At 45.3% G+C, this 72,089-nt stretch overlaps 1 protein-coding gene across 1 annotated transcript; it reads left to right on the top strand.

The window, feature by feature from the left end:
• Positions 1-9,479: 9,479 nt before the first annotated feature.
• CXADR (CXADR Ig-like cell adhesion molecule) lies at positions 9,480-52,457 on the top strand. The gene is given in 8 exon segments (XM_044284313.1): positions 9,480-9,827; positions 39,039-39,205; positions 39,693-39,782; positions 39,784-39,892; positions 43,474-43,607; positions 43,751-43,904; positions 44,222-44,360; positions 47,782-52,457. Coding segments are annotated over 8 exon segments (1,149 nt in total). The 5' UTR covers positions 9,480-9,772; the 3' UTR covers positions 48,083-52,457.
• Positions 52,458-72,089: the final 19,632 nt, after the last annotated feature.

Genomic DNA, 72,089 nt, shown 5'->3' on the forward strand with positions numbered 1-72,089 from the left:
CTTGTTCCTTCCTCAGTGGCTAAAATGGTAATAAAGTGTTCAATTTCCCTCAATAGGGTGTCCATGTAACGCATGGTCTCTGCTCTGGACAATAGGTAAGGGTCCTGCACTGAAGGCCCCCCCCTGGTGCACTGAAGGCCCCCCCCCTGGTGCACTGAAGGCCCCCCCCTGGTGCACTGAAGGCCCCCCCCCTGGTGCACTGAAGGCCCCCCCCCCTGGTGCACTGAAGGCCCCCCCTGGTGCACTGAAGGCCCCCCCCCCTGGTGCACTGAAGGCCCCCCCCCCTGGTGCACTGAAGGCCCCCCCCTGGTGCACTGAAGGCCCCCCCCCTGGTGCACTGAAGGCCCCCCCCCCTGGTGCACTGAAGGCCCCCCCCCCTGGTGCACTGAAGGCCCCCCCCCCCCTGGTGCACTGAAGGCCCCCCCCCTGGTGCACTGAAGGCCCCCCCCCCGGTGCACTGAAGGCCCCCCCCCCCCTGGTGCACTGAAGGCCCCCCCCCCTGGTGCACTGAAGGCCCCCCCCCCTGGTGCACTGAAGGCCCCGCCCTGGTGCACTGAAGGCCCCGCCCTGGTGCACTTATGTCCTCAGTTGTGTAAAGAATAAACATCTTTTTTTTTCTGAAATGCTTCAACTGATTTTCACAAGACAGGTATCATTTTAATCAGCAGGATCAACCTGACCAGGAAGTAAGCCTGGTTTAATAAGGTTGATCCTACTGGCAGATGCCCTTTAAAACTTTTACAATCTTATGAAGTGATGGGCTATGCCTTCACATTGTGGGTGGAGGTCCAACTCTGGGACCCCTATGGATCCTGAGAATAAGGGGCCACAGTGCTAAATCACCCTGGAGCCGCTGTACAGGCAAAAAACAGAGACAGGAGTGCAGCACTGAAGTGTAGATTTATAGTGTTTCTATACGGCTATCATTGGGTTAGCCCTTGACTAATGAATAAAATGAAAATCAGAGATCATATAGTACACGGCAATCTCTTTCTAACAAAGCCAGAACCAGCCCTGGACCTCACATGGATCCAGAGATCTCCCCATTCACTGCTATGCTAAGATTTATATTAAGCTGACAGCTCAGGGGGACGTGACCTTTCTGCTGCAATTCTCTCCCTATCACAACTCAGGAGGCAGTTAAAGGGTGAAACTGAGCATGTGCGGCCGTCTCAGTGAGCAGGACAGAGAAATAAGAAAAAGAACAAACAGCAGGTGGCGCTGTACAGATACATGTTATTGAGTCAGTGGCTATGCAAATTTTTTTATTACATGCAATTACAAAAGTATTCAGATCCAGGTGCTGGTTTGAAAACTGTAGAATATATTTCATGGGACAATTCCTTTAAAGGGGTATTCCGGTTAGATTAATGTATACCCTACCCACAGGATAGGAGATGACTATTAGATCAGATGGGGTCCTTGTGACGGACTGAACCGTCACTGGGGCTGCTGGAGAAGCCTGAGGGCTAGCCTCCTTCCTACGGACTATGGGCCCAGAACTATGGAGACCCCCTCAAACCTTTAGGGGTTACAAGGAACTATGAACCCTGATTTATGTGTGGAGTGTATATGCCACATAATTCCTATTGACCACTAAAGGTGCAGGGTGTGAATCCAGCAACACAAAAAGGGTTAACTCTGCACTGAGACTCCCACTGATTGTCTTAGTGATGGGATTAAGATAGCTGACTCTAGGAGCAGCCGACTCCAGTGTAGATGATCACCCTATGATACACTCAGGAGATAATCCCATCACATGTGTCTCCTCTCTCCCTATTCATTCATTAGGGAGGGGGTGAAGATTTCTGTTTGCATGTTGTTCAGGGTTGATTGATTTATGTTGTTAGACTTCTCGAACTGTATATATACTGAGTTGGTCTTCAATAAAGTGAGTTCCTGTTTTACCTTCCACATAGAGCCTCATCTCATGTGTGTGGGGATTGCTATACGCTGTATACTCCCCTGGCTATAATCTCTAGCTCTTGTAAGAGCTGTTCCTTGTTCCTGCATCGCTCTCTGAAGGAAGACAGCGAGCCCCCAACCAAGCTGCGGCGGTTCGTGGGGTCTGTGGTGGTTACGGTGTCGAGCGGAGTGCTTGGAGCCCTCGGTAAGCACTAGGAGCATCCATCAACGGAGGTACCCAGTCGGGGTGCCAGGAGATCCGTTACAGTCTTACTGCTGGGACCCCCAACGATCATGAGAATGGGGGCCCTGTACCACCTTAGAGATCCGTTACAGTCCTACTGCTGGGACCCCCAACGATCATGAGAATGGGGGCCCTGTACCACCTTAATAGTTATCCCCTATTCTGTGGATAGTGGATAACATAATCTAACTGGACTATACCTTTAAGTGTTAGGCTACTTTCACACTAGCATTTTTTCTGGATCCGGCAGGGTTCAGCAACTCTTCCATTACTGATAATACGACCATCTGCATCCGTTATGAACGGATCCTTTAACATAGCCAAGACGGATCCGTCATGAACTCCATTGAAAGTCAAGGGGGACGGATCCGTTTTCTATTGTGTCAGAGAAAACGGATCCGTCCCCAATGACTTGCATTGGGGGTAACGCCATATCCGTTTTGCTCCACATCCCAGGACGGAAAGCAAAATACACCATGTTGCGGTTTGTTCTCCGGTCTGGGAACACAACTAAACAGAAAGGAATGCATTTTGGAGCACTCCGTTCTTGTCACGGTCTCTCACGTGACAGGGGTCAGAAGATCTAAGAGACTGGCTGCACGTGATGCGATCTGACAGCCACTTTGGTTCTGTGTTGTAGCTGGTTATGACCACACCTCTTGTCTCAGGTGTAGATTAAGTGGTCATTCCCACTCCTCTATTTAGTCTGGTCTCACCCATCATGCTATGCGGTTGATAGCTCCTTTCTGATTGTGGAAGTGCTGGTGTTTGGTTCTCCTCATCCGTGTACTTCGGAGTTAAGTGTCTTTTTCCTATTTCTAGTCTGTTGTATTCCCCTATCTTTTGGTATTAGGCCTGAGGGAGTCTCCTGTTCCTTCAGCTGGGAAGGAGCAGGTCGTCTTTTGTCCTGACACTATTTCCAGGGCCCTTTAGGGTCAGATAGGGATCTAGGTTCCTGCGTATAAACATTCCTACCATCGCGGTCTGTTCATACTGTTAGTAGTCAGGGCTCAGTTTAGGGATTCACTAGGTGGTGACCTTTCCCCTTTCCCTTGTTTCCATGCCTAGTACCTCTTCCCTTCCCTCCTGTGTTCGGTGTGGAGTTTACACCCACACCGCGCAGTGACAGTCCTGTTCAGTTTTGTCCCCATCTACAATAATTGGGGACAAAAAGGAAGCGTTTTTTTCCGGTATTGAGCCCTTATGACGGAACTCAATACCTGGAAAACTTAAACACTAGTGTGAAAGTACCCTTATCCATGCTGTATTTGAATGAACACCATAAAATATCATATCTCCATTTTTCACCATCGATAGGGTGATCACCAGCATGTCCCCATTATAGGATAATCCCTTTAAATATATCATGATTAGTGTTGAGCAAAGTTATCAAAACTTGAATTCAGCTGCTTTGCCGAATTTCACAAATAAATTCTTTGTAGCGATTGAGCCGCCTCCCGTCATTGAACCCCTTAGATGCCACGTTCATGGCTGATCGTGGCATCTGAGATTAACAGCGAGGGCTTTCAGGGGTTAATCTGGTAAAAAATACTAACCTTATCCAATTGATCGCGTAGAGGCCGCCGCGGCCATCTTGATTAAAGACCTAGTGACCTCATACAACACCGTGCGCGAGATTTTGTGCGGTATATTCAATCAAGATGGCCGCAGCCACCTCTCCGCGCGCAAATGGATGATGTGAGTATGTTGTTTTTTTTCCCGCCATTGATTCGTTACCATGAAGCGTGAGGAAATTCGGCTTTGTGGCGAATCAAATTTTTCCTGAAATTCAGATTTAAGTCAGTTTGTTCGACTTTGATTCGCGCAATTCTAATCACTATATAAACAGATTTGTATTTTGGCGGCAATCCGGGAAAGTTGGACGACAACTTCTATGGGATGCGTAACGAGGGGCGTAGTAGTTGTCAGCCAGCTGGACAGGATATTAGAAGACTTGACCAAGGACAAACCAAGGACTGATATTTTCAGGGTCTCTTTAATCACTGCCGTGTCAGCCCATAGTATTCTGATTTTGCACTTGCGTTCGTGGAATACGACTCGTTCGCGTTCCGCACATTTTACATTTAGCTGTTAATTGATAACGGTTCAGCGTCACCTCTGAAGAAACTGCTACCTGCCGCGGCTGACAGTGTGGGTGAACTGAGAAATAACACAGCAGCCGTGATTTCCCCACAACGTTTGCTGATACGCTCGCTGATTATTTCTATCCCCTCAGGCTTTTCTGCTCTGGTTATTATTTTGTACTATAATTTATACCGCTAGGAACAAGCGGCGCGCATTACACCGTCTAATTACACTTCTCCGCACATCCAGGCTAATCCACTTCGGGGTCTTGACAGCAAATACGGAATTGAGTTGTTTTTATATCCAAACTATAATTTTTTTTTAAATACATTAATTATTGCTTAGATTTCTGCAGATTACATCACCACTTCACTTCATCAGGGTCCTTAAAGGGGTATTCCGGTTATTTGAAGTTATACCAACTATTAGATCGGTGGGGGTCCTACCGCTGGGATTCCCGCCGATCACAAGAACGGGGGCACCGTACCTTCTGCAGCCCACCTGAAATGAGCGGACCGGCTAGATTCCATTCATTTCTATGGGAGTTCCAGAAATAGCGGAGTACAGCGTGCGGCTATCTCTGGAATTCCCATAGAAATGAATGGAGCAGCCGCACACATGCCAGACCAGCCGCTCTGTTCATTTCAGGGGGGCTGCAGGGGGTACAGGGCCCCTGCTCTTGTGATCAGTGGTAGGACCCCCAACGATCTAATAAATATCTCCTATTCTATGGATAGGGGACAACTTCAAGCAACCGAATACCCCTTTAATATTCAAGACCATGGTTCCAAATATTTAGGAATAGGACCAGAATGCTATGGGGATGGGCTGGTGTCCACAGCATCTAAACCAGCCCCGCCAGTTATCATACATGGAGCTGGGGCGCATACACACCTGGAAAGACACATACAGTGCTTTGCTAAAGTATTCACCCCCTTGACTTTTTTCGTATTTTGACGCCTCACAACCTGGAATTAACATGATTTGTTTGAGGATTTGCATCATTTCATTTACAGAACATGCCACATTTTTTTTTTTTATTGTGAAGCAAACAACAAATAGGACAAAATAACAGAAAAGGTCAATGTGCAGAACTATTCACCCCCCTAAAGTCAATACTTTGTAGACCCACCTTTTGCGGCAATCACAGCTCCAAGTCGCTTTGGATAAGGCCTCTTTCACACGGGCGTTGCGGCAAAATGTGCGGGTGCGTTGCGGGAACACGTGCGATTTTTCCGCGCGAGTGCAAAACATTGTAATGCGTTTTGCACTCGCGTGAGAAAAATCGTGCATGTTTGATATCCAAACCCGAACTTCTTCAGAGAAGTTCGGGCTTGGGATTGGTGTTCTGTAGATTGTATTATTTTCCCTTATAACATGGTTATAAGGGAAAATAATAGCATTCTGAATACAGAATGCATAGTACAATAGCGCTGGAGGGGTTAAAAAAATAAAATTTAACTCACCTTAATCCACTTGATTGCGCAGCCGGCTTCTCTTCTGTCTGTCTTCTGTGCTGTGTGGAGGAACAGGACCTGTGGTGACGTCACTCCGGTCATCACATGATCCATCCCCATGGTAAAAGATCATGTGACGGACCATGTGATGACCGGAGTGACGTTACCACAGGTCCTTTTCCTGCACGCAGCTAAGATGAAGACAGAAGGAGATGCCGGCTGCGCGAGCAAGTGGACTAAGGTGAGTTAAATTATATTATTTTTTTTTAACCCCTCCAGCGCTATTGTACTATGCATTCTGTATTCAGAATGCTATTATTTTCCCTTATAACCATGTTATAAGGGAAAATAATAATGATCGGGTCTCCATCCCGATCATCTCCTAGCAACCGTGCGTGAAAATCGCACCGCATCCGCACTTGCTTGCGGATGCTTGCGATTTTCACACAACCCCATTCATTTCTATGGGGCCTGCGTTAGGTGAAAAACACAGAATATAGAGCATGCTGCGATTTTCACACAACGCACAATTTATGCGTGAAAATCACCGCTCATGTGAAAAGCCCCATAGAAATGAATGGGTCCGGATTCAGTGCGGGTGCAATGCGTTCAACTCACGCATTGCACCTGCGCGCAATACTCACCCGTGTGAAAGGGGCCTATGTCTCTATGATCTTGCCACATCTTACCACTGGGATTTTTGCCCATTCCTCCTTGCAGAACTGCTCCAGCTTCTTCAGGTTGGATGTTTGCGCTTGTGAACAGCAATCTTTACGTCTGACCACAGATTTTCTATTGGATTGAGATCTGGGCTGTGACTCGGCCATTCCAACACATTTACATGTTTCCACTTAAACCAGTCAAGTGTTGCTTTAGCCGTGTGTTTGAGGCCATTGTCCTGCTGGAAGGTGAACCTCCGTCCTAGCCTCAGATCACGCACAGAGTGGTGCAGGTTTTGCTCTAGAATATCCCTGTATTTAGCACCATTCATCTTTCCCTTAACTCTGACCAGTTTCCCAGTCCCCCCAGCATGATGCTGCCACCACCATGTCTCACTGTGGGGATGGTGTTCTTTGGGTGATGTGTTAGGTTTGCGCCAGACATAGCGTTTTCTTTGATGGGCGAAAAGTTCAGTTTAAGTCTCATCAGACCAGAGCACCTTCCTCCATACATTTTGGGAGTCTCCCACATGCCTTTTCACAAACCCACAACATGCCTTTTTGTTTTTTGCTGAAAATAATGGCTTTCTTCTGGCCACTCTGCCATAAAGCCCAACCCTATGGAGCGTACGGCTTATTGTCGTCCTATGTACAGAAACTCCAGTCTCTGCTGTGGAACTCTGCAGCTCCTCCAGGGTTACCTTAGGTCTCTGTGCTGCCTCTCGGAATAATGCCCTCCTTGCCCGATCCGTGAGTTTTGGTGGGCGGCCGTCTTTTGGCAGGTTTGCTGTTGTGCCATGTTCTTTCATGGGGATCATCAAAGATTTTGATATTATTTTAGAACCTAACCCTGACTTGTACTTCTCAACAACATTGTCCCTTACTTGTTTGGAGAGTTCCTTGGTCTTCATGGCAGTGTTTGGTTAGTGATGCCTCTTGCTTAGGTGTTGCAGCCTCTGGTGTGTATATGTAATGACAGATCATGTGACACTTAGATTGCACACAGGTGACATCATTTCACTAATTATGTGACTTCTGAAGGTAATTGGTTGCACCAGAGCTTTTTATGGGCTTCCTACCAAAGGGGGTGAATACATACGCACATGCCAATTTTCTGTTTTCTATTTCTAAACAATAGTTTTATTTATATATTTTTCTCATTTCACTTCACCAACTTAGACTATTGTGTTCTGGTCCATCACGTAAGATTCAGATTAACAAAACATTGAACTTAAGGCTGTAATGTACCAAAACACAAAAAAAGTCAAGGGGGTGAATACTTTTGCAAGGCACTGTAGATCCTCTACGGCAGGGATGCTCAACCTGCGGCTCTCCAGCTGTTGCAAAACTATAACTCACAGCATGCCCAGACAGCTTATAGCTATTAGCCTACAGCAGGGCATGGTGGGAGTTGTAGTTTTACAACAGCTGGAGGGCCGCAGGTTGAGCATCTCTGCTCTACGGCGATTCCCTATTAGAGCCTGTGGCGGTCGTGTCTGACCATGGTTCCCGAGGCCGGACCAAAGTGAATAATATAAACGTAAAGGTGTTTAAATGGGTTTTTACTGAAGGTCAGGAATGTTCTAAAATAAAAAAAATTATCCTGAGGTGGCGCCGCCGTGCTCGTGTTGTGGACTGCGGCAGCAGTAGAGTAGACAGGCGCATCACCACTGCAGCGCCACAGACCGCAAGCAATGGAACCACAGGGGGCCGAGCAGGTGACTATGGCGTCCTTTATGTCTTGGTAAAAAAAAATTGCCGGGGGGGGGGGGGGGGGTCTGGAAATCCCTTTAGGCGCTACAGAGAAGTAGTGCAGTCAGCAGCTATCTCCTATCTCCTAGACCTAGACAACCTGCGGCACTCCAGCTGTTGTGAAACTACAACTCCCAGCATGCATACTTGCTCTGCTCTTCTTACAACTCTCATAGAAATGAATGGAGCATGCTGGGAATTGTAGTTGCACAACAGCTGGAGTGCCGGAGGTTGCTGACCCGTGTCCTAGACTCTCACATGTGGCCGGCGTTATTCCCGTTTTCCATTAGCGTTGAGTGCGAATATTCAAAAAGCTAATTTTTATTTGCGCATATCGGCACTTTGAGAATTTATAAATATTTTGAATATAGCGCTATATATTTGTACACATCAGGTGATCATCCCTCCCTTCTTCTAGCCAATGAGAAGGCTTGGTCACAGCGTAGCAACATCCCTAGCAACCAATAGAAAAGTTACCTACCTCACGCCGGTATTTCGTGCGCGTTACGCGAATAATACATTGCTGATTTTCCCAATCAAGAATATAATCTCGAATTCGCGAATATTTAACAAATATTCTACAAAATATTCGCAAACTATCGCAAATTTGAATATTGCCCCTGCCGCTCATCACTATTTTCCATGTCCTCCGTGCTTCCCTGATGCAGATCCTCCAGGACTCATCACCTCAATCACTAAGGAGTCCGCCAGATGTTACCGCCATTACTGCCGCCACTTGTTTTCTAACCTTTCTACCTCTTGACTCTGCGCGGCACCACCGACCACTAATCAGCATCCAGATCGGGCACGCCCCCGCTCTTTCTGGCAAAGTCTATGGCAGTGGCGGATAGAGCCAAGCACAGCGCTCGGCAGGTTCTGTCCCCTGTTCTGGTGACTGGTCCCCGCAGCCGACCCCCCTCTAATATAGCGTTTCTCGCCTTCCACAACATTTAAACCTTCCCACCTCCTCAGGATCGGTCATCAATATCAGATCAATAGGGGGTCTGACAACCGACACTTCCCACCCCCCCAATGTCACTGCGGCGGCACACGTCACCCCATGAGCAGGGAATGGAGAGCATCAATGGCAGCAGGGGACCAACATAACCGCAGGTCTGGAGAGGAGGTGGGTGTGGGTCTGGGAGAACAGTCCTCAACACTGGACAACCCCTTTAAATAGTACATTAACCACGCCCTGTTATATAAGCCACGCCTCCACCTGCCAGCATCCTTGGGAGGTCAGTGGCTGGATCCTGTCATCTGCTCCTCTAGGATACTGGGACAGGTGACCGTGGGAAAGTCCACGAACTACAACTCCCAGCGTTCCATGACAGCCATAAGAGTCTGAATTTGACTTTGACACCCTGTGGCAGGACACCTGTTGCGCTGCTTCTGCAGAAGTGAAAGTCCTCTCTTCTCCCGGCCGTACAGAGGGGAAGCTGGGACATGTAGTCCAGCGGGACAGGTGTACTGGGAGGTCACGTGACAAGGTGTTCTGTAAATCATCACCCCATAGTAACGGAGGGGGGGACTGGGAGTGTCCGGCCGGAAGTGACGTCACCGTTCACCTGCTGCTGGCTGGGCAGAGCCGGGAGGCAGCTTGTAGTGAGCGGAGGAGACGGCGCTGCGGTCCTGTACCTCGGAGACTACCGGTGCGGTACTACTGCGGGATGGCGCTGCGGGGCTCCTCACTTCTACGGCTCCTTCTCATCAGCCTGGGCTGTGGTAAGTACCCGCCCGGGTAACGGGTCCAGAACGTCTCACCCGCCCGTCACCTTCACTCACATACGGGTCATCTCTTCTAACCTGTGGAGTCGTTATATCAATGTCTCCAATTTTGCGCAGCCACCTGCGACTTTTCTCTTCTTTGTATTTTTAGAGAAATAGATTTTCCTCCTTTACCTAAACGAGTTGTGTGCTGTGTCCCAGTATCTGCTGGTGACCACTCTGTGCTGTGTCCCAGTATCTGCTGGTGACCACTCTGTGCTGTGTCCCAGTATCTGCCGGTGACCACTCTGTGCTGTGTCCCAGTATCTGCCGGTGACCACTCTGTGCTGTGTCCCAGTATCTGCCGGTGACCACTCTGTGCTGTGTCCCAGTATCTGCCGGTGACCACTCTGTGCTGTGTCCCAGTATCTGCCGGTGACCACTCTGTGCTGTGTCCCAGTATCTGCCGGTGACCACTCTGTGCTGTGTCCCAGTATCTGCCGGTGACCACTCTGTGCTGTGTCCCGGTATCTGCCGGTGACCACTCTGCGCTGTGTCCCGGTATCTGCCGGTGACCACTCTGCGCTGTGTCCCGGTATCTGCCGGTGACCACTCTGCGCTGTGTCCCGGTATCTGCCGGTGACCACTCTGCGCTGTGTCCCGGTATCTGCCGGTGACCACTCTGCGCTGTGTCCCGGTATCTGCCGGTGACCACTCTGCGCTGTGTCCCGGTATCTGCCGGTGACCACTCTGCGCTGTGTCCCGGTATCTGCCGGTGACCACTCTGCGCTGTGTCCCGGTATCTGCCGGTGACCACTCTGCGCTGTGTCCGGGTATCTGCCGGTAACCACTCTGCGCTGTGTCCCGGTATCTGCCGGTGACCACTCTGCGCTGTGTCCCGGTATCTGCCGGTGACCACTCTGCGCTGTGTCCCGGTATCTGCCGGTGACCACTCTGCGCTGTGTCCCGGTATCTGCCGGTGCCCCCTGCGCTGTGTCCCGGTATCTGCCGGTGCCCCCTGCGCTGTGTCCCGGTATCTGCCGGTGCCCCCTGCGCTGTGTCCCGGTATCTGCCGGTGCCCCCTGCGCTGTGTCCCGGTATCTGCCGGTGCCCCCTGCGCTGTGTCCCGGTATCTGCCGGTGCCCCCTGCGCTGTGTCCCGGTGCCCGCCTCGTGCCCCCTGCGCTGTGTGCCGGTGCCCGCCTCGTGCCCCCTGTGCTGTGTGCCGGGGGGTGGTCTCTGTATGATCAGATGTAGGGGTCTGTAGTCATGGCCACAGCTTGAAACCTGGGCGAGCGACAGTCCACAAAGTTTTGGCTGTGGCAGGCAGGGTCCCCAGTGGGGATGAGCTAGTGTTTTTGTTTATGATGCATTAGTGCGCTAAAGGGTTAATCCCCTGTAACCTGTGATAAGTGCCCCCACGCCTCTAGGGGGGCATACGTATATGATCGTATATATACCCTCAGGGTGTGGTGTGATTATTTTTAGTAGGGGGTACACTTAGTTACTTGAGAAATATTAGGTCGGGATGATAGACTTTCTTGATGGCAGAGGGCCCCAATATCTGCTGGTGGGCACCACCCTCTACAATTATTACATGGTGCCCATTGAACTCAAGCTATGCCCATGGCAGGGCTGAGTCTGCCGGAGTGAGAGGTCGTCCCTGCGGTGGGTATGTCCCAATAAGTCATGAAGTGGACAGCCCCTTTAAGACTAGAAGTTTCTGGTTTGTAGTGGTACGGCACGGTGAGGTGACCCATCTTTTGGGGATGACATAATGGTAAGGAGCAGAGCCCACCTTTAGGGAATGCCCAGTATGTGGCACATAATACCGTCTCATACCCCCGCTGTACACCAGGGTCTCTGATAACACCTCCCCTCCCCCTATGTGAGGCTCTGCTCCGTGGTCCTGTTTGTTTTCCTACACTTAGTTACCAGCCTCCCCCTCCTGCAGGGTCCATGTGCTTTCTTCTCCTCTGTCTTCTTCCCATCACTGGGGGGTTACATTGGGGGAGGGTGACGGAGACCTGATCCTATTAAACAATAAATAAGAGGGTGGGGAGGGGGCCGCCTGACAAAGAGTCTGCTGCTGCTTATCTTTCTTATCAAACATTCATTCATTGGGTGTCAGAACGTATCAATTATTCAGCCGATGGGAACTGCATCGATACTGGGGGGGGGGGGGGGGGACATCAGCGCCGTCGTATGGCTCGCGGGCTTTTACGGAATTGAGGGGAGACATGTATTGTTAGATACTTCCCTATAAACAAGCGGAATGAGAAGTTGTGCGGGAAAATCCAGAGATGGGCTCCGTGCTCCCCCGGGACCCTCTGTGTGCTGCCATATAGTGTCTCACGGAGCAGTGCCTCCTCTCACATGGCTTGGAGCGGGGCACAGCTGTGGGCACACGGATGTCTGTACGCGGGGGCACTAAGCTGATGCCTGCCGGGAGAGGTCGCACGGCAAGAAACTGTATGGAAAACCGCGCAGGAAAGCGCCAAAGTCTGTGACTACCCTGGATTTACTGCAGAGGTTACAGAGCTGTTTGCAGCCCCCCCCCCCCCCCCCCAATTAGGAGACTTTGAAGCTGTAGCATTAGTCGTGGTCCAGCTACAGGTTTACAATACAGGCAAGAACGAGACAAAAAAAATCTCGGCAGAAGGCCTCATTCACACCACCTTATGTATTCTGCAGTCCAAAAGCTTACAAATAAGCAAAGTATGGATTGTTTATAGCGCTGACATATTCCGCAGCGCTGTCCCCAGTGAAGCTCACAATCTAAAGTCCCTATCAGTAGGTCTTCAGAGTGTGGGAGGAAACCCACGGGAAGAACATACAAACTCCATGCAGATGTTGTCTTTGGTCGGATTCGAACCCAGGTCTCCGCCATGCCATCCACGGAACGGACAGCACACGCAAGACATCGGCCTCCGCAGATTACAGAACCTGTCCTGGTCTGAACTGCAGACAAGAATAGTCATTTCTAGTAATGGGCTTGAGAAAAGTGCGGATTGCACACAGAATGAGAAGTGAAGATATTTAAAGGAGTTTTTCCAGAGATTATTATATTTTTTTTAACTGTCCCAAGGATGGTCAACCTCCCAGAATGCTTAACGCACTTCTATGGCAGTTAGAACATGTTTCCATGCTGGGAGTTGTAGTTTTGCAGCAGCAGTATAGGTCTTCAGTATAAAAGTCTTGGAAAACCCCTTTATTTACGTCTGGGTAATGTGGTGCCACCAGTACGACTTCCTTGCAGCTCTGATGTCCCTCTGCCTTCACATTTGCCTGGTTATGCACAAAATGAAAAAAACCAGGAACGTTCGTTCAGGACTCTGGGAAAGCTGGGTGATGCCCCCTGTGGGCGCTGTAATGGCGGATGTATCTTGCTGCCCCTTTTCTGTAAGCAATAAGTGAAGAAACCTCTAAGGGTCTATTCACACGTCAGTATTTTGTAATCCCATTCATTTCAATGGTCCCGCAAAAAATGCAGACAGCACTCGGTGTGCTGTCCGCATCCGTTCCGTTATGCGTATCCGCAAAAAATATAGAGCTTGTCCTACTATTGTCTGAAAAATTTGGTCCGTGGCCCCATGGTAATCAATTGGTCTGCGAAAAATGCAAATGACCTGCAGAATGCATCAATATGTCATCCGCCATTGTGGATCCGTTTCCAGGAAATAGAAAAAAAAGATTATTTTTTTTAGTACCCTAGCAACATATTCATCCTTTTGTATTTTTTATTTTTTTGGGCGGAAAAACTGAACGGATGCGGATGTACAATTGCTAAAACAAGATTTTTGCAGAAACGCGGATCCGCAAAAAATGGAATGGAAATCTGAAAAAGAAAAATACTGAGGTGCGAATGGACCCTAACGGATGAGGTGACAGAGGAGGACGGCTGGTTGTGTGTGCCCAGTCTCTGAGCGGTGGGATCCTCCCCGCTGGCACAGTGAATTATTTATTTAGCTCAGGCGATGTCGTCTACCTTCCTCCTCCTCGTATCTAATTCTTCCTGGTAAGTGCTCCTCTGTTATCTGGTTTCTCCAGAACACCCCTCCAGTCCCCATTGTCACTGAGGTGCGATCTGTCATTAGTGAGGACAGTTATTTGTTTTCTAAGCTGCATGGTTGACCGTGATAACCTTAAAGGGGTTGTCCTCAGAACCTGAGGAGATAGCCTTTTACTCACTAAGTCCCCGCCATTCGGCTCTGTCCGGATCCTGGGCTGGCTTCACTGGACTCTTGTTTGTCAACTTCCTGCAGCCAAAGACTGGCCTCAGCAGTGATGTCTCCCAAGCCATTGCTGGGTCACATGTTGCTTGTGGACACGTCACCGACACGGTCAGACATTGACTATAACAGCGACTAACTGGGACCAGAAGTCCAGTATAGGCGGCCAGGGATCCAGAACCAACCGGTGGGTGTGGATTTTTCCACTGGCCTTAATAGGGCAGATTAAAATGTTATCAAAATGGACCATTTCAACCAAAACAGTAGTTGGTCCATTGAACACGTGTGGCTGATTTAAAGGACTGTTATGGTCAGTATGGACCAGGATGAGTATGACTGTATCTGCAGAATGATTGTCCATCCAGCGGTGGTTCAGCCTACGTGTGTGTATGACCTTTTGTCTTAGGGTGGCCATACATGAGAGAGAAGATGCAGCTGTACACATTTGCGTCCATATTGGCCATGACCGTCGTTCAGACTGGCCAGACATGTTCCATGACGAAGGACAAATAGGAACAACTAATGGAAGATCTTTCCTTATCGACCTAAGGTTTCAGACCTGTGTGACCTCTTCCCAGGTGACGTCCACCAGCTAAAATGTTCGTTGGATGAATGATCCTATTGATTTGAAATTGTCAGTTTTGGTCAACTTTAGGCTAATGTGCAACCTGTGGCTCTACATAAACCTAGCAAGTTTTACATCAGCCGTGGTGGTGGTGGTGGTGGTGGGGGGGGTCACTGGTTAGAGACCAGTGCTAAAGAAATTGTATCAGACACCCTTGGGAGAGAGAACCTGTGACCGACTTCACTCATTTCCTCCTGGACAGTCTGGTTTCCTAGTCATTAAAGGAATTGGCTCACTTCAGCAAATGGCGTTTTATCATGTATAGAAAGTTAGTACCAGGCACTTACTAATGTATTGTGAGTGTCCATATTGCCTCCTTTGCTGGCTTGATTCATTTTTCGAGCACGTTATACACTGCTCGTCTCCATGGTTACGACCGCCCTACAATCCAGCAGCAGTGGTGGTCGTGCTTGCACGCTATAGGAAAAACGCTGTCCTACGCACACTCCCGTGGCCCTGGCCACCAGAGAGGCCGGCACTTTTCCCTATAGTGCACAAGTACGCCCTCCGCTGGTGGATTGCAGGGTGGTCGTAACCATGGAAACGAGCATTGTATAATCTAAGGGAAAAATGAATCCAGCCAGTAAAGGAGACAATATGGACAATAAAATTACATTAGTAACTGCCTGCTATTCACTTCCTCTACTTGATAAATGCTATTTACTGAAGTGGGACAACCCCTTTTTAAAGTGCATTTTTCCATGGCAGATGAGGTGACCACCAGATCGTCAAATATCTAAACAATAAATAAATAAAATATTACATATTGCCACGTCCGAAAAGTCCAAACTATTAAAATATTTTTAAAAATCTCCTATGCCGTGAACGCTGTAAAAGGGAAAAAAAAAGAAAATGAAAAACTGTGCGATTCTATATATATATATATATATATATATATATATATATATATATATATATATATATATATATATATATATAAAAAAATAATATAATATAAATATATATATATATATAAGTCGTTAAGCAACCTTGTCCCCCCAAAAAATAGGATTGTTAGATTATGGGCCGGACGTTCCATAGAATGTAAATCAGAATTTTGCGATGGAAAGGACCCTACAAAGTAGGACGTGATATTACATCCCTGCACAGTGCCCTACATAACCTGCTAGTTATCTCATAATGTCTGCACCCATAAAAGGTTCAGGTTTATGTGATTCCTGGCGATCCCTGCAGGGAGACTGGCGCTTTCTTGATTTCCCCTGCACTAATTTATGACCAGGCGCAGAGCTCTCCATACATTAGGCGCGTCCTCCTGCAGTCCGTGCGCCTCTGAGCTGCCGTAGATTTCCAGCTTACGCCAGAATACTGGTGTTATTTATGGTGTGTACAGTCACTATTGTGAAATAGTCCTGTGGAGGCCGTGCCCCCTCCCTCCCCTGTGCCGCTTGCTGGGAGCGCCCTTTGTCCTCCTGGAGCTGGGCTTATCTTCCAGTCATTGGGCATCTGTGGATTTTCAGTCCTCCGGCTCTGCGTTATGTGCTGACAAACCACAGCTCTCGCCTCTTATCTCTGCTGATGTCATCTGTGAATTGTACTCTCTGCCTGGAAATTCATATCTTCACAGCCCACTTTGATGGTACCTGCCAAGAATTTGGACAACGTGTAGGAAGCTTCCAGCATCTTCAAATGCTAATGATCCTCCTTCCAACTTTTACTACCCCCCCCCCCCCCCCCCCCCAGGATCTCGCCCATTATATGGATGAGGACAGTGAAAGTATCGCCCAGCGAGCCGCCCATTCAATGCGGGACCTTACACAATAAGTATCTGTGGAGGCTTTTCTTCTGTGGTGGCCATAGACAGTTCACACAGGTTCCTTTGTCTGGCTGAAGCTGGTCATAAACGGGAAGAGTTACCCCGATCCGACCACTGTTGTGATACTATTTGTTATCAGATGCCGGTTGTCAGAGTTGTTTCACTCGTGTTACACCCCTGAAGGCGTCCGAGTGGAGAAAATGTTGTCTGTGTCAAAAATCAGCTGCTGGCCGAGGCGATAAGAAGTCACGGCCCCAAAAGTTCTAGAGATGTTGGCTATCTGCCATTTTTATTTTTTTATTCTGCCCCTTTCTCAATTTTTTTTTATTTTTTTAAATCTTCCAGACGATCCCTTTTAAACTCGAGTATACATTTTCAGACAATCCTACCACACATCGTTGGGCACGCTCCCCAAAACAGCTCTCCACAGAGGGATATTTTGATTGTTAAAAAGTGGGAGATGCACTGGCCTCTCCTGCTGTAGCAAGACTACAACTCCCAGCCTGTTACCACTGGTCCATGGCATCTGCTGTCTAGAAAGACTAGCGCTTTAATCTGATTAGGTGCTGTGGGCATGACATCTCCAGCATTGTGGACTCGTTAGTCACGGCATTGTCCTCGGTGGACTCTTTTCATTAACGGAAACGCGTCTGCGGCTCTTCTGATTTGGTGTAGTAGTTGTGATTAGATCCCTATCATGTGAGACGCTTGCAGCAATTTCACGCCATGACTCTTCCTGCCTCGTAAAACGTGATGGCTGGAAATAATGAGATGTTCGCTGCTAGGAAAGGATTGATGTGGTCTGCCCCCGTTGTGCCCAGATCAACACGTTCCTAAATAACCGTGCAAGTCGCCACCATCTGCTGTAACCAGAGCAATTAATGAGCGGAAGCACGCACGGGGAGTGGAGCAATGTGCAGAAAGGGCTGACAAATACTTGGAATACAAATTGTGTGTTTGCGTTTTTTTTTTTTTGAGATGACCTAAAAGATTGAAGGTGTGTGTGTGTGTGTGGGTGTATATGTGTATATTAATATATTTTAGCAAATACCACAGCAGCACAGTCAGACAGTGTGCACTGGGTGCAATTCCTCCTGGAGGCCGGCTTCTTCTCCACGATATACAGGTTCCAAAAAACGAGGCAGCACTTTCGGTGAAAGGGTGAAGACAAACTTTATTCCCCAGCAACGTTTTGGCCTGCTCAATGAGGCCTTTGTCAAGCATAAGCATATTAGAATATATATAATTACACACATTAGAAGTATCAAGCATGTTGAATTTTAACACGCCCAATGCTTTGTTCCAGTTTAAATGCTATGTACACCTTCAGGGCCATTTCATAGTTGCATTTTACTCATTTTTGGCTAAAAATATATTTTTTAATTGGTCTTTATAAAAAAGTGCTCAAGTGTTCAGCGCTGAGATACAAGGGTTAAAAAAAATCTGTGTCTGCAAGCTGTCAGTTTGCTTTCTTTGAATCCCTTCAGCTGACTGCTCATGTGTCCTCCTTACCTCTTACCTCAAACACCCACTATAGCTCAATTCTTATCAAACTGATCAGAACATGGCTTAAATACGCGTTTCAGGTCAGGAGATCAGAGACGAGGACACATGAGCCATCAGATAACTGGATTCAGGAAAAAAAAACAGACTGACAGCTTGCAAACAGAACTATATATATATATATATATATATATATATATATATATATATATATATATATATATATATATATATATATATATTTTTTTTTTTATAACCATTGTGAACATTTTTTAAGATAATTTTTTAGTATTGAGCTGAGTGCTGTCTATAGAAAGTCTTGGTAAGGCAGCACTCTCCTCTCGATTAAAATCTTTGCTAGGTCACTATATCATAGCAAAAGTTTTTCTAAAGTGTAGTCACACTTTCGCTAAAGTTCTCCAGATCCAGCATAGCCAGATAATGCTGCCTACCCACCGGATGATGGAGTGCAATCTGATCTGGTGGGAATCTGGCCACTACCCGGCGTGTGATGCAATGGGATTCAGCTGGACAAAAATTGCTGCATGCAACAGTTTTTGCCTGGCCGCATCCCCGCTGGTTCCCATTATAGTCAGTGGGCTCTGGCAGTGAAGTGCCGTATCCGGCCAGGGTTTTTCTGGAGAACTCAAGCAGGCTGCTCCTCTACCAGAACAGCCTGCCAAATTACTTTAGAGTAAGTGTGGAAGTAGCCTAAGTGAATGGTCTATATAATCTGCTCCCCCCCCCCTTCGCCCACACACACACATTTTGTCCATTACTTCTGCTTGTACAAAGCCTTCAGGCCTCTGCTGTGGACCTTTAAAGGGGTTGTTGAGGATTCACAGGATGGGCCATCAATGTCAGATTGGCGGGTGTCTGATTACCCGCACCCCCTGATCAGCTATTCTGCAGTAGATCCACCACAGGATCTATAGCTCCATCCTTTGTGTAGTGGACAGAGCTGGTAACTGCACTGAAGTGAATGGACTCGGCGCTGAAGTTATCACCTCCATCCAGTACCTTTCCCCTGCAGCGGCTGACATTCAGATGACTGACTAGAAATATAACACATGGATAGTCTGAGTACTTCAGATTGAGAGCTGCTGCTTTTTAATGGTTTTGGCGCCAGCGGGCAATATAGAAAGAGTTAATCCGAACTAATCTTTTGAATTTTGGAGAAAAAAAGGAGTGACTCATTTTTTGTGGAAGTGGTGGAAACCTCTCCAGTCACCGTCCCACCAGTTGTAGGAGGGTGGTGTCTGCACATAAGGTTACGTGTCACCTGTGCTCTACTGGGGAAATGTTCATCATCAGTTCCGATAGAAGACAAATCCGGAAGAGGAAGGTCCTGCCTCCGCTTCCTGCACATGTTCTGGACCAGCCGAGGTGCCAGATGTTTACTGAGCTCATTCTCCTGCTTCATTTTACTGCTCTAATATGTTGTATGAGCTGTTATTATTCTCGGTTTCCAGTGTTACATTCCTAATTACACTTCTGCACTTGCCACGTGTCCTCGTTACACGTGTAGGCACCTGTTAGATGCTGGATCGGTTACTTTTGGCGCATGGGTTTGCGATGTGGCTTTCCTTCAGCTGCGTATTTACATGACCATATATTCGGTCAATGTCCGATCCACATTTCCTGCAGACCTGTTCATTTCTATGGGGCAGCCAGCACATGAATGTCACCCATGGGCTTTGAGGCCGTGCCGCAAATGTTAGAACCTGTCCTATTCTTGTCCGGACAAGGGTAGGCATTATGACCGTTCAACCCGCAGAAAATGTAGGATGCACGTGGTCAGTATCTGCATTTTGAGGATCCACGGTTTCTACGGCCGTGTGACTGTGGCCTCCGGTAATAGGAGCATGTTTACACAGCATGCATTCATTGGAACACGACTGAAACAAGTCTATTTCTCGTGCATGCCAATGAGCCTGTGCAAGGCTGTGTTCACACCTGCGCTGGAGGTGCCATCACAGATTTAACTACTGGACACAGTAGCGCAGCATGCCCCTGTAAACTGTCGGTTTTTCCTGCTCCTAGGAGAAGAGCAATGGCGATCAGCACAGATGTGAACTGAGCCTAAGGGTCCATTCACACGTCCGTTGTTTGTTTCCTGATCTGTTCCGTTTTTTGCTGAACAGATCTGGACCCATTCATTTTCAATGGGTCCTGAAAAAAAATCTGACATTGTGCTGTCCGTTTTTTTTCAGGACCCATTGAAAATGAATGGGTCCAGATCTGGTCCAGATCTGTTCAGCAAAAAACGGAACAGATCAGGAAACAAACAACGGACGTGTGAATAGACCCTAAGATACAGAGCTGTGTAGATGTGCGTATTTCTATGTGATGCCTTTGAGATTTCCAGTCTGTTCTTACATATAGAGATGGACGATCTACATGTAATACTCCATATTTGCATAATATCCCAGCTGTCAGCAGTAAGGACGTCTCTCTGCTTCCTGGTGCTCATGTATAAAAAAAAAAACTGCCACAGCGGTGCGGCAGCGTGGTGCCTCCTGGAGAAGACCTCGTACTATTGCATTGTGCCAGATGGTGCCCGCTTCTGTTCTCTGCCACTTCTATATGATGCATGGCTCCCACAGGCGTAAACAGAAATAGTCTCTTGGATCCCTCATACACCTCTGATTTCTAGCCGGTAAGACTTGATGTAAGGGTAGTACGTGTACTACAACTGCATGAAGCTGCCATAAGTTGTGTTGAGCGAACCCGAACTGTAAAGTTCGCGTCCGTACCGAACTTTGCGAGTTCGGGGACCCGACCCCGACCCCGAACTTTCCCAGAAAAGCTTTTAATAAAGCTTTTGAAGCTGTGGGCACTTAGAAGCCATCACAGCCATGCCTAGTAATGGCATGGCTGTGATTGGCCGGAGCATCATGTGACCCAGCCTCTATACAAGCCGGATCACATGTAGCACTGCCTAGCAGTTATTATAGTTAATCTGTTAGTTCGGTGGGTGACCTCAAAGAATGGGGAGAGCATCAAATAAGGGACCTGGCCCAGGTCGTGGTGCTTGTGGAGCTCCAGTTGCAGGGAAAGGACGTGGTCGATCTGTGCCAGCTACACGCACAAGTAAAACGCCTTCCTCGGGTGCACGTAGGCGACAGGACGATCATTTTGTAGGCCCGAGTACCGCTCTACGAATGGTGAGGCCAGAACAAGTACAGGTGATAGTAGATTGGGTGGCTGACAGTGCCTCCAGTTCCTTCACATGGTCTCCCACCCAGTCTCCTGCTGAAAGATCAGAGTTGGCACCTGCAGCCCATGGCCATCAGTCTTTCACCTCACCCCCTTGCAAATCAGCCAAGCAGTCTTAGCCCCAAGTCATGCAGCAGTCTCTTTTTTTTTTTTTGCTTTTTGATGACTCTGCTAGCAGAGTTTCCCAGGACCATCCACCTAGTTCTGCCCAGGAAGTGGAAGAGATTGAGTGCACCGATGCCCAACCACTTATGTTTCAGGATGAGTACATGGGAGGACCACCGCAGCACGTCTCGGATGATGAGGAAACACAGGTGCCAACTGCTGCGGCTTTCTGCCATGTGCAGACTGGCAAGGAGGGCAGGGGTGAAGAGTGGGTGGAAGATGATATGGAGGATGATGAGGTCCTAGACCCCACATGGAATCAAGGTCATGCGGGGTACGTGTGCAGTTACGAGAAGGAGGCGGTGGTCGCACAGAGCCAGCTGCACAGCAGAAGAGGGAGCAGGGTGCAAAAGCGGAGCAGCTGCCCTCTAGACAGTACGCCTGCTACTGCCCACCGCACCCAGGGACCGAGCACACCAAAGCCAGCTGCAAGGAGTTCCCTGGCGTGGCAGTTCTTCAGACAATGTGCTGACTACAAGACACGAGTGGTTAGCACGCTGTGCAATCAGAGCCTGAAGCGAGGCATAAACGTTCTAAACCTGAGCACCACCTGCATGACCAGGCATCTAAGGCTACTTTGACACTAAAAGTACTGCATGTGCAACTTTTTAGTCCGGCGGCCTCTCGCCGTGCTGCGCCGGAGCTCCACCCCCGTACCCATTATAGTCAATGGGGAAGGAGCGGATCCGTCCTGCCGCTAGTGTGAAAGTACCCTAAGTGGAAAGCACAAGCTGCAGTGGAGTAGACACCTCAAAAAACCACAAAATATCTCCGGCTCCCTCTGCAGTCTCGGCCTCCTTCCTCCCCAACTGGAGTGACAGTGGCACCTGCCACCCCGCAAACAGAGGATGTGGCAGCAGCAACACCACCACCGTCACTCAGCATGTCCACACTGTCCCATGGAAGCGTTCAGCTGTCCATTCCCCAAACACTTGAGAGAAAGAGGAAGTACCCCCCTAACCACCAGCGATCCCTGGCCCTGAATGCCAGCATTTCAAAATTACTGGCCTTTGAAATGCTATCATTCTGTCTGGTGGAGACAGAGACTTTTAAAAACCTTATGGCGGTGGCTGTCCCACAGTACGTGGTTCCCAGCTGCCTCTACTTTTCCAGGGGAGCCATCCCCGCCCTGCACAACCAAGTGGCGTACAAAATCAGCTGGGCACTGCGCAACGCCATCCGTGGCAAGGTCCACATATTTACGGATACGTGGACCAGTAAGCACAGGCAGGGACATTATATCTACCTAACTGCACACTGGGTAAATGCAGTGGCGGCTGGGCCTGAGGCGGATATCAGTTTGGCGCATGTCCTACTGCCACTGAGGATTGCAGGATATTTCTCGTTGCTTCCTCCTCTACCACCACTTCATCCGGTCAGCGTAACGCCTTCACCACCAACTTCAGCACAGTCGGGGGGAAACGACAGCAGGCTGTTTGGGGGACAATCCCCACACTGCGCAGGAGCTGTGGACGGGCATGGAACAACAGACCGATGAGTGGTTGGTGCCAGTGAGCCTCAAGCCCGGCCTGGTGTTGTGTGATAATGGGTGAAATCTCGTAGCAGCTTTGGGGCTAAACGGTCTGACTCGCATCCCTTGCCTGGCGCATGTGCTGAATTTGGTGGTGCAGAGGTTCCTGAAAAATTACCCCAATATATCAGCTGCTGCATAAAGTGTGGGCCGTCTGTGCGCGCTTCCGGTGTTCTCACCCTGCTGCTGCTCACCTGTCTGCGCTGCAGTGTAACTTCGACTTTCCCGCTCATTGCCTCATATACGACTCCCCACCTTGTACATGCTGGAGAGGCTGTGCGAGCAGCAGCAGGCGATAGTGGAGTTTCAGCTGCAGCACGCACGGGTGAGTCGCTCTGCGGAACAGTACCACTTTACCACCAATGAGTGGTCCACCAACATGACCAGTGCTGATGACGCCGTTCTCGGCGTTACTATTCCACTTCTATGTCTCCTTGAAAAAACACTTTGGGCGATGATGGAAGAGGATGTGGCACAGGAGGAGGAAGAGGGATAATTTCCACGGTTATCAGGCCAGTCATTCACAAGTGGCTCCGAGGGTGGGTTCCTGCACCAACAGAGGCCAGATACACAACTGTCTGCCAGGGCACAGTTCTGCGGGAGGAGGAGGATCATGATGATGAGGAGGAACTGTGTTCACAGCATGGTGGCACCCAAAGCAGCTTATCGGCATCAATGGAGCGTGGCTGGGGGGGATACAGAGGACACAGACGATACACCTCCCACAGAGGACAGCTTGTTGTTGCCTCTGGGCAGCCTGGCACACATGAGCGACTTACATGCTGCAGTGCCTGCGCAACAACCGCCGAGTTGCCCACATTCTAACTTGTGCTGATTACTGGGTGGCCACGCTGCTGGATCCCCGTTACAAGGACAACGTGCCGTCCTTTAATTCGTCACTGGAGCGTGATCGGAAGATGCGCGAGTACAAGCGCACGCTGGTAGACGCGCTGCTGGTGGCATTCCCACCAGACAGCGGGGGCACAGTGGAAGCACAAAGGCGAAAACAGAGGAGGAAGAAGTCACCAACGCAGCTGGGGCACCACCAGCACCTCAGAAGGCAGGGTTAGCATGTCCAAAATGTGGAAAGAGCTTTGTCAGCACGCCACAACAACCAGCACCACCAGCTGATATGGAACGTCTTAGCAGGAGGCAGCATTTCACCAACATGGTGGCGCAGTATGTGTGCACACGCCTACATGTACTGAATGATGGGTCTGCCCCCTTCAACTTCTTGGTCTCCAAATTGGGCACATGACCTGAGCTTGCCCTTTACGCCTTGGAGGTGCTGGCCTGCCCTGCAGTCAGTGTATTATCTGAACGTGTATTCAGCACGGCAGGGGGCGTCATCACAGACAAGCGCAGCCGCCTGTCCACAGCCAATGTGGACAAGCTCACGTTCATTAAAATGAACCAGGCCTGGATCCCTCAGAACTTGTCCGCTACCTTGTGCAGAATAGACATGTATACCGGCCGCACCCAGTCATTGCCTCCGATGTCGTGCTCCGTTACTGTAAATGGCGCATACGGTTTCCAAACCTCTGATCTGCCCAAGCCCCTCATTACTGGAAGCAAGGTCAGATATGTGTGGTGATTTGCCTAGGATGTAGTGCCAGTAATCTCAGCTTTGCTATGGAGGTTTGTAGACAAGCTGCTTTGATCTTCTCTTCTGACCGGTTTTCTTTGTGATGTAAATTTAGTTTTTTTTGGTGCAGTTCTTTGAGACCCTAATCCAGAAGTGGATGTAGGAGGATAGAAAGACTGATGTGTATCTCCCCCCCCCCCCCTACCCCGCAAAATAAATAAATGCTGTTTGTGACCACCCCTTAGGCCCCTTTCACAGTCTAATTCCGCACGGATGCAGTGCGTGAGGTGAACGCATTGCACCCTGCACTGAATTCGGACCCTTGCACTTTAAAGGGGCTGTGCAGATGAGCAGTGATTTTCATGCATCACTTGTTGCATAAAAATCGCAGCATGTTCTATATTCTGTGCTTTTAATGCAACGCAGGCCCCATAGAAATGAATAGGTGCTGCATGAAAATTGCATAGTATCCGCAAGCAAGTGCGGATGCAATGCGACTTTCACGCATGGTTGCTAGGAGATGAGGATGAGCAACCCCATTAAAGTCCAATCACTGTATTATTTTCCCTTATAACATGGTTATAAAGGAAATAATAGCAATCTTAATACAGAATGCTTAGTAAAATGTTGCTTGAGGGGTTAAAAATATATATATTTTAAAATTAACTCGCCCCATCCACTTGTTCGCACAGCCGGCATCATCCTCTTTCAGGACCTGCAAAAGGACATTTGATGTAATCGCGCTCACCAGGCGGTGACTTCAGCGCAGGTCCTGCTGAATGAAGATAGAAGATCCTTTTATCTTAATTTAGCAGGACCTGCACTGACGTCACCGCGTGGTGAGCGCGATTACATCATCAAAGGTCCTGAAAGAAGACTATGCAGGCTGCGCGAACAACAGGATGAGGTTAGCTAATTATTATACTTTTTTACCATTTTACTAAGCATTCTGTGGTAAGAATGCTATTATTTTCCTTTATAACTATGTTATAAGGGAAAATAATGACCTCTACACAACACCAAACCCGAACTTCAGTGAAGCAGTCCGGGTTCGGGTCTGGGCACCACATTCAAAATGCATTGCACCCGCGCGATAAAAACTGAACAACGCAATCGCAGTCAAAACTGACTGAAGTTATCACTCATTGTCCCCAATGGGGCTCACAATCTAAGTTCCCTATAATTATGTCTTTTGGATTCTGGGAGGAAATCTGAGTACCTGGGGAAAACCTAGGGCTCCCCGGTATCAGTGCTAACCACTGAGCCACCATACTGCCCTTTTTAATTCTGTGCTCCTCCGATTCGGCACAATCTCGCCGATCCCATCAATGCATATTGGCAGAACACCCCTTCAAGTGCCGCCACTCACTTTGATGTATTCTCCCGATACTGGAGACCAGGATCTGCCACATTGTGACAGCGGCTTCATTCTCCTTTTCAGCAGACAGTAAGAAGCAGTCTTTCCAGTCCTGACTGGTGGTTTGTACAGTAAACCAGTGTATTCACAGCATGTAACAGTGCACAGGTGTAGTGCTGCGGGGAGTGTATGTACAGTGTAATGTAGCAGTGCTGTGCGTGTTTTTTCCCTCATGGCTCCGTGCCGTCGGCTGCTGTCCTGGATGGGTGTTGTAATCCTGTGGGGCCGGGGGGGTCATCCCTCTACTTGTTGCTTAGGAACCTAGAGAGCAGCTAAACGTGTCTCCCGGCGAGGCGCAGCTCTGGGCTGGGTACACATGGCAGGGCTCCTATTGAAACAAGCCGATATTACATCACTTTGGGGGATTAGAAGTTATTTTTTTTAACGAGGTCTTTGTACAAATTGCAGAGCGGATTTAGGTGCAAGAAGCGCGAATCTACAATGTAAGGAGAGTGGCGTTGTGAGACTTGTAAAAAATTATATGTTTTTGGATTGTTTACAGTGCATGATGGTAATTTTATACATCAAGACCGGGGTGGGGCGCAGCCTGATAATGTGTCTTCTGGGCACGCATGTTAGGCTACTTTCACACTAGCGTTGTTTGAATCCGGCGTTCAATTCCGACACCGGAACTGCCCGCCGGATCCGGAAAAACGTGTGAAAACTGATTACATTTGAATCCTGATCAGGCTTTCGATCACAATGGAAAAATGCATTGGATAAAACGGATCCGCCATTTATGGACTTGTTGTTGTTTTTTTTTTTTTTTTTTTTTTTTTTTTTCCTATTTTTCGGGTTTAACATGCAAAAGCCGGATCCGTTTTGACTGAACACACGGCGCCGGATCCGGCGTTAATGCAAGTCAATGGGCAAAAGGCCGGATCCGGCGTTCAGTCAGTGTTCAGGATTTTTGGACGGAGGTAAAAATACTGCATGCTACGTTTTTCTGAAAAGCCTGATCAGTCAAAAAGACTGAACTGAAGACATCCTGATGCATCCTGAATGGATTACTCTCCATTCAGAATGCATTAGGATAAAACTGATCAGTTCTTTTCCGGATTTGAGCCCCTAGGACGGAACTCAGCGCCGAAAAAGAAAAACGCTAGTGTGAAAGTACCCTTAGCATACGGGGGGCAGCACAGAACCTCTAAAAACTAAAATCACCCAAAATTGGTCTTCTAGGATGCTGTACATATTTGTAATACCTATCGCCTATATTGAAAAAAGGCTCTAATGATCAGCCTTTTGTTTGTTTTTGTTTTTTACCTTTTTGTTTATATTTTTCTATATTTTTTTTCTTTCTATATTTTTGTATTGCATGTTTGTAAATAAAGGACACATTTGTGTTGCAATATTTTTTTATTTTATTTTTTAAAGTGTGCAGATACAGAGGCGACGACAGCGGAGGAGAGCTGTGTATCGGTGGCACAGAATACACTTTGGACTTTGCCCCATCAGGGCCTTTGATCTCCTCTCTGTTCTTGTATACTCATTTTTAACCTTCTGTATTTGTATAGTTAATGAGGATTGCTGGGGGGGGGGATTTATTACATGCGTTGGTTTACTTTGCGCCAAATTTATCAAATGTCGCACATTAACTTTGGTAGGTCTTTAATCCTAACACTGAAATGTCTCCCCGGTGGCACAGAATACACTTTGGACTTTGCCCCATCAGGGCCTTTGATCTCCTCTCTGTTCTTGTATACTCATTTTTAACCTGAAATGTCTCCCCCCCCCCTGGAGTGAATTAACTTTTTTGCAAATTTTAGGAGTAAATCTTATTAAAGTGAATCTTTCACCACATATGTTCAGTGACTTTTTAGAGGATTTCGACATGCTTTGCCCCGTCTTGATTAGTGATCCCTTTGCAGAGATATTATGATATTTTTTTATTTATGCAAAATAGATTCTTGGTGCAACGAGGGCATTGCCGTTGCGCCTCATTGCACCTAAAGCTCTGCTTGCTGGCAGGACGAGGTAGTGCCCGCTTACCATGCCTGACCTGAACTCTTGCACCCATGTGTTCACCTGTAGGATTGCTGCACATGCAGTATCGGCCTGCCGGTCGAAAGGAGTCCGTACTGCGCATGCGCTGATGACATCTGGAAGAAGTGAGCACATGAGCAGTACACATTCCTTCTGCCCTGCAAGCTCCAGGCCTGTACTGACCGTGCGTTGATTCCAGAGGCAAATGCATGGACACTGCCTGGCCCTGTCGCTGAAAAGTGTGAGAAGCGGCGCAGCCGGCGGGACAAGTGAGCAGAACTTTAGATGGCACGAGAAGCAGCAACGACGCCCTCGTTGCACCAAGGAGCTAATTTTCAATTTGAAATCAGCTGGCAAGTGCACATCTAAAATGTCATGTGGATGGATATGCAGGTATGCAATGACAGATTCCCTTCAACATGGTGAAACCAAGACCAGTTTCCCTCCACTTTCCAAAGGTGCGCACAATTTTTGTTTTAGGCAGCATCCGGCTCTGCTCTGCCGGCTGATCCCCATTATACTGTATGGGGCCGGACCGAATGCCGGAAGCACATAGTTGCTCCCGACAGGCTGTTCCCAAATGTGAAACAAGCCTAAGTAACCCCAAAATTCGAAGAAAAAAAGAGTGCAATCTTGGATAAATTACCCCCCCCCCCCCCCCCAATATGTTTTGGGATCTACATGTTGTGTGATTTGGCTTCTCCATTTCTAGGCCTCCCAATACACGTGTCATGTAGGTGATTCTAATGCCCCCTTATGTGATGATTGCTAACACGACTGTATAGGTGCGGTATATATCTGCTGCTTGCTCTCTTGGTTAGTGTTCGCATGCAGCAGAATTCTTGCTAAAAGGGCTTTTCCAGGACATGGATATTGATATGTCCTATCCTCAGGATGGGTCAGCCATTTCAGATCGGTGGGGGTCCGACACCTAGCACCCCCACTCATCACTTTGAATAGGAGCTGAGCTGCAGTATCCGGCACAGCAACTATGTGTCCGGAGCCTTCTGCTTCCAGCATCGTGCACTGTATTCTCCGGCACTGGGGCTGCCCAGAACAGCTGATCGGTGGGGATGTCGGGTGATGGACCCCACCGGTCTGACTGATGACCTGTCAATAGATCATCCATATCATCAGTCCTTGAAAACCCCTTTAAATTCTAGTGACTGAATTTCCAGTCCATTCTTCTGTATGCGGTTGGTTCTGTAACATGCCCATGGATTTTTACAATCCCCCTTCCCCCCCATTGACATAAATGAAGCAGTTTCAGAAATTTCCGCAACACATCTGCTGTGTGACCTTATTCTAATAGATGTTACATAGAGAGAACCCAGCTGTACACATCTGCTTCCATCTGGAGGAGAAGGAGTTAAAGCTTGTGACATTTTTAGGCAATGCTTTAAATACGGATTAATGTGATTCATTGCTGAAGCTATTCCTGCTCCAATTAACTTCATCAGCGTTATGCTCGGATTACCGCTCTGATGCCGGAGCCGCACGTATGTCTTACCGGTAATTAACCTGGTTCTTCAGACAACGGTGTCTTTCCCTATAAGCCTGGCTCTTACCTTTTTGAGGGGGAATGACATTTTAATTATTTTACTTGTTTCATATGAATGGGGATCACTCAAGCAATCCCTCTCCTCCCCCCCCCCCCCCCCCCAAAAAGAAAGTCAGCAGTTAATAAGACGCCCTGCATATTGCAACTTTTACAGAAATTTTCCTCACAAAGCTATATATCAATCTCCTCAGCTCCTCCTGCGCTATAACATGCCGCCTGCAGGTTGCACAGCAGCATGGCTTAATAGAAAGATGGTAGAATCCCCATAGACTGCAGTAGTAAATTATTGCAGTCTATGGTCTAAGTGATCAAATCAGGTTCAAGAGTCTAGGGAAACTAAAAATAAAAAAAGGTAAAGGAGTTAAATAACACGGTTGATCTCCGTAACCGTGCCCCTGAAGTAAAGGCAGTCACACACCATACATGTGCAGGTGCTCTCCATTCACTGCTGTGGTAGTTCTGAAAATACAGCGCTTGGCTATTTTTGGAAGTCCAGTAGTGGTGAATGGAGAATGCACGGATCAAGTACAGCCGTGTCTCCATTCACCTCTATGGGGTTGACTGAAAAAGCCAAACCAGCGTTCGGCTATTTTCAGCACTACTATAGCGGTAAAGGGGGGTGGCTGTGCCTGCGCGGTGTGCTCTCACTTCACGGGAGCCTGTTGTGGAGAAAGGTGTGAGTCCCTTAGGTGGGAACCTCAACTGTCTGACATTGATGGCATATCTTAGATATATACTATAAATGTCTAAGATTTTTATACCTCTTTTAAAGGCTATCTGTCAGCAGTTTTGTACCTATGACACCGGCCTGGCCTGTTACATGTGCGCTTGGCAGCTGAAGACATCTGTGTTGGTCCCATTGTTCATATGTGTCTGCATTGCTGAGAAAAATATTTTAATATATGCAATTGAGCCTCTAGGAGCAACAGGGGCGTTACCATTACACTAGAGGCTCAGCTCTCTCTGAAACTGCTGCTCTCCAAGTTTTTTTTAGAGGACCAGGCAGGCCTCAGGCAGGCGTGATGACCGTTACACTGCCTGGTCCTGTCAGTGCAGAGGGTGCACTGACAGGAGCAGAGCCTCTAGGTGTAACGGTAACGCCCCCGTTGCTCCTAGAAGCTCAGTTGCATATAATAAAACATCACTTTTCTCAGCAATGCGGGACACTCATGTACATGCGACCAACACAGATGCCTTCAGCTGCCAAGCGCACGTGTAACAGGTCAGGCAGTGTCATAGGTACAAATCTGCTGACAGATTACCTTTCACTGGTTCTGACTGAGATTACAATATTAATACCTAGCACTGTAGGGCATGTTTGGAAGATGTGACTCTGCTCCATTCCCCCACTGTGCCCCCCGTTCTGTTTTGGTGCCCTGTATGCCAATTAATAGTATCGGTACAGGGAGGAGGAGTCTGCCCTGTTTCTCAATGGGCATCTCCTTCTCCCCGGCTGTGGTGCGGTCCAGTCGCAGTGGAGAGAGTCACAGCCATTGAGAAAAAATGCTCACCTTCTCCCTGGCTGTGACGCTCTCCACTGTGATTGGTCAGCTCACAGCCAGGGAGAAGGAGACGCCCACTGAGAAACAGGGCAGACTCCTCCTCCCTGTACCGATGCTATTCATTAGCATATAGGGGCCCAAACTGAACAGGGCTAGTGGATCAGAAAAGAAAATTGCGATTTCACATCTCCTAAACATGCAAGGGATTGATATTGTAATCTCAGAACTGGTGAAAGGTCCTCTTTAAATTCAAATTTTACTTTTTTTACAAACTATTAAAATATAAAAGTATGGTGAACGACATAACGGGAAAAGAATCAAAATACCTTTTAATATTGCTTGTGTGTGTGTTTTTGTTTTTTTTTCTCTCCCCCCTGAAAAAAGTAATTTGTACCAATAGCTACCACCTTTTAGTATTGCCGTAATTATACTGACCCACAGAATAAAGATAGCCGTCTTTTTTTCTTTTTTTTTTTCTTCTTTTTTTCTTCTTAGGCTACTTTCACACTTGCGTTAGGATGGATCCGACAGGCTGTTTACCATGTCGGATCCGTCCTTCCGCTATTTCGCCGGACCGCCGCTCTGTCCCCATTGACTATAATGGGGACGGAGCTCCGGCGCAGCACGGCAAGAGCCGCCGGACTAAAAAGTCGGACATGCAGGACTTTTAGTCCGGTGGCCTTTCGCCGTGCACTGCCGTGCTGCGCCGGAGCTCCGCCCCCGTCCCAATTATAGTCAATGGAGACAGAGCGGCAGCATGGCGAAATAGCGGAAGGACGGATCCGACATGAACAGCCTGTCTGATCCGTCCTGCCGCAAGTGTGAAAGTAGCCTTAATCAACGACATGAAAATTAATCTCAAGAAAACAATGGTGGAGAATCTTTTGTTATGATATATAGTAAATAAAAAAAATAATACAACTTCTTCCGCCAAAAAACAAGTCCTCGCATGGGTATGTGCACAGAAACTTTCTGGCTCTTGGAAGGTGGAGAGGACAAAACAAAATGTATGGCTCTAAGGTTTTTATGGTCAGAAAAGCCGTACCGCCCTTTCCCCTCCAGACCTGCATTTTTCTAGTGAATAGCTCAGGAAAAAATGGCCTCCGGTGGATTTCCTTTGTGCAGAGCCAGTTTTTCTCCCCCTGCTCGCTCTGCGGCCGCTCTTGAAGTTCTCGCATGTCTTGGGCGTATTGTGTATTTTACAGGTTGCTGTGTACATAACCTGCACCTCTGTGATGTCACCTGTCATCGCTCTCAGGTTCTTTCACTGTCACAGAATTATGCAAGTTGTCATCTTCTGTCAGGCTACGAATATTTCAAGTCCAGAATCACTAGGTGACAACCATCAGATGGGGGGGGGGGGGGGGGGGGAGGATCTGACTGCTTTGCTTGCTTAGGAGTCTTAAAAATATTTATTATTATTATAATTATTTATTTAAACAATGGCTCATTTTGAAAAAGGTCGAGCATTGATTTATTGGATAGCTACCTCACATCTGGTAGCATTAGAGGCTCCGCTTGTTAAAGGGGTTGTCCAGCCACTATATCCTTGGGATAGGTCATCAATATCTGATCAGCAGGGGTCAGACTGCAGCACCCCCGACGATCAGCTCTAAGAGTCTGTGTTGGTACGAGCTCTTCCAGATTACACTGGAAGTCTCGGCGGGGCAGTATAACTACAAGTGCTTGTTTCATTAACTTGAATAGGACAATTACACTGCCGCTGCAAGCGAGGTGATGCACAGTGTGATCTTGAAGAGAAAGCAGAGCTCATACGAGTGCCGCTTCTTCAAACAGCTGATCGGCTGGGGTACCGGGTGTCGGACCCCCACCAGTCTTGAGGATAGGTCATCAATATGTACTGGATGCACAACTCCTTTAAGAGCTGATTTGCATAACTTGTTCCCAGAATTCCTGAGGAGTGTTGCCTGGCCTTTAAGACTCCTCGCGCCAACTAGGAGCTCTCCATAAGGAGATATAGTATTCAGGAAAAATCTGGCCGTATAGAGGATATTTGGTTCTTTTGACTGCCTTGCCCAACCCGTCCTCCATGTTCTCTGGACCTCTATTTTAAAGGCTTTATGAAAACTAAATATACGACTACTTTCACACTAGCGTTCGATCGGATCCGTTCTGAACGGATCCGATCATAATAATGCAGACAGAGGCTCCGTTCAGAACGGATCCGTCTGCATTATATTGGCAAAAAAAAGCTAAGTGTGAAATTGGCCTGAGCGGATCCGTCCAGACTTTTACATTGAAAGTCAATGGGGGACGGATCCGTTTGAAGATTGAGCCATATTGTGGCATCTTCAAACGGATCCGTCCCCATTGACTTGCATTGTAAGCCTGGACGGATCCGCGCGTTCAGGTGTCCGCCTGCTGAGCGGAGCGGAGGCTGAACGCCGCCAGACTGATGCAGTCTGAGCGGATCCGCATCCATTCAGACTGCATCAGGGCTGGACGGAAGCGTTCGGGTCCGCTCGTGAGCCCCTTCAAACGGAGCTCACGAGCGGACAGCCGAAAGCTAGTGTGAAAGTAGCCATACTGTCTGTGGTGTATTCATAGGATGTGTTACAGAAGGCGGACAAATGGGGTCCCATGAGTCCATGCAACAAAGAAAGGAAGGAGAGATGGTAGGGTTGGAAAGTATTTTTTTTTTTTTTCTTTAGAGGTGCTTTCAAGTCAACAACCTAAAAAATATATAGACAAGGTCCGATTGATTGATGGTAGGATGGTCACTGGACAGGGCCCGGTGGAGAGGGCCTTTGTTGATTATTTCCTTGATTTGTATAAAGCCGAATCTAACATCACAGATGATAAGATAGATTTTTATCTTGATAGGATCATCTTTCCAACTATTACTGAGACGCAAAAGAAAGCACTTGAACTAGAGGTCTCAATTCAGGAACTTGAGGGAGCTATTAAACTATGCTCAGCTAATTCTACTCCTGGTTCAGATGGACTTCCATATGAATTTTATGGTAAATATAGGGATTGCATTCTCCCGAGACTGTTGGAGGTCTTTTCTGAATCAATGGAGGATGGGAAGCTCCCAGACTCAATGATGGAGGCTGTAATAATATTAATTCCAAAAAAAGGCAAGGACCCTTTAGATTTAGAATCTTATAGACCAATCTCACTGCTTAATGCAGATGTAAAGCTCCTTGCGAGGGTCCTGGCTACAAGGCTTTCTAGGGTTATTTCTTCTATTGTCCATTCGGACCAGAGTGGCTTTGTCCAAAACAAGGGTACACATCATAATTTACATCGGCTTTTCTCTAATATTCAGGCCCCTGGGGGGACCACTCGCTCCATCCTGTTGCTGGATGCCTCCAAGGCATTTGACAGGGTGGAGTGGTGCTTCCTCTGGAAGGTTCTGGCAAGGATGGGCTTTGGGGAAAAGTTTATACGTACTCTTAAGTTATTGTATAGATCTCCAAGGGCAAAATTGAGTCTTAATGGAATTTTGAGTACTAGTATTGATTTAAGAAGAGGCACACGGCAGGGCTGCCCACTGTCTCCCTTATTATTCGATATTTATATTGAACCCCTCGCGATGGCCATTAGACAGGATGATCAGGTTAAAGGATTTGGTACGCTAGGAGTACAAGATCGGATCTCCTTATATGCGGATGATGTTCTGTTTTTTATAGACTATACGGAAATCACTCTTCCTAGGATTATTCAAATGGTTAAAGCATTTGGCGAGGTGTCTGGTCTTCTTATAAACTGGACAAAGACCAGCTTGATGCCAATAGATCCCCTGCCACAGAAAGAGGTTCTCGGGACACAGTTGGATATTGTTGACACCTTTCAATACTTGGGTTTGACTATATCGCCTCGGGTTGAAAATTTCGTACAACTTAATTTGATCCCCATAATGGTAAAGATTAGAGCTAAAATAGGGATCTGGCTGAGACTGCCCCTATCCAGAGCCGATCGAGTTTCACTAGTTAAAATGGTGATATTACCACAATTTCTTTATGTCCTCAGGAATACACCTATTTGGATACAAGACAAATATTTTAAACTTATTGAAAAAATAATCAATGATTTAATATGGGGAAGAAAGCGAGTTCGAATAAAGTTGGAATATCTGTATAAATCTATGGAGTGCGGGGGTTTAAATCTCCCTTACTTTAAAGGGTATTTTATTGCAGCCCAGTTATTGAGATGCTATGAATCAGAGAATAGTGCACTGTTGGGGAAGTTGGTAACTAGCTATGCCCACAATAATATTTTTACCTTGTTGGAATCTGGTCTATTAAAGAGCTATGAGTGGGGCTACAGAGAGACCATAAAATTACTCCTGAAAGTATGGGCTACAACTAGAACGTGGTTGAAGATCAAGGGTTCACTGACATTCACGCCTCTTTGGCACAATCTGTATTTACAAAGGCTGGATGATATTGCAGCTGATACATTTTGGCAAAAGAATAAAATTTTGTATATTTCACAGGTAGTTAAAGATAGAGAAATTAAACCATTTATAGAGATGACACATAGTATAACAAACCTTTCTTGGTTTAGGTATTTTCAATTGCGTTCAGTCCTATCCAGTTTGGATGATAAATTGGTGCTAGATATAGATAATTCATCTTTTTTGAATGATTGGGTAGGGGTACACTGTCTAGAATAAAAATTTCAAATATATATAAGTTATTACTTAAGGCACGGTTTAGTGACACACAGTCACCAGGACAAAAAGCGTGGGAGGTGGATTGTTTGAATTTACAAGTAGAAGGATGGGAGAATATTTTTGGAAATTTAGTTTCACTATCCCAGAATTTCAACCACGTTCTAATACAATTTTTTATTTGCCATAGATTATATATTACTCCTTTATGGATGAATAAATGCGGATTAAGAGACACGTCTAATTGCCCCAAATGCGATACTGTAGGAGCAGATTTTCTTCATATGATATGGACTTGTCCAGAACTCACAAACTTCTGGAATACTATAAATAATTGTATTAGGTATAAACTAAAAATACGAATCCCTTTTGAACCACAAGTATTCGTGCTTAATGATCTCTCTAAATTAAATAGTCACAAGTATCAAAAGATCCTCTTGGGCAGGATATTGATGTTGGCCAGAGTGTTGGTTAGTCGAACCTGGTTTGCTCGATATACTCCAGATATAATCACATGGATGAATTTAATTGCTAAGTAAAAAATTATGAGAAAATTTTGTACAATAAGAGGGGGGCTGAGGAGAAGTGGATTAAGATATGGGGTGGTTGGAGAGCTTGATCAGTTGTGTTCAATTTTCTTAATGATAGAGGACTTATTTTGACGCACCACAGGTAGGGGGGGGGAGGGGAGGGTTTCTTTAGGGAATCGGGGTTGGGGGGAAATTGTATTCTTTGTTTTCTATCTGTAATGTTTTGATATACTAACAATAAAAATAATTAAATTAAAAAAAAAGAGGTGCTTTCTCGTCTGTTCCTTTAATTGACCTAGACTTAAAGGGGTTTTCTGGGCATAACATATTGATTATCTTTAAGATAGGTCATCGGTATCAGATTGGTGGGCGTCTGAGGCCTCGTTCACTTTTCCGTTTTTCACTGACGTGTGCTGTCTGTTTTTTCTGTTCACATTTCAGTATTTTTTTCTTTTTTACCGAACACTGGTGTTCTGTCTTCATACACGTTCACACAGTGTGCAGTCTGACGCTCAGCATAAACCTGAAGACAAACTTTGTCGCTTCCCATCGAGTGTGCTGTGTATAGGGTTCTCACCCCTTTCTTACATTAGTAAATCTAAATCACAGCAAAATTCTGTTTCTTTGAGTTTGTCTTTTATTACTCAGTTTCTTGGTACATATAGTTGAACGGCAGACTTTTTCGGCTCACAGACCTTCATCAGACACTGTACCACAGTTGGGATGTAGGGGTCAAAAGTTCCTATGTAAGGATGCAACCCCTAAATATCAGGGCACTATTCAGTGCTAAAGACACACCTCTCCTCTTTAGCACAGCAGAGACACGGAGCAGTAACATGATTGATAATGCTCTGTGCCTCTCTGTGATCTTTTTACTACAAAATCACGGTGGCAACTTTATCTCACTGTGATTTTGTAGTAAAAAGATCAGAGAGAGGCACAGAGCATTATCAATCATGTTAATACTTTGTGTCTCTGTTGTACGGAATGGGACTTGGCTCTTTCACGCAGCGGATTACCCACACGGGATCCGTTCGTGTGAAAGCCTTAACTTGTTTATTGGTCAACAGGTCGTACATATGTGATTGATTATATACGATTGATTGGTAAAACAGGATTGTTTGGTAAAACTACAAGAATACAAATAACATGTATAAGATACCAAGTACTAACATTAACAGTCATCAGTAAAGGCACATGGTAAAATGGCTGCCTGTACATAAGATTGCATGGCTAGCTAACAGTAATAACTCCCGGAGTAACAATTACAACTAGCTAAACAGCTCTGCATAACATCATGTCCCTGAAACAAAGGTAACTCTCTCACCAGATTTACTTTTACAAGGATGGTGGTGGAGTTTGAGAAGGAGATATGCATAGGACAGCTCTGAACCTTAGATTGTGAGCCCCATTGGGGACAGTTGGTTGCTAATGTCTGTAAAGTGCTGCGGAATATAGTAGCGCTATATAAGTGCGTAAAATAAACTGTGTCCTGGAGACTTCTCTTTCCCAGAATGCTTTGCACTCCCACAATGCAGTGCACCACCCACAATGCAGTAATATTGTAACAGGAAAAACAAAGTGTAATACAACTTAACACCGATAGATGGTGCTATAACCACACTAAACACTTCAGAAATACCAAGACTGAGGCAGACGTGATCTGTAATGATTTTTTTAACCCTGCTTGGCAGAACAATAGGGCAGTAAAAATAAAAAAATAAAAATCACGAGGACATGCACTACTTTGATCCGTGATGTGGACCAAGCACGCCCCCATTGAATTCTACAGGTCCGTGAAAATCATGGCATCAGTGTTGTGTCCATGTTCCGTCCGTTTTTCACGGAAGAATAAGGCCCCTTTCACACGGGCGAGTATTCCGCGCGGGTTGAGCGCATTGCACCCTCACTGAATCCTGACCCATTCATTTCTATGGGGCTGTGCACACGAGCGGTGATTTTCACGCATTACTGGTGCGTTGCGTAAAAATCGCAGTATTCTCCTCTTTGTGCGTTTTTCACGTAACGCAGGCCCCATAGAAATGAATGGGGTTGTTTGAAAATCGCAAGCAAGTGCGGATGCGGTGCGATTTTTCACGCGCGGTTGCTAGGTGACGATCGGGATGGGGACCCGATCGTTATTATTTTCCCTTATAACATGGTTATAAGGGAAAATAATAGCATTCTGAATACAAAATGCATAGCGCTGGAGGGGTTAAAAAAATTTAAATTTTTTTTAACTCTCCCTAATCCACTTGCTCGCGCAGCCGGCATCTCTTCTGTCTTCTTCTTTGCTGTGTGCAGGAAAAGGACCTGTGGTGACGTCACTCCGGTCATCACATGGTCCGTCACCATGGTAAAAGATCATATGACGGACCATGTGATGACCGGAGTGACGTCACCACAGGTCCTTTTCCTGCACACAGCAAAGAAGAAGACAGAAGAGATGCCGGGCTGCGCGATCAAGTGAATTAAGGTGAGTTAAATTATTTTTTTTGGTTTGGGAACCAAACATGCCGATTTTTCTCACGCGTGTGCAAAACGCATTACAATGTTTTGCACTCGCGCTGAAAAATCGCGTATGTTCCCGCAAGGCACCCGCACCTTTTCCCGCAACGCCCGTGTGAAAGAGGCCTAATAAGGAGATTTATTTTTTTTTTCAGCTGAGCAACATCTGTGAATTACAGATGACACACGGATGGTAAATACGGACCAACAATGGATCCTTTACGGACATCTTCACAGATGAAACACAGTGGAGCTAAACTGATAGGGGGAGATTTTGGCCATGAAATACACGGCAGATTTTGACACAATCCATCATATGAACATACCCTTAACCGTGTATAGAGCGTGAACACCGCAGTGCTCTACACTGCATAGTGGCCGTTCTCAGGTACTGCAGCACAGCTCCCATTCACTTGAGTAATTCTCACCCATGTCCTTTTTTTTATTTTTCAGCCTTTTTGAATGCTTTAGATCTTCTTCCATCAGAAAAGAGGTTTGAAGGGATCCAAGGTGATAAAATAACTCTGGACTGCAAGTTTACTCTACTGCCAGAAGATACAGGAACCCTGGATATTGAATGGTTCCTGGTGGCTCCTGATGCCCAACAAGCTGATAAAATGGTATGTATGTGTCTTCTGCACATTGTGGGTACCCCACAATAATAATTGTCCCCGGAGGAATTTGGGTACCGCTGTTTCTTACCTCCACAGAGCCCAGCGGACTCCATTATAAGTAAGCAGGGTCCATGGAGTGCCACTTTATGCAATGGACGCAATATGGTTTTTGTCCTAAATCGTTATATATCCCTTTTATTCCGCTGTTCATGGGGGTTCTAACTCATAGGCCCCCGTAGACACACACACACACACACATACTATTGGACTCCCTATCTTTGTTTTATCTCTGATACTAGAATTTACTGAAAATGTAGGGAGAGATTAGAAGATGAGAAAATGACACTGTGGGGGTCTGGAGAGGGTATGTGCATCTCAGTATCCAGCAGATGGGGCTCTAGATGATAAAACACACTTGTCTCAATGTTTTTTTATTATTTGCAGTTGCTCTTTTTGATATTCTTCTAACTTTTTTATTCTCTTTTTACATCAGATAATTAGTTTCACTGGCGTGCTGTATCCTCAGGATGGGCCGCTGAAGGGCAGAGTTGATTTTGTGTCCCCTACTCCTGAAGAAGGTGACTGCGTCCATTATCATCTCTAATTTGAAGGAATCAGACTCTGGTACTTATCAGTGCAAGGTGAAGAAGCTCCCAGGGTCTCAAAACAAGAAAGTGGCGCTGAATGTCTACGGTAAGTTTTATCGAGCTCTGCAGCAATGCTGCCTCTTAGTCGCAGATGGGTATGTGTCTCCATATAGTCACCTTCTGCTTTTCGAGACTTGAGGCTTTCTCCTAGGCCAGGGCTTCTCACACAGATGGTACAGATGGAAGCCATCATAGGCGGCACAGTCCATTTCTGGCTGCACCTCTCTGGTGTAGCATTGTGATGTACTTGATTACTTTCTCGTCTTTTTAGATTATATACTGGATTCCAGAGGTAAATGAATGGTGGTAAAAAAGATTCATTTTTTTTATGGATTTAGAAAAATGATAAAACCCAGGTGTCTGCATGTTCTGGATCTACCATGCACGGCCTCAGTTTTTAAAAATTTTTTTTTAAATAATTGGTAAAATATTGGTTGAGAAGTCGTGTAAGATTAGCACTTGGTAATATTCATAATCTCTTGATTTATAATGATTCTCTCAAGGAAGATTTATCTTGATAGTTTGAAACATGGGTGCAGACTTGATACAGCCAGACCGTAGATCTCACCTGCCATTAGTGAGATCTTTCCATCAGAGTCCTGGTTGAACTAGATGGATCTGGATGTACGTTCTCCTGGTCTGAATGTTTACATGCTTGTAGTTACAGGGAACCTGTCGGCACAATTTCAGCCTCCAAACCACCTGGAGTATCTTAAGAGGCGGCTCATGTTGTTCCAGATGGTGTTCTTATATTCTTCTGTCTTGCAAAAAATGCCACTAATCGGCTTTCGAAGTTAAGTTCGCTTGATGTTTCCCAGCACAGGCAATGTTATCCCATGACCTCTCCTTGCCTGTGCTAGGGATTGTCAGTCATCGAGAAGGGGCACAGCAAATTTAACTTCAGGCAAGAAACCACCAGAGAACTGGAAAGTCCAGAGACTTGATCAGAAGGAATGGTAACCCAGTTACTTCAGCTTTGGGAGAAGCCAGAAATAGATTTGTTTGCCTCCAGGTCCAACAGGAAAGTGGTAAAGTGTTTCTCCCTAGATCCCAAGGATTTCCCAATAGCAGTAGATGTTTTCCTTCAGTCCTGGGCCTGAGGTCTGTCTTATGGTTTTCCTCCCCTCCAGCTGATTGCCAGGGTTTTGAGGACGAGAAAGGAGGACAGGGTGAGAGTAATTCTAATAGCTCCTTTCTGACGCTGTCGAGCGTGGTTTATGTGGCTCCGTATGCTGTATCCAGCGGACCCTTGGATTTAGCTGGAAGTACCGGATCTTCTTCAGCAGGGTTCTATAGTTCATCCTCAGGTGAAGGGTCTACACCTGGCATGGCTTTTGATTGGGGATTGTTAGAGTACTTTCTGACTCTGTATTCTCCATGTTGCTGAAGAGCAGGAAGCTAGTCACTTCCAATATATATGCTGTTCCTGGTTTGCTTTTAATTTTTTTTAAATTTTATTTTTTGTGGCCATCACGTCGGCCAGGAGGATAGAGGAATTGCAGGCGGTGTCTGTTAACCCTCTTTATACTTCTACCTAGGAAGAAAGCATTGATCTTGGACCACACCCAGCTTTTCTGCCTAAGGTGGTCTCTGGGTTTCATAACTCTTAGGAGGCAGTACTTCCCTTGTTTGGAACAGTCCTAAATCACAGAAGGAAGGAGTTTAAAGCCTGTTTCAGACGAGCTTGTCTTGTGCGGGAATCGTGTGCGTGCGATTCCCTGTTAGGGACACTGCTCATTTCTCAGGAGTGCCCTGCATCATAATGATTTTATAATGCTGTTGTCTCTACATGACCTTTAGCTACAGAATTATATTGACATATTGCTGTCAGTATAATTCTGTAAAAGTAAAGTCAGGCAGAGAGACGCAGCATTATAAATCATTATAATGCTGTGTGATCCTGAGAACCCAGCAGTGTCCATAATGGGGAATCCCACTCGCACACGGAGTGTCATTCCTACACAGGACACACTCATCTGAAAGAGCCCTAACTGTCTAGATGTGTCTTGGACAAGACTCTGGAATGGAGGAGATCTTCCATTTTAGTGCCGTTTCCAGACCCGTATAGCTGAGAAAATCAGTTAGTAAATGTTCCATAGCTAGATGGATTAAACAGGCTATATACTTAGCTTCTCTCTCCATGCAGAAGCCTGTGCAGACTGGAACGACAGCCCATTCGACTAGATCAATTTCCACGTTTTGGGTGGAGAAATCAGAGGTCATAGATGAAGGGGAAAATGAAGTATACTTACTGGTAATTTGATTTTCCAGAGCCCATGACAGCTCCTTTCTAGATCACTCCCACTTTGTGTTCCTTCTTGGATGTCTTTTTGTTGAAGTAACACTGGTTGTGCAGTAAGAAAAAGGAAGAAAGAAAAAAGTAAGAAGCAAGATTTCTATACCTCGAGGAGGATCATAGAGGCTTATCTGGATCCCTAAAATGTGGATCTAACTCTGTTGATGACCTCTCTTCTCTGCAAGCCACTAAGGATGGCGAGAGGCTCTGGCTTTCTATATCTGCGGGTTTCTTGTCCTGGGAGCTCTCTCCCGGTGCTGTCATGGGCTCTGGAAAATTATTTGCCAGTAAGTGTAGTTATCATATTTTGCTGCTTCCGGAAGACGGAAGAACAATATAGGCGTATCGTACAGGACAACATAAGCTACTTTAAACAGTTTGGAATCCAGTATCGTTCTGACAGATTCCGTTTAATGTAGATTGTAAGCCCTCATGGGCAGGGCCCTCTCTCCTTCTGTACCAGTTTGTAACTCATCTTGTTTATGCTTAGTGCAATTGTCTGTATTATGTATGTGCACCCCTTATATATGTACAGCGCTATGGAATGAATGGCCCTTTAATAATAATAAATAAGGATAAGAAGGCAGTCTTCCATTGTCAGGCTGGGACGGTGTAGTCCTTAAATGTCTGATAGCTGGGTACACAGCTTAGCTGTCTCCTTAAATGTGTTCTCCAAGATTTTGTAGAATTTGTCAGGACAGTGTAAAATTAATGTGTCCTTCATTCCGAATCCTGCTGGGCCTGTAGCGATCACTTTAATTGCTCCCATTACTGCTGCAGCTAATAACTGGCCATGTCACGGGACATGTGAATGTGACGTCATCAGTACAGGCCTGGTGTGGACAGGAGCAGTAATGCAGGGATTTTTTAAGGTGTCATTTTTTTATTTATTTTTTTGACTAATTTTACAAAATCTCGGCGAGCCCCTTTAGTGTTTTCCATTGACTACACTGAAGATTGCCATTCTACCAATTTACCAGTGATTTGTGGCATATCATTTAGTGGGAAAAGAACCTTTTTATAATAAATTATGACCTATGATCTGTGGTCTGAAAAATAATCGGGAGGTAGGTGATGTGATTTCCATCAGAACAGAATCGGGCAGGATCTTGCTCTAGTCCCAGTAGGGCAGCGCCCTCACAGATCCGGACGCAGCTGTGTACTGGGGCAGGCATATGCTTGGTAGATGCCTCTAATCGTGGGTTTTATATTTACCGATAAGCTGGGAAATTTTTATTTTGGCTTCTCCTATGATTCGGCTTGCACAATGAAGCTGCAAAGTGACCTAGATCGCGCTGGTCTCTGAAGTCATTATTTCTTTATTTTGACAGTCAAACCTGCAAGGACACGTTGCTTTATTGAAGGCAAGCAGGAGATAGGGCAAGATCTGAACCTCAAGTGTCAAGCCAATGAGGGGTCCTCTCCGCTCACCTACACCTGGCAAAAAATCAGCGGTCTAGGAAAAGCTCCCAGCAACTGCAACGTCTGGTAAGTCCTGTGGGACCTCGCACAGAAGAACCAATCATTCTACCATCCAAGCGTCCATCTTTGAGTTTCCATGCACCCATTGCGGCTCTGTACTCCTTGTGAACACGCTAATACCTAAAGAAATTTTTGACTTCATCTTTGCTTCATTTAGATGTCACTGGAGGGATACTTCATGTAAAAAATGCTACTCAGGAGTACAGTGGTACATACAGATGCTCGTCTAAAAACCGAGTGGGCACAGACGAGTGCCTCGTCATCCTCAGTGTTGTGCCCCGTAAGTATTAACTTTTTGTTTTACTCTGCAGTCATATCCTGTACCTTTTACCCTGCCGCCAGAATTGCATGCTGCTGTCACTGGGCCTTGCGCACACCAAGTGTGTCGCCTCAGAGCAGGTTTTGCTTAAGATAATAAGTGGATTTGGCTGATGACCACCGTATGGCGGTTCGACATGCACCCCCTCCCCTCTGTCAGCTGCAGAGCCGCTGGCTTGAAAAGAGGTTTATAGTATGTGGTTGGAAGATTAAAAGGCGAATGCTGGCACTAGATGATAAATCGTACATTTCATGACCTGTTTGCTTTGTTCTCTCCAGCTTCAAATACAGCAGGAATTATCGCCGGAGCAGTCATTGGGACCTTGTTGTTCCTTATTGTGTTGGCAATTTTGATCTTTTTCTGCTGCAGAAAACAGAAGGAGAAAAAATATGAAAAAGAAATACAGCATGAAATCAGGTAAAAGCGTTATTGTGATCAGAGCCAGTCTTTGCTGAACGCTCCCAAAAAGTGTGTGGGAGAGGGGGGGCGGCGGACGGGGAATGAATGTGTGCTTTAAAAGTAGTCAATAGTGCTGAATGATGAGCATACGTTTTAAGGGTTTGTCCTACAGCCTTAGGTCATGTTCAGAGGTGGAGGCGTGAAATCTGAGCATGGTGCCATGTTTAAAATTCATAGCTTTCGCCGTCGGGCTCATGCACCCAGCCGTTAGTGTTTTGGGGTCTGCAAATCGCGGATCCGCAAAACATGGATCCTGGTTGTGTGCAAGCTGCCATTTTCATTTTCACTTCAACAGGAATATCCTATCCTGGTACGCAAAATGGAGAAAACAATGGGACATGTTGTATCTTTTTTTTGTGGGGCTGCAGAACGGACATTCGGATGCGGACAGTACAACATGTGCTGTCCCCGTCTTTTGCTTTCTATTAAAATTAATGGGTCTGCATCCGATCTGCAATAAATGTGGATTGGATGCGGACCAAACATACGGTCGTGTGCATGAGCCCTTCTTGTGTAGAAAACCGTGGTTTTTCACAGTGAGTTTCACCCTTCAGGGTATGCTCACACATGGCCTTTCCGCAACAGAATTACACGCAGAAAATCTGCAGCGCTGATAGTAGCAGCGACGTGGATGAGATTTTCATACAGGTGTGGATTTTAAATCCACGTCATGTCCATGTTGCTGATATCTGCCGTGAATGTCGCACTTTGCAATGAAGTGGTTGAAATCTGTGGCAAATATGATTTGGTGCAGGTTTTGCCATTGCATGGTTAGGCCAGGACTGCTGCCCATTGCATGGTTAGGCCAGGACTGCTGCCCATTGCATGGTTAGGCCAGGACTGCTGCCCATTGCATGGTTAGGCCAGGACTGCTGCCCATTGCATGGTTAGGCCAGGACTGCTGCCCATTGCATGGTTAGGCCAGGACTGCTGCCCATTGCATGGTTAGGCCAGGACTGCTGCCCATTGCATGGTTAGGCCAGGACTGCTGCCCATTGCATGGTTAGGCCAGGACTGCTGCCCATTGCATGGTTAGGCCAGGACTGCTGCCCATTGCATGGTTAGGCCAGGACTGCTGCCCATTGCATGGTTAGGCCAGGACTGCTGCCCATTGCATGGTTAGGCCAGGACTGCTGCCCATTGCATGGTTAGGCCAGGACTGCTGCCCATTGCTACATGTAACCCTTTGATCTCCTCTTTTGAAGCATCAGGAGAGTTGATGACAAAGGTGAAAATGTAGTCCCTTTTCTGGTGCTTGTTCACACGTACCCCAAGCTAACCACAGGGTCAGGATGGGTTGTTGCTCATATAGGTCCCATAATCCAATGGTTCCTTGGTTGTAGAGACTGTATAGGGATGACGTTATCCCTTCATTTCCTTGTGTATGACTAGCTTTCATCATGCGTTTAAGTATTTAATATTGATGACCTATCCACAGGATGGTCATCAGTATGTGATCGCCGGCGCCCTCAGCTGTTTGAGGAGGCTGCTGCGCTCTGGTCACTTTACTAAGCAGACGCCATCTATTGTATGGTGGCTGTGCTTGGTATTACAGTCCAGGCCCATTCACTTAAAAGGTAATGAGCTGCTCATAACGTGAAATTGATGTCACTGGCCTGGAAGAGGCTTGAGCGCCGCAATTTCTTCAAAGAGCCTAGGATAGGTCATCCATATTAAACACTCGGACCTTCAAGATGTGACACATTTTTTAATTTAATTTTTTTTGTCTTTTAAAGCCATATTTCTGAGAGCCATAACTTTTTATATTTTTTCATCTATGGAGCTGTGTGATGGCTTGTATTTTTTTATGGGAGTAGCTAAATTTGTATATTTTATATATACCTTTTTGGATTCGGTAATAACAAATTTTGTGTAATTTTGTTATACTTTTTATTTTGTTTAAATAAAAGGCAATTTTTCTAAAATAAGGAAATGTTGTGTTTTTTTTTTTTTATTTTTTTTTTAAATAGGTTTATTTTTCTCTGCTGTTAAGTGGTGGGCCAAGATGGGCTGAGTTAAAGAAACAGCCCTATGTCCATAAGGCTCATGCACACAAATGTATATTCTTTCCGTGTCTGTTCCGTGTTTTTTTTTTTTGCGGACCGTATACGGAACCATTAATTTCAATGGGTCCGCAAAAAAAAAACTAAAGTTACTGTGTGCATTCCGTTTCCGTATGTCCGTATTTCTGTTCCACAAAAAAATAGAACATATCCTATTATTGTCCGCATTAGGCTACTTTCACATTCGCGTTTTGGCTTTCCGTTTTTGTGAGATCCGTTCAGGGCTCTCACAAGCGGTCCAAAACGGATAAGTTTGCATTCTGAATGGAAAAGGATCCGCTCAGAATGCATCAGTTTGCATCAGTTCTGGCTCCATTCTGCTTTGGAGACTGACACCAAAACACTGCTTGCAGCGTTTTGGTGTCCGTCTGATGAAAGTGAGCCAAACGGATCCGTCCTGGCACACAATGTAAGTCAATAGGGACAGATCCATTTTCACTGACACAATCTGGCAGAATAGAAAACGTATCCTTCCCTCTATTGACTTTCAATGGTGTTCAAGATGGATCCGTCATGGCTATGTTAAAGATAATACAGAAGGATTCATTCAGAACGGATGCAGATTGTTGTATTATCTAAACGGATCCGTCCGTGACTGATCCACACAAAACGAGTGTGTGAAAGTAGCCTGACAGACAAGGATAGTGCTGTTGTATTAGGGGCCAGCTGTTCCGTTCCGCAAAATACGGAATGCATACGGATGTCATCTGTATTTTTTGCAGATCCGTTTTTTGCAGACCGCAAAACACATACGGCCATTTGCATTAGCCCTAACACTCATGTTGCCGAGGGTTAAAGGGATTATCTGCTTTGAACAAGGACTTTTTGTTACAAGGGTCCCCTGACAGTAGATCAGTATGCAGCACCATGACAAGGCAGTTTAGTATTACATGGTTCCCGTGGTCCTCCCTAGAGGGACTCTGTCTTTCCATCCTAGCTGATAGATGAAGGTACTGAGCATGGAGTCTTTTCTATTGACTCGGAATATAATTCATAGGCCATTTCCAAATGTGTTTTCTAAACCTGTCGTCTCCTTCAAAACGATTGTGTGAGGTTATAACAACATGGCCACTTTCATCTAAAAAACACAGCACACTTGCCCACATGTCATGAGCGTTATTGCAGTTCAGACTCCACTTCAGTTCACTGGAGCCGGGATGTAATGCCACATACAGCCCAGGCACAGGTGTGGCACTGTTTTTGTAAGAAGGCAGCCATGTTTTACTAATACTGGACAGCACCTTTAAATTGTCACAGGTAACCAACCATGTATTCAGTGAGAACAGGATCTAACTTTTCTTCTTCCTTCTATACAGAGAAGACGTGGCGCCCCCCAAAAGCCGCAATTCGACAGCACGTAGCTACATCGGAAGCAACATAGGAAGCAATAACTCATCACTAGGTTCTTTGTCTCCATCAAATATGGATGGTTACTCAAAGGCTCGATACAACCAAGTGCCCAGCGTGCCCAGTGAAGAGATGGAGAAGCCACCAAGCCAAGCACCAAGCCAAGCACCCAACTACGTACCGCCCAAGGTAGCTGGTCCAAATCTTAGTAGAATGGGAGCTATCCCTGTCATGATTCCCGCACAGTGCAAGGATGGCTCGATAGTCTAGGTCATCTCCATCTTGTGAGTAATAAGTGGTTGTCCCAGCGTCCTTCAGACTTTTTGTTGGTCGTGTTCCTCCCTCTACGTTCCATAGGGACGCCTCGCGCTGGGTCGTTATGGATAGACAAATCCACTCTGTGGTCACACGACTGGTTCTGCACATTTATTCTGCTGTTTGATAGACATATCACATGGAGGCAGTTTCCTTTTTTTGCAGTTAGGAAATTCACTGAGCTAATTAAAAATGTAATGGGGGTGGGGACCCACTACTCGAGAGAAGCGAGCTAGTGTCTCCCACACTTCCCATTATTTTCATGGGAGGTACCAGTTAAGTATTAGCATTTTTATGTGTAGTAGTTGTATAATTTTTTTTGTCTTTCTATGAATTGTAGTGTACAAAAGATGATCTTGTTTTCTAGAAAAGCCTTTGTCCATAGCATGACATGTGCAGGAATGATGCGTTCTTATTTATTTTGCTTCAGTGCTGGTTATTAATAAGTGGACAGTAAAGTCGTTCCTTTTTTTTTTGGTGTCATAAGACATACTTCGTGAAGCTTTAGCTTCTGTCTGATCCAGCAGGACTTAAGGTTGAACATGAAAAGCACTAGAAACCGTTTATTGGCTACCAGGGTCGTTTGTGGTTGGTCGTTCACCCAGATTGTACTGGGCATGTAGCATCTTTATGTTCCCTACCATTGTCAAACCCAACAGGTAACTTTTATATATGTTGATTTAAGTCCTTGCTCAATGGGAAATCCCAATTGGAATTGGGTAGAAGGCCACCGATAGTGCTTTACAATATATAAGTAGACCAGGGGTGCTGATCCTGGGGGAGTGAGCAGTGCTGGTTCTTATAGGTGTCCATAGGCTTTAGATTAATATTGGCCAAGTCTGGAACTGACCAACCGTGTAATGTGTATGTAAGTATCCTGATCTACCTGGCTTTTGGCAGATGTCTTGTGGATTTCAACATGCCCAATCCTTTGCTCTCATTGGAGATAAGCCACTGCGAGATGTATCTGCCAGTGGCTCATTACCCTCTCCCCATTGAGAACAGGCATTACTGGCCGAGCAAAGCATGCATGTATGGTGGGGGGTTGGGAGGAATGTGTTTGGCCAACAAGTGTCTAAGGCGTATGGCTAGCTTATTTCGTGTCTGTACATGCGGCTCTAAGGTTGGAGTTCCATGCATTGATCTCCATGTACGTTCATTCCTATAGGTATGGTGAACATTGACCCGCTCCTCAACCATAGTCTTTAAGACTATGTATTGGGACATAGTTTTCAAAGTTCAGGCAGCGTTCCATAGTTTCAGTGGGGGCCCTCTTCCTCCATGACCAGCTTCACAGTAATTTGCTGCAGATCACTACTGACATCATGGTCCTTGCGTCCAACCATTGTTCGTCCAGTTAGTAGTGATGGTGGTTACATTCTGTCACCTATCGAGACTCCTATGTAAATCTGAAAAGATTTTCTATGGTACAGGTTGTCCTAGTATCACCACAGATAGGACAACGCCATGTTGGGTTAGTTGTATGTTCGGTTCCTTGCTGCAGTATAAGCCCAGTTATACGTCTGCTCCAGATCTCCCTAAGATGGTGCCTTTATAAAAATGAACCTTTATGCAGGAATGTAACTCTGTGACCACCCTCGTGCCTACATTTGTCTTTCTTAAGGTGCTTTAGATGTGGGGGCACAGACTTCAGGATGGGAGCTCACCTTTCTACGATGATTAATTGTCTCTGTACCAAAGCCGTTTTCATACCCAGGAACTTCATCCCTACACGAGGAGGTTTCCTAATTGGCTTCACACCCTGTAATGTTCTTGGGTATGACGGTGGCTTGAGTGTGTTTTCCTGCTTATTTTGGCACAGTTCATCATTAAATTAATTTAAATCTCCTACAAAAAAAGTGGTGCGCCCATTTATGGGTTTGTACAGAGTTTGAAAAACATGGCTGCTTTCTTCCAGAAACTGCCCCACCATGGTTTGTCTGGTATTGTCGCTCAGCTCAATACCGCACACAACCTGGGAACAGATGTGGCCAAGTAGTTACTAAAACAGACATGTCGGGAGAGGCGGCAGGTCCCCTTTAAAGGGGAGTTCCACAAAATAGTGTACCGCAATCTGACTTATCTAGACTTGTCCGACAACTGCAATGGCTCCCATATATGCCCTCCATGGAGCTCCCGAAACCCTTTTTTTTTACTAGAATTCTGCAGTTGAGCACTTATGGCACTGCTATATGTGACGGACTGTCACAGGCTGGTTTCTTCTAATTTCTGTGGCACTGATGGGCTTTCTTGCTTTTGAGATGCCTCAGTCCCTTTTCTAATATGATTTTAAGTGGAATTCCCCTTTAAAGGCATACATTGGGGGCAGATTTACTATTGAAAATGCGCCAGTTTTTAAAAACTGGCCTGCATGCTTTACTCACATTCACCAAATGTTGTAAACACTTTTCTAAGCATATTCTGCCTTGCCCGACAATGGGAGCGACTTCACAGGAATGGGGCATGACCTAAATGCACGTTGGTGCTCCCAAAAAAGCAACACTATTTTGGAGCTTTTTTTATTTATTATAAACTATGCCAATTTATAGGCAGAGTAAACGTTGACTATTTTTGACACATGGACAGAATACTAGCATAAATCTGGAGCAGGATTTACGATACTACAAATTCATAAGGGTCCATGCACCAGAATAGTACATTTTGTCTGTGGTTCATATTCTTAGACGGTGTAAGGCGCACCACTGTTTGTAAATCTGCCCCATTATGTCGGCTCACTGGATCTCATAACTGATGGGTAGGCACCACAATCATTTAATTTCATAATATGATGGACTGTGCCAAACTTTTTCTAAAGTGTAATTGGGGTAAATGTGTCCGAATTTATTTTTAATTTTTTCCTGTTACAACTATTTCTCAAATTTGTCAGAATAGTTTAAAAAATGTGAAATGAAGCTTGTTTTGCTTTTTCTGATCGCTGAATTCCCAAAGCAAATGTGTAAATACCGAATAATTTATCATTGACTGATCTTTAATCTAGTGACGCTGAGGAAGCGGCATCTCTAACTGTTAATGGTCACCACATTGCAATTACATTAGTTTTTTTTAGTTTAAAGAAAACTTTCTACTTTTCTCAATTTTTCCCTAAAAAAATAAATAAATAAAAAAAGTGGAAATCGTTATGCAACTGCATTGTGTGGGATCTATCCTTAAAGTGAATGTCCATCATATTTATTTATTTTTAACCCAAATGGATCTAAAATCCTGAGATACAGCGCTCCAAATCCCTTACATATAGTGTGAAATAATGACTGTCTGTCTGCTGCCACCACTAGAGGGAGCTTAAGAGCGGACTGCATACTGTTGAGTTCAAGCTGTAGGTGCTCCCTCTAGTGGTGGAAGCTGGTTGCCACAATCTAACTCTAGGTTTTTGCAGGGGATTTTGAGCTCTGTCTTATAAAACTTAAACTTCCCTTATACTGATGTGTTAAGAAATGTAATCGACACAGACTTTGAGACCTATGAACAACATAATAAAGGGTGGAGGTTCACTTTAAAGAGGTTTCCCCATCTCAACTACCTGTCCCCTAACCACAGGTACAGGGATAAGTGACTGATCAGTGAGGATTCACCCGCTGGTGCCCCTGCTGATCTCTAGAACAGGGGCTCATGTTACCCATTTGAATGAAGCAGGAATACGTGTGCACGTGTGCTCCATTCAACTCTAGCACTAGTATTTGCATATTTCCCGCATCCACATAGAGTTGAATGGAGCAGCAGAAACACAGGCTCATGTTCTAATGATCAGCAGGGACCCCAGCAGTCGGGCTGCCGCTGATCAGACACTTAACTCCTATCGTGTGAATTGAGGAGAAGTTGTTGTCATGGGACAACCCCATTAAAGGTGTTGTCCAGAGCTAGAAAAACATGGCTGCATTCTTCCAAAAACAGCACGTCCCCTGTTCATGTGTTGCCTGCTATTGCGGCTCAGTTCCATTGGAGTCAATGGGGCAGGGCTGTAATACCTGACACAGCCTGTGGCAGTTTTTGGAAGAAAGCAGCCAAGTTTTGCTCACTCGGGACAACCCCTTTTTAAGGTCCATTACCTGTAGCAGCTCGGCTCAGTTTCTCTAGGAGAATATCCCCGTTTCCTTTAGAAGACCTGGCCGAGCACGACGATTGCATCTCCTTTTTATATATAGCTTTCCTAATGAATTTTAGTGACACTTTTGTGTTGCTCTTTATCTTCTTTTTTATGTACACAAAGGGCTTTCCACCTTGTAAAAAATTTTTTCATAGTTTTGTGAAATTATTGTACTTTTTAAAATAATAAAAAAAAAATAACCGGTGAAATCCGGGTTTGTCTCTTTCAGCATTGTGTCTGTGATTTCTCACTTTCTGGGGGTTGAGAACACTATCGGCTCTTCATTCCTTTGCTTCTGTTTCACCACTTTATAAATCATAGGTCGTGGGGGGCATGTTGGTTGGCAAGAATGATATAGGAAGCAATTTTAAAGATGATTATAAAGTTTGTGAATCCCAGAGAATACAATAGCTTGACCTGAATGCCCGTACAGTAGGCTGGATTCTTACATCACGGTCCATGAAAAGTTACGGTAAAATACAGTAGGGAAAACTGGTTGCCCTTCACAGGGGCCATGGACAGTTTTACCAATGAACTTGACCATAAGCAAAAGCTAAATTGAATTATTTTTTTATAATTTAAATTCTTTCAAAATTGCCTTTTGTTTTGTAATCACTGTAATTTGCAGATGTTTTCAGATAATAGAAAAGGCCTAAAAATCTCAAGTACCGAAACATTATTGAATTACCTTTGCCGTTCTGCTCCAGTCTCACTCTGCCATCCTTCATTATTTCCTCCACATTGGCGTTTAGATTCTGGTGCAGCGACCTGTTGTCCATAGTGATGTCCCTTCATGTGGACTTTGGTAGGGCTTGGGCTCGATGTGAGATACTAAAGATCCATAGATTATACTGCATGTCTTTCACTGATGAAGGCTGAGAAGTCTGAAACGGTTACAGTTGTGTTCAAAATAATAGCAGTCAGACATCACTAACCTGATCAATCACTGTTTTTGGTAGAAATGATATTTCTACATGACAAATAATTTACAAGCAGTTATAGAGTAATAAAGATCCAACAGACCCAACAGTCATGACCTGCATGCTGCCGATTCTGTGCAATTGAATCACTAATTGAAAGGGGCATGTGCAAAATAATTGCAGTGTGGAGTTCAATGAGTGAGGTCATTAATTCTGTGAAAAACAGGTGCCAATTATTGCCCTTATTTAAGGAAGGAAGGCAGTAAATGTTGTACATGCTGGTTACATTTCTCTCTGAAATTCTGAGGAAAATGGGTCGTTCCAGAAATTGTTCAGAAGAACAGCGTACCTTGATTAAAAAGTTGATTGGAGAGGGGAAAACATATAAAGAAGTGCAGAAAATGATAGGCTGCTCAGCTAAAATGATTGCAAATGCTTTAAAATGGCAACGAAAACCTGAAAGATTTGGAAGGAAGCAAAAAACTACCATTCGAATGGATAGAAGAATAGCCAAAATGGCAAAGACTCAGCCAACAATCAGCTCCAGGAAGATCAAAGAAGGTGTAAAGTTACCTGTGAGCACTGTTACAATTAGAAGACACCTATGTGAAGCCAAGCTATCTGCAAGAAGCCCCCGCAAAGTCCCATTGTTGAAAAAAGACACGTGCTGAAGCAGTTACAATTTGTCAAAGAGCACATTGACCGGCCTAAAGAGACATTTTGTGGACTGATGAAAGTAAGATTGTTCTTTTTGGGTCTAGTGGCCGGAGACAGTTTATCAGACAACCCCCCCCCCCCCCCCCCCAAACACTGAATTCAAGCATCATCATATGGAGATGTTTCTCATACTACGGTGTTGGGCCTATTTATCGCAGACCAGGGATCATAGATCAGTGTGAAAAATGCAGTTTCTGAGGCAAAACCAAGAAATAGAGAAGTGTGGAATGTAGTCCAATCATCCTGGGCTGGAGAACCTGGTCACAGGGGCCAGATGTCCGAGCAACACAGATGTGCAGCAGTTCTCAGAAACAGCGGTTATACAACTAAATATTAGTGAAGTGATTTAAAGGAAAGCAAAATCTTCAAACATTTTTCAGTTTGTATAGTGAATGTTTGAGTTTGTAAAGAAGAATACAAACACTGCTATTATTTTTTTTTTAACAGTCTAATATTCACTTTTTCACTTTTTTTTTTTTTTTGAGGAACAACACACATTTGATATATTTTTGTTTCTTCGTGTTCTGATTTGGAATAGAATGTGTAGTTCCCAATGCATTTGTGTGTATGGAAATAAAAGCTATTAGAAGGTTTTTGAGCTTTATTCACTTTTTTACACACACTGCTATTTTGAACACAACAGTTTATGTAAACTGGAGGGAGTGGCCCTGTACTTGTTACACAGTATCTGTGCTATACACTAGCAGTTCATTAGTTGTCCCCTTCTGCCACTAGTGGGCCATTTGTATATCTCCACTTGCTATCCTTTATATCTTGGTTTAAAAATGCTGTTTTAATGACATTCAGTTACAAAAGTATTAAGATTCAGGTACTAGTTTAAAAAAAAGCATATTTATATTTTTTTGTTCCACAACCACTATAAGACCACCATTTGTACAGCTATCAGTGACTGACAGCTATCCATGTATACACACTTACACAGAGAATGCTATTCATCACTGATAACACCTCCCCCATGTACAACTGAAGTCAGAAAGAGCAGAGATATAAATGTTTAAAGGGGGTATTCCCATCTCGGGTATGGATGGCAAATTGCCAGGATGTGCCATCAATGTCAGATAAGTGTCAGGCTTCGTTCACATCCCCGTTCAGCCTTTCAGAAGCAGGATAACGGAAAGGACGGATTCGACACATAATTGAGCCGAACAGAACCTAAGGACCCCATAGACTATAATGGGTCCGTTAGGTTTCCGCTCAGAGGAAGATTTTTGAAGCAGAGACAAAAGTCCTGCATGCACAACTTTTGTCTCCGCTCCAAAATCTTCTGAGCGGAAACCTAATGGACCCCATTATAGTCTATGGGGTCCTCAGGTTCCATTCGGCTCAGTTATGTGCCGAATCCGTCCTGTCCGTTCTCCTGCTTCTAAACAGAGCAGGAGAACGGGAAGGCTGAACGGTGAAGTGAACAAAGCCTAAGTCCCACATTTGAGACGGGCTCCTATTTCCAGAATGGAGAAACTTTTATCTTTTGCAGTTGCACTTGATTTGTGAGACAGAACAAACTTTTTTTATTTATTTTTTAAAATATGAGGAAGGGTGAATAGCACGTTTTTCTCTTTAAGATTTTATGGAGTTTGTTTAGGCACTGCCAATACTTTGAGTCCCCATTATCTTCAGTTTTAGCACTGTCCCCTTATCTGATATTCTCTCTCCTAAAGTTATTCTGTGGCAGCAGATTTGTAAGACTGGGGTAACGTTAAAGTGTCACTGTCATAGTGACATGTCAGAGGTTTACAGCAGTGAGCCCCCCGCCGATCGCTAGAAGGAGGGGAGAAAAGCGCGCACATAACAAGCTCTTCCTTGCTTCTATTGAGCACATCCCCTGCCAGTGAGTAGAGAGCGTGCTCTACGTCTGCTCTCGTCGTTTTAGTGATCGCGGGGGTCTCGGCACGGAGACCCAACTGATCTAAAATGAATACTGAAAGTCATGGGACCCGAAATGTAGAGATGGAGAAGAGGAGGGATCCCAGGACAGAGCCTTCAGGGGACACAAGCAAAAAAAAGTGAGATGAGGGAAGAGTGAAATGATCTTCATCTGAGCCCCCACTATGCACTACTGGCAGGAAAGTGGTGGGGATTGGTGTGATCAAAAGTAGAACTTCCCTTTAACTGCCGGTGAACCAGTCTGTTGTTTTTATATTTCTTTACTGTCTAAAGGAGCATTGTATTGGATGCCCTGTCTTTACAAGAACAGGCACTTCCTTCATCAACCTTTTATAGGGATTGTGCACTTAAGCTGGGATTTACAGCCCTTTAATTGCTCCAGTCATTCCATGTGTCATCTCCGGTGATGTAAAGCCTCAGCCATGCTGTGGATAAACTCGCTTCTGCACCGATCAATCCTCATTAATGGATTACTACCACCATCGTTTATTTCCCAAATTCCCAATACTGTGGTACTTCAATACTGCAAGGTTCATTAAACAGGACAATCAATGGACAGACCAGACAGGATGATGATGATGATGATCAGGAATGTAACCCAGATGTGACCTTAGCCTGAGGGCCAACGATCTGGAGTTCCTATTAATGTTCGTTGGCCCAAATCATTGCTGCGTGTCAACATGATTGCTCTGTGTAAATGGTACACACATGTCCAATGACTCGCCATATAGTCAGTGGACGTTCGTTTCGGGGAAAAAACCTACCCATGAAAACACTTACCTATACTCTATACCTAAATGTCACCCTTCCTCATAGGTGGGAAAAGCAGCTCCCACTTCCGTTAGGTGTACACAGCCATAATCATCTCCAGTTGTGTTGAAGCGGTCAGTGACATTCAGCCAGGTACGGTGTAATGTTGGTGACTTGTAAAAAGCACAGCTTTGAGATACAATTATTACAAGAGACTTTGGAACTACTGCAACATTTCCAAACCATTTTGCAGTAAGTCGCCCATGACCGTGTAGTCCCGGGTTATAGGTTGTCTATCTTGATTGCAACACTTAACAGGGGTTGTCTCACGTCAGCAAATGGCATTTATTATGTAGAGGAAGGTAATGCAATGCACTTACTAATGTATTGTTAGTATCCATATTGCTTCCTTTTCTGACTTGATTAATTTTTCCATCAGATTATACCAGGGGGGCACACATCTTTGGTTTTTACTGTGCAAAAATACCAGTGTCAGACAGGCACTAGACACTGCCATATGATAGTACCAGTCGTAACGCCCATGACATAGTATTGCTCTAATTTTTTATTTTTAATGTGGTCCATGATGTGCAACTACAGCAAACTATGCTCAAATCATAGTTCCAAACAACTGTGGCATACGGCGTAAAGTTCTGCCAAATAATGTACTGTAGTATACAAATAACAGGGCCCTACACTGCACACGTAACGGTGGCATATGTTGTGCACATGTTATTCATTGCCCAAGTAATGGCACCATAGAGTGTGCAAATAATGCGTATGGTTCCTCACTCAGGCAATCAACATCTGACATACTTGTCTGGACATGGCAAGGTGTGCCCACACACCTACTGACAACCCATTCTCCTCGTCCACTGGGTCTCCTAGGCTATGCCCACATCTGAAAGCTCAGCCAGAAGCCTCCGTAATTTTGGCTGGAAGATTGGCGATGCATGCAGCATTGGTTTTCCCCATTAAAATGGCAGACGAGAGGTGGTGGCAGAACCCAACTAGGCCTATTATAAGTAAACTGACTCCAGTGTGTGACAGGTCTGGAACTATCGTGGCTTCTGTTTATGATGGAAACCTTGATAACAGTTGTGAACAGAGTCTTAAAGGGGTTTTCCCATAAGTAATGTCATAAAGTACATGACATTCTCTTTCTAACAAACTTAGAACCAGCCCTGGACCTCACATGGACCCGGAGATCTTCACATTCATTGTTCTGCTATATTTATTTCAAGCTGGCAGCTTAGGGGGCATGCACTTTCTGCTACAGCTGGTGGCAGTTCAAGGGATGGAACTGAGCATGTGAGCAGAACGGAGAATTTAGAAAAAGCGCTAACACCAGGTGGCACTATACAGATAAATATTACAATTTTAATTACATGCAATTACAAAAGTATTCCGAATATGCAGAATATTTTTGGTGGGACACCCAGTTTACGATTATTTCAGGACCTGTCCTGTATCGGCATCGATCACAGCCGGACCTTGTGTAATATAGTGCACTCGCAATCGGAGGGACTAGACTTTCCAAGTCCTTTAGTGGTGGGAATATGTGTTCTGGTTCTCATGCTTTAAAATGGGAGAATGTCTTGAGATTTTCACTTGCAGACGGTGGCGTCCCTTTAGTCTCCGGATATTATTATATGATTGAGTAAACAGCTGATAGGTTATCGTCCTGGATTACCGATATCAGTCAGTGATTGAACCGGCTTGGAGCTGAGATGTGACCTCAGCCGACATCCAGCAGGGTTTACTTATATAGAGGCACATTACAGGGATAAAGGGTTCTCTGCACCTGATCTGCACAATAGCTGGCTCCATCTACCTGCCGCACCGCACACCTGCTGCTACCGGGCGTTCTCCAGTGACTGAGGAGTGGGTCATAGTGACAGAAGCAAAGAATAGCTCTGGTACTAGGTAGTGCAACAGTCCACATCTATCATCCAGTAGTCGGGGAACCATATCAGGACGTCTGCATGCCAGATATCTATTTTATTCAGACCAAGAATAAAATAAATTTGGCATTACAGATTTTTTTTTCCAAGCTAAAAGTGATTCTGCATAAGTCATAGTCATTTATTTTGTATTCCTTGCCTGATTAAAGTGGGTAGCTTGGCATGCTGACGGCCGCTGGTAATTTATTGTGGATTGGGTCAAGGATCTTACAACAATAACAACTTGTTTACGAATGATGAATCATGTTTCAATTGAGGACTTTGCCTTTTATATGATTTTGAAAATGTTGCCGCCACCTAGTGGAATTTGAAGGAAATGTCACCATTTTTTTTATCTGCCAGTTAAAACCAGACAGCGACAGACATAATAAAATAATATTTATTTCCATAGCGCCGCCATATTCTGCAGCGCTTTCAAACAAAAGACATCACAATGTAACTGGCTAATATACAACTGAAGTACTAGGAGTGAGGGCCCTGCTCGCAAGAGCTTACACTGTGATCCTATTCAATTTTTTTTTTTGTTAATCTTCTGATTTGTAGATTTTTTTTAAATTCTATTTCCTGAACATGGTTATGGGGGGCGGCCATTTTGCCTGAGCTTTTTTTTTAACACCATTTAGGAAGCATTGAAGAAATTGCTTTACGGCATCCACATGGTCTATGGGAGAGTTCTCTAGGAGCTCTGTGACCTGTGCAGAGGACATTGTACAAGGAAGGAATAGATAAGACCTGACAATCGCCTATTGTGAATGGTGGATCCTGTCTTATCTGCACACAGAGGTGATATCATTACAGGCAGGATTAGAATTGACAGATAAGCAGGTAACTGCGGTAAATTGATCTGTGCAGATCAAGAAGTGGTGATTATTATTGGCCTTAGTGGCAAATTAAGGAATAACATAAAAAAAAACAATAGGTCACTTTCTGATGACGCATTCCCTTTAAGAGGTGTCCCTTTCACTAAATGTTTATAGTGTATGGAAAGAATGAGCTTTTGGAGCGGTTGGAGGCCCGCAGGTTTAGCATCCCTGCGTTAGACCAATGTATAATGTGTGGATGTGCGATCCATGTTGATTTTTCTACATTTGTGGCATACAGCATACACTAACATGGTCTCTTTTTGTTTTCGACTCTGGCAAATCTGACCCGTAGTTTACTGGAGAAACCAGAGGCAGGACATTTGGATTTCTGCCACAGATGTGCAGTTTGTGCCTGCTGATCCACACGAGGATTAGCCTAATCCGCCAGGTTTTCTGTGTGGAATTTGGAGCACGCTACTTATTCTCGCAGATTTTATTTTCCCGACAAGGGGTTACAAATGGACACTTTACATGAATTGGAGGGGGCCTGGAATCCACACCTAAATCCGTATCGCATCCGCAACGTGTGCACCTGCTCTTAGTGACTCGTGCAGCCATCTGTTGTGGAGGGAATTGCATCCCCGTCTGAGTGAATGATGTTGTCTGAAGCGTTGAAGGATCATTGGGGTCCAAGCAGGTAGAGCCCCACTGATCAGTAACGCTGGGTTCACACCTGAGCGTTTCCCAAACGCGCGTTAAACGCGCGTTTTTAACGCGCGTTTCTGACGCGCGTTTTTGTAATAGTAAACGCGCGTTTGACGCGCGTTTGTGTCATTGACTGCAGTGTCCTATGGCCACAAACGCGCGTCAAAACGCCCCAAAGAAGCTCAAGTACTTGTTTGAGCGTCGGGCGTTTTACAGCGCGTTCGTACGCGCTGAAAAACGCCCAGGTGTGAACCATTCCCATAGGGAAGCATTGGATTTCATGTCTTGAGCGTTTTACAGCGCGTTTGAACGCGCTGTAAAACGCTCAGGTGTGAACCCAGGGTTAGTGATGTCATCATATTATAGTGATGTAACTTACTCCGATGGAAAAACATTCTAAGGAAAAGCCTTACTTATGTTGATATGTAAATAAGGTGCAATGAGGGTGTCACTATTGCTCTTGTTGCACCCAAACTGCTCTTTTTTTCTGTGGCTAGCCCCCCGCTGCTAGTGTGCAACAAGAGCAACAGTGGTACTCTCATTGCACCAAATGCTTTATTTGCATATTAAAGGGGTTATCCATTTATATTGATGGTCTATCCTCAAATGTAATTGCGCGTGTTCACCGCTGCAATGTCGATGGCGTGAAGGTAAACAATGAAGAGAAGTTAGTCCTCATATAAGAGCTGCTTTCTCTATAAACAGCCGATCGGCCCCTCGCCAATCTGATATTGATAACCTACCCTGAGGATAGGTCATCAGTATAAATAAAGCGGACAACTCCTTTAAGAAAAAGTACTATAACTTGGGAACGGAGCCTCAGATCTACAACACCGTGTTTTATTCGGGTGAACCACAGCTATGCGCCTATGCACACCGCTGCATAGGGCAGTTGCTGGTGACCGATTCCCTTTAAAAGGGTTTTCCACATTTTTTTTTTTCTTAAATTTTCACAGAGCAGGAGGTGGTAGGAAATAAAGGGAAAAAAAAAAACCACAACTTTATATGTTCCGCAATAGTGTTATCACGTCCATCGTTAATGTGACACTGGATGAGCGAATCGACTTCGGATGAAACATCCAAAGTCGATTCGCATAAAACGTCCTAATACTGTACAGAGCAGGAGCGCCGTACAGTATTAGAATGTATTGGCTCCGATGAGCCAAAGTTATTGTTAATTTGTACTGTAAAAAAACATTTCCCGAACTCTGGTTCGGTTCCGAGTTTAGGAAATGGCTTTTTACAGTACAAATTCTGAAGTTATTATGTGAAGCAATAACTTCGGCTCATCTGAGCCAATACATTCTAATTCTGTACGGAGCTCCTGCTCCATACAGTATTGGAACAAAGTTTTAAGCGAATTGACTTTGGATGTTTCATCCGAAGTCTATTTGCTCATCCCTAAATGTGACCGCTGCAGCCAATCGTCTGTGGCTGCTAAGGCCAGTGATTGGCTGCAGCGGTCACATGAGCGATGGACAGTATGTGACTGCTGCAGGTCCAGCGGAGATCAGAGTGGTGGGACATTTAAAAGGTGAGCGAGGGTTTTTTCTTTTTCATACTGCCCCTTGCTTTGTGGCAATTTTTTTTTAAAAAGTATTGGGAAACCCCTATTAGGGCTCATGCACCTGGACATTTTTTGCATTCAGTATGCGTTACTTATACTGAGCCAATCATTTCAATGTGTCAAAAAAAAGTGAAGCGTCTCATGTGCATTCCGTTTCCGTATTTCTGTTCCGTTCAAAGATAGAACATGTCCTATTGCCCGCAAATCACGTTCCGTGGCTCTATTGAAGTCAATGGGTCTGCAAAAAATAAAAAAACTGAACACATACGGAATGTACTCTGTATGTCTTCCGTATCTGTTCCGGCGGAACCATCTATTGGAAATTTTATGCCCAGCCCAAATTTTTTCTATGTAATGAATGTATATGCCATACAGAACAGGAAACACTACTGAAACAAAAACGGATCCGTTAAAAAGGGCCCGCAAAACACTGAAAAAGCCATACGGTCGTGTGCATGAGCCTTTACTGTGGAGCCATTTTACCTTTAAGAGGCACCATGTATGCCAGTTACAGTTATTTCTGGAAGAACATTAAAGAGGTTTTCTGAAACCTCAGGATAGGTAATCAGCATCTGATAGTTGGGGGTCTGACACCTAGGACCCCCACCGATCAGCTGTGTAAGAAGGCACCGGTGCTCCTGTGAGTGCCGCGGCTTCTCTCTGCTTTTCCTAGGCCATGTGATATTATATTCATCGGTCACATGGCGCAGGCTAAGCTCAGCCTCGGAGAAGTGAATGCAATGGTGGATGGCGCTGTGCTTGGTGAACTGAGAGAAGGCCATGGCTCCACACAGGAGCGCAGGTGCCTTCTCAAGTGAACTGATCGGTGGGGGTCCCGGGTGTCCACCGATGAGATACTGATGACCTCATCGAGACGTATCTGCTGCATGGGGCAAATTTCATGCAGTGGTATTTCTCTGGAGGATTCTGCCACAATTCCCTGGTAAATTTGCCCCTCATGTCCATATATGTGAATGGTGAGACATGAGCCTGAGGCTGCACTACTGCGAGATTGATGACACTTCCTGTTCTGACTGTCAGGTGTCATTCTGGTCATGGAGAACTTGTGGATGCAAAACACCAACTACAACATCATCTACGTCTTACTGGGCCTGACTACTGCAAGTTTATATGGGAACAGTCAATGTTTTTGGTGATTTTTTTCTACTTCTCTGTGACAACCGTGTACTAGACAGACATCCAACCAGGAAGTGTTGTCATTGGAATGTCAGTAGTGCAGCCTCAGGATAATGCAATTATCTCCCAGCACAGAAGATAGATACTAAAAATGTTATATTTCATGTACACAAATATGCTTTGTTTTGTGTGCTCCAGGTATGTCTCTTGAGAACTGGTTTCTGACTGGTAAAAGATAAATGACCATCCATATTTTAATTGGCAGGGCCAGATTTCCAGTTAGGGCCTATCCCTTTGCACATGCGAGGACTACATTGCAGCTGCTGAATAATGCCAGGTTTTATCCAGAACATTGTTTGGTTGCCTTTCTGAACACAATATAGTGGAAATGTTCAGTCTGTGTGGAAGACGCAGCTTTTTAAATCTTAAGCGGGGGTGGGGCTTCATAATCTGTATATTGTGCATTATATCCTATTCTATTGACATCTCAACGTCTTCTATCTATGGGCATGGGACTTCTGTGGCTAATGGTAAATCTGACCCAGTCTCATTTGTCTCTTGTATGTGAGAAGAAAGTATTCTGCATGCCACCATCTAATGTCATCCATTTTGTTTCCTTCATTCAAGTATCATGGCTTAACAGTGGTGTAAACCGGACCTCCCCTCCAGTATGAGAAGCAACTGGGACATGAAATTCCTTGTACTGACGCACTTTTATGTACATTAAGGTTTACTCCACAGACTTGTCTTGTTTACGCGGCCTCTTGCCCGCCCACGAGGAGTTCTTGAAGATCCGGCAGCTCGTCCCTTTCTAAATACAAATGAAGGAGCAATGACCGGGATTCAGAGACATATCAGCTCCGTGATCACATTGTAGATCCTTCACCCGGAAGCTAAAATCAGGAATGTTTTTTTTTTTTTTTGCCAGGTTCTTTATTGAAGAACTGATATAGGTTTCCCTGAAAAACTGACATGGAAGAGAAAAAGATGGCATTCGGTAATTTCCTCTCCAAAGCTCATGTATTGGGTCTACAGAATAACATCTGTATTATAGACGTCAAGACCCGGCCCCTGCACTTCTAACTAACTGTGTAATTAAATTCGTATGTTCAGTTCACTTGTTCTGCGGGGGCCGGGTTTTGCAGCTATAAGTTCGCCTTTGCTTTCTTTGCTGTTGATGATTTTATGGAATTTAGTAACAAATAACCCATAATTTTAATTGCATAATTTGCAAACCAGCACCTACTGAGTGAATTATACATTTATATGTTATAGTTCTTAGGTGGGTGGGGGGTTGTTGTGAGGTGCCCCGATCGGATTCATTAGATCACCATAGTAAAGGCAGGTTTACACGCTCCGAGGAGCAGCGATTATTGGGAAGGAGTGTTCCTGTCTACTCGTTCAGTGGGGGGGGGTAAAGATCTGCATTTACTTGCAGCGATCACCCCCACGGTATGAGAATGATCGATCGCTCGTCCTCGTGCAGCTGCATTGTTTTGGCCGCAGAGTCATGGTTGGACAGTACTGGTCTGCTGACCAGAAATTATAGTTTACAGGAAACGACTTTCACCCGATGAACGAACGTTTTGCATGTTCATCGGCTGTACCTTTCGGGTCGGGTAAACTTTTTTATTTTTTTAAATATGGCATTTTGTTTTTTTTAGATCATCACATGTTCTGTACTAGGACTATCAGATGGTCATAGAAAAACAAAACAAAACTCTAGCACAATAGCCAAGAATAAAATGCCAACATGTACAATGCTACAATCACCAACAAGTCTCATTGCTGAACAGCTATGGAATACAGGTTGCTGGATTGATAGAATTGTACTGTTAGATGAACAATTTTATGTGCTATTTCTATGAATTTACCTGCCGTGAACTGTGCATTTACCCTATATGTGATAATGATACCTACAGTACTATGGGCTGGTGCCTACAGAGGCAGGAACTTCTGGAGCAATTGTGATAGAAAAGAGCGAACAAAGAGACTGGGGCTGCTCCGCTATGGAGTCATGACTAGTGCTTTAGTGTTCCTGCTGCCTTCCATTTCTGGAGCCATAGCAATGCGGACAAGTTGTGGGTCATGTCTACTGCAGGAAGGGCCACGGTGTAGTGTGAGGTGAAGGTCTCATGGATGGTGCAAAATGATATAACCTTGGCAGAACTCCAGTTATATGGAACAAGGTTATCACACAAAGCCCAGATTCATCCAAGTTTGGAAACGAGAATAAAAAAAATAAAATATAAAAAGGCCCCCAAAAGATGACACCAAAAGCACAACATTTACACACTGGTATAATAGGCAGTGTTCACATTCTGGAAAAAAAAAAAAAAACACAAATCTCGTCTCAAATCTCCATCATCACTAATATTCAGGATTTGTGACCCAGTGCTACCATCATATGGGGTCCCATCTCACAGACTACCCCTTAATGTGACCAGTAACATGGATTGTACATGAGCCCTTGGGGTTTAGTCACATGTATCAGATTTATTGCAGAATTCCAGCAATAAGGTTTTCAGACTTTTTATTTGCAGAAATATCTACAACACATCTGGTGGCTGTAAACAGAGTCTTGTACGAACGTAAAGGCACTGGGGTCATTACCATGCAACATCCCAGTCACTGGGGCCTCATGTATTTAGCAAATTACAAATCTGCAAAATACAGATACCATTCATGTTGCAGCTCCATTTTTTGCTGACGTGTTGACTGAGGGTACTTCACACTTGCGGCAGAGGATTCCGGCAGGCAGTTCCGTCAAAACGCATGCAAACTGATGGCATTTGTCAGACGGATCAGGATCCTGATCTGTATGACAAATGCATTGAAATGCCGGATCCGTGTCTCCGGTGTCATCCGGAAAAACGGATCCGGCATATTTTTTTTTTCACATTTTTTGCAGTCTGAGCATGAGCAGACTGCAATGCCGGATCTATTTTGCCGTAACACTCAGGGCCGGATACGGCATTAATGCATGTTCATGGGAAAAAATCTGGCATTCCGGCAAGTGTTCCGGAATTTTAGACGGAGATAAAACCGCAGCATCCTGCTGTATTATCTCCATCCTGAAAAGTCAAAAAGACAGAACTGAAGACATTCTGATCCTGATTGCTCTCCATTCAGAATGCATGGGGATAAAACTGATCATTTTCCGGTATTGAGCCCCTAGGACGGAACTCAGCGCCGGAAAAGAATAATACTAGTTACAATTGCAGCAGAGGATTCCGTCTGGCAGTTCCGTCGCCGGAACAGACTGCCCGATCCGGCAATCCAGACACAAACAGATGCATTTGTGAGACGGTTGCGGATCCGTCTGACAAATGCATTGCAATACCGGATCTGTCTCTCCGGTGTCATCTGGAAAAACAGATCTGGTATTCTTTTTTTTTTTTTGCACTTTTAAAGTTCTGCGCATGCGCAAACTGGAAAGCCGGATCCGTTAATGCTGGACCTGGCACTAATAAACTTCAATGTAAATTAACGCCAGATCCGGCATTCCAGCAAGTGATCAGTATTTTTGGCCGGAGAGAAAACTGCAGAATGCTGCAGTATTTTCTCCATCCAAAAAAACATAAGAGGGACTGAACTGATTCATCCTGAATGGAATTCTCTCCGTTCAGAATGCATTAGGATAAAACTGATCAGTTTTTTTCCCGGTATTGAGCTCCTGTGACGGAACTCAATACCGGAAAACAAAAACGCTAGTGTGAAAGTACCCTTAAATGGTCCCGTGGTCCACATTTTGCAGCCACAACTCCTCTATGGATGTTTGTGTGAAAGGAGCAGTAGTGCACATGCATGACCACCGCTCCATCGGATACCGCAGAGTAGGGCGCTTGGTTATCTCCGGCGTTCCCATAGAAGTGAATGGAGCATGGTCATTCATGCCTACTACAGCTCCATTCACACGCGGGACTCACTTTCTCGTGTTTACTGGGGTCCCAGTGATCATTCATTTATCCTGTGGACTGGTTGTTGTTCATGGGCCAAGTATCTCGGGTAAATAATGGTGAGCGCCGTCGCATGTGTGTGATCAGACTAAGGAGAGGACTTGCTGTGGCCGAGAGGCTTTACATACATTTACATCAACTGCAGCATCACAGTCAAATACAAGACATGAAGCAGAACCCGGCCTCTGGGGGAGAGCGCTGCTCCACCAGAACCTAGAGCAGTGATGGCTAACCTCCGGCACTCCTGCTGTGGTGACACTACAACTCCCAGCATGTTACATTTAATTCTATAGGGTTCTGAGAAAAGCCAAGCAAGTGTGGATCTTGGGAGTTGTAGTTTTACCACAGCTGGTGTACCGGAGTTTAGCCGTCCCAGGCCTAGAGGATATTTTTTTACACTTTTGTATGGGATTGTCAGCCTCCGTACTCTATGTAAATATGAATAAAAATGTTTTATTTCACAGTTTCCATGTTGCTGTCACAATTAAATGAATCTACAAATACTATAATATGCAGAAAAACCTAATGCAGATATAAGGTACATAATCTCCCCCAGATCCATACCGGCCGTGCATCCCGACTGTATGAATGGCAGAAATAACGACCTATGGAGGGGATGGTACATGAACGCCATAGTGAGTGCCATCCACACAGGTACATGTCACTCAGCCGAATCATCGCTTTAGCGGAAGAGAGGCAGAAGTCCAGAGCGGAGCTCATGTATGACTGGCAAAAAAAAAAAAGTCTTTATAGTTTAATATAAAACTGTTAATTGAGCCAAAAAGCATAATATAGGTGATGTTTTCACTCAGATGCAGTCGGTTTTGACATTGACCCCATTCATTTTTTTCTTTCACGCGTGGGAGAAATGGATGACAAACAGATGCAATATGGGTGGAAAAAAACTGGCCCTGATTGAGCACACCTTCACTCCAGAATTCTGGCTCCAAAAAGACACGAAATGGGGATTTTTTAGGCGACTTTTTGAGCTCACTTGCTCAAATATTTTGTGACTTTTTGCATTATTACACCACTCACTCCAGTTTTGAAATGTGGCAGGTAAAGTGTCCGATGTTGGCTATTAGAGATGAGCGCATTTCATGTTATGAAATTCATTCACGCTTCGATTGGTGGTAAAAGCAGAATTGCGGTATGTATTCCATTACCACGGAACATAACGTGCAATTCTCTGCCGGAATGCCTTTAGAGGTATTCCCTTATTCATTCTGTCATAATAGAAGTCTATGGCCTGCATAACGGAAACGGGACGGATCCGTTTTGCAGCCCATAGACTTCTAATATGACAGGAATGAATAATGGAATGCCTCTAAAGGCATTCTATCATAGAATTGCGTTATGGTCCGTGGTAACTGGAATTACATAACGCAGTTCTGCTTTTACCAGTAAATGAAGCATGAACGAATTTCAAAATATGAAATTCGCTCATCTTTTTTGGCTATGTTAATGAGTTAACTCCAGATTTATCACCGAGACTTTAAAAAAAAAAAAAAGTTGCAATCTGACTCCAGGAGGAGGGTGGAGTAGGGAAACCGGAGTAGTGTTACGTTTAAGGAGAAGACAAATTTATCAATTAACGTGGGACATTTGAGTAATGTGACAAAGTACGCTAATGCCAGACTCAAGCAAAACGGACTTCAGATAGTCCCCTCATGATCAATTCCCCCTACTGTGCGTAATCACAGACAAAACCGATTTAACTTGCACGCAAAATCATCAATTTTTCACTCCGCAGGCTGACAAGTTCCATATTGCTCGTGTGAAAGAGGGCTAAGGGTATGTTCACACTGCACACACATGGCGAGTACAGTACAACAGACCTACAGTCAGATAGGAGCTCGCTGCCTCATAAATCACTATGATGCACTGAGATCAGGTCAGAGGAGCCGCGGTCGGTCTGGGAAAGACGGACGACACATGGACACGGTTATGCCATAAATTTGCAACTAAAAAAGTATGGATCTGAGAAATCGGACTTTGAAATGCAGTGCATTTTCTGATGCATAAATCCCTGCAAAATACATACCAAATAGCAACTAGTTGCTGTTTAGGGTCTTTAACAGAAAAATCAGCCTCTAACACTCTTCAAAGAAATGACAATTATTGACGCCTTTTTGAAAACATATACAAATGTGTCATGTGGACTGTGGTGCATATTTTCCATTGAAAGCCATTGTCAAGCCCTTTAGATGTGTGCATTTTAAACACCGAAATAAGCTGCGCAATTTCCATGTGAACACGGCCTGAAAGGGATCCAGAGAGGCTGGATTTCCAATTCCTGTGGACCGTCTATATGTAAAACACACTGGGGGAGATTTATCAAAACTGGTGGAAACGAAAACTGCCCATAGGAACCAGATTCCACTTTTCATTTTTGAAAGGTGGAATGTGGTTGGTTGCTCGGGGCAACTAAGCCAGTTTTCCTTTGTTCCAGTTTTGATAAATCTTTGCCATTGGATTTCATCACTGGAGATGAGCGGTGGTATAACTAACAGGAGCCGCTGCTTTTCCTCTGCTGCAGGGGATCTGCAGTTTCACACAGTTTTATTGGAAAAGGCAAAGCCAGACGTGGATCCAGGAGGAGGGAGACCGAAATACTGGTTTAGTTTACCGGTAAATCCTTTTCCAGGAGTCCGATATGACAGCATCCAGGGAGGTTGTCCTATTGGTCTCTGTAGGGACGGGAAGCGAGAGAGATTAAAAGGCACCCTCCCCTCCCACTCTCCAGTGTTTTTCCAAATTACTACACCGGATAGGATCAAACACCTTTTATTAATAACCATGTTACATTCACACTGCCATTAAGGTTGGAACCATTATACCAGGGAGGGTAATCTGGGGTGCTGTCATGTCGGACTCCTGGAAAAGGATTTATCGGTAAACTAAACCAGTATTTCCAGGACGTCCCTCCATGACAGCACCCATGGAGAACTAACAACTTAATCTCCTGGGGGAGACTTCTGCCTGAGGGACTTTCCACCCGAAAGCTAAGTCCTGGCAGGCCAACACATCTAGTCTGTAATGTCTGGCAAAAGTCAGGAAGTTAGACCAGGTTGCCGCCCTGCAAATCTGGTCAATTGTAGCATCTGCCTTCTCTGCCCAGGAAGTTGCCATGGCTCTAGTAGAATGCGCCTTCAAGTTTAAAGGACAGGTCTTCTCCTGAAGTCTGTATGTTTCTTTAATGGTGTCTTTAATCCACCGTGCCAACGTCTGTTTTGAAGCTTTCAGGCCTCTATTCTTCCCACCAAATTGGATGAATAAATTACTTGATTTTCTCCAAGTACTTGTCCTGTCAAGATAGGCTAGAAGTGTTCTTCTAACATCCAGACACTGGAATCTCTTCTCCTGTATATTTTTGGGAGAGGAACAAAATGAAGGGAGTGTTAGCTCTTGCTCTCTATGAAAGGTTGAGACCACCTTAGGTAAAAAGGCTGGATCTAGCTTCAAGATTATCCGATCATCCAGAATCCTTAAGTATGGTTATTTAATAGATAATGCCTGAATTTCTCCTATCCTGCAGGCTGTGGTTATGGCCAGAATAAATACCGCCTTGAGAGAGAGATATTTTTCATATATAAGATCGATAGGCTCGAAAGGGGGGTCACATAAACCTTCTAAAACTACATTTAGACTCCATGGGGGAATAGACTGTCTCAAGGTGGGTCTCAACCTAGAAGCTGCCCTTAGGAAACTCCTAATCCAGCTATGATCTGCAAGGGGTGTATCTAAACAACAGCTGAGTGCCGAGATCTGTACTTTAAGTGTGCTGGGTTTTAGTCCTGCATCAAACCCCTCCTGAAGAAATTCTAATATGCAACCCACCGAAGGAGATCTGGTATCCGCGTGATTTTGCGACAACCAGGATAAAAATTTCTTCCATATTTTATTATATATAGCTCTCGTGACAGGTTTGCGGCAGCCCTGTAGAGTTGAGATTACCTTATCTGAGAGCCCCTTGTTTCTTAAGGTCTGCCTCTCAGGATTCAAGCTGTAAGATTCAGTTTGTCCATATTGGGATGAAAAAGTGGTCCTTGTGACAGAAGATCCTGTCTTTTTGGAAGGGTCATCGGTTTTCTGATGGACATGATCTTTAGAACTGAAAACCAGGCTCTCTTGGGCCAAGCTGGTGCCACCAAAATCAGCGTGGTTGAACTTACTCTCAATTTCTTCAAGATTAAAAGGTATGAGGGGAAGTTGAGGAAAGGCGTAAGCTAGACTCATGTCCCACTTCTGGGAAAGAGCATCTACCGCTAGTGGTCTCCCTCTTGGGTCTAGCGAGAAGAAATAGTCCAGCTGAGTATTTCTGCTGGACGCAAATAAATCCACTTGAGGTTTCCCCCATTTCTGACAAATCATCTGGAATACTTCTTGGTTCAATTTCCACTCCCCTGGTTCGAAACTGTGTCGACTGAGGAAATCCGCTGTGGAGTTGAGAGACCCCTTCAGGTGTGTGGCTGTAATGGACAAGACCTTCTTTTCTGACCACTTGAAGATGAGATTCGCTAAACCCTGGAGTTGAGGGTCTTTTGTCCCTCCTTGTCTTTTTATGCAACAGACTGTCGTTATATTGTCCGATAATACTCTGACATAATGGCCTGTGAGGAGATGTTCCGCGGCTTTCAGGGACTCCCAAACCGCTTTGAGTTCCTTGTAGTTTGAGGAACTTAGGGCGTCTGTATTGGACCAACTGCCCTGAAAGAACTGATCTTCTAAGTGAGCACCCCAACCCCGGCTGCTTGCGTCCGTGGTTGTCGTCTTGAGTGGTATCATGTTCCAGGAAACCCCTCTTGAAAGCGTCTCTGTTACTAACCACCAGGAGAGGGAGTCTACTGCTCTGTCCGAGAGAGCTATCCTGGAGTTTAATGATCTGTGGTCTTTGTCCCAAGATGAGAGGACCTCCGCCTGGAGAGTTCTTGAATGGAACTGGGCCCAAGGAACTGTCGTGATGCACAAGGTCATTAGGCCTAGGATCTGCATGGCCTCTCGTAGTGTCCGCTTTTTCTTTAACCTGAAGGATTTTATTCTTTCCCTTATGTTGACTTGTTTGTCCTGAGGAAGGAAAGAATGCTGAGTTACCGAATCTAAGAGAGTTCCCAGGAACTTCTTTTGTTTTGCCGGCTGCAAATCCGACTTCTCCAGGTTTCTCTTCCATCCTAGACTTGTGAGCAAAGATAGAGTCCTTCCTTTGTGAAGCTCTAACTCCTCTTCTGAGTCTGCCACAAGAAGAAAGTCGTCTAGGTAAGCAATTATAGTTACCTGCCTCTGTCTTAGGTAGGCTACTTTCCTGTTCGTCCTTGGCAGCACACACCAAAGGGTTAAGTCCCCTAGGTACAACCAGAATAGAGACTAATTAGCAAGCAATAGATTGATTAATTACATAGTACCTCCCAGTATAAAGCACCACAGAGCACACAG

The sequence above is a fragment of the Bufo gargarizans genome, chromosome 3, assembly GCF_014858855.1.
Source record: "Bufo gargarizans isolate SCDJY-AF-19 chromosome 3, ASM1485885v1, whole genome shotgun sequence".
NCBI lineage: Eukaryota > Metazoa > Chordata > Amphibia > Anura > Bufonidae > Bufo > Bufo gargarizans.